Genomic DNA, 60,948 nt, shown 5'->3' on the forward strand with positions numbered 1-60,948 from the left:
GCGGCTGAGGGAACTGGGGTTGTTTAGCCTGGAGAAGAGGAGGCTGAGGGGAGACCTCATCGCGCTCTACAACTACCTGAAAGGAGGTTGTAGCGAGGTGGGTGTTGGTCTCTTCTCCCAAGTAACTAGCGATAGGACAAGAGGAAATGGCCTCAAGTTGCGCCAAGGGAGGTTTAGATTGAACATTAGGAAAAATTTCTTTACTGAAAGAGTGGTCAGGCCTTGGAACAGGCTGCCCAGGGAAGTGGTGGAGTCACCATCCCTGGAGGTATTTAAAAGACGTGTAGATGAGGCCCTTAGGGACATGGTGTAGTGGGCATGGTGGTGTTGGGTTGACGGTTGGACACGATGATCTTAGAGGTCTTTTCCAACCTGTATGATTCTATGATTCTATGATTCTATGATTCTAATGACTTGCTCTTCAGAGTCTGCTCCTAAAACAACAGCTCTGGGTGCAATTATGGGACATCGGCCGGCACTGGCTGTCCTGCTGCCGGGCCGTACGACAGCGGCAACGTCCCCTGTGCTTTGCCGTTGTATCGTACCACTCCTCCTCTCACTGCCTTGGTGCTGGTGGGCTGGGGTCGCCTCACCGTGCTGGCAGGAACAGCCAGTGTCCGAGGGGCAGGATTACGAGGAGCGCACCTCTCGCAGGGAAATAGATCCTGTTCCTCTGTGTTTGCTATGCAAAAAGTTATGCAAATGCTAATGTGCATTGGATGAAGGTGGGGCTAACCAATTTGGCTTATATGATATATGCTGTCGTAATCCATGCTAAAGACTTAGCACATTAAAAGGGACAGGTAGGGACATGATCAGACAGCCCTGTGCATTAATCTTAAATGTAAAAAAAAAAAACAAGTCATCTCCTTTGTTGTTTCTGTATTTCTAAAGGCAAAACTAATATGGGGAAGCAGAAAAATGAAAAAGGCTGATCACTTAGTGCCATGCATTAAATGTTATCGTTCAAGAGTGTTGTACACAGAAGACAGCAAATATTGTAGATATGTCAGGGATGATTCAATGTAACTGAAATAACTCGAGAACATAAGCTCTCCTTCACCACTGACAGAATAGCTATACGTGTTTGATTTAGTTCATGCTGCTGTGCTGTGTCGCTCTGCTTTGTAAGTCCACACTTCTTCTGTTAACTCCTCAATTCAACCTTACAATTGGGAATTCAGATAACACAGCCCTTCACTTCTGATCTTAGCTGAATACCAATGCCATAATTTTATGCTTCCTTGCTTTCTCTACTCCCTGACCTTTCATGTTTCTTGAGGGACATCTCATTTCCTCTAGCTTTCAAACACCTTAACACTTATTTCTTCATATTGGTGATACAATTAAGTACACATCCTTAATTGAGTTACAAGCAAATATGTAGAATAATAACAGGGTGTTTATCTTTGTCAACCCTAGACAGGTAATTAAATAGTCTCCTTCACACTCTTCTAGGCAAACAGAACCCTTTAAACTGATATGCCACCTTTACATAATGTCAATAGACTGTCTTCTCCTCTCCTCTGTTTAGATGGGCTTGTGTATTCAATAGAAAATGCAAATTTGCCTTCCTTGAGACCCATCTGGAAATAAACCTAACACTCCTATTAGTCTAGTTCCTTGGGTTCAGAGTATATTGAAGTAGAATAAAAAGTTACTTTGCTAGAGCTGAGAGAACACAATTCCAGAGGTCACACCATGGATGCAAAGCCTGTTCATAATTTTGGTGAAATACTTCCTGATATGCGCTTGCGTTAAGCATGTATATTGGCTAAGCAGAGCAGCAGATCTTCACCTATGGTAAACTGATGTGGCTCTATTGAAAATCAAAGGAGCTGATTTCCATCAGCTGAGGATGTAGCTGACCTGCCACCCATGTCTTGTCCCTTTGCCCTTCAGAAGAGGAGGAAACCCTCTGGTGTTCAGCATGGTACTTACCTCCAAAGGCTCTGTTGAGGAGCGGCTGAATTTCAAAGCCTTTATGTAAGGCCGTTGAGGAGGAATGGTGACATGCCAAAGGCTCCAAAGTGCAGTCAGTTTGGATTTTGCAATCAACCTGCCACTGGCCAAGCCTTCGCTGTGACCTGGGATACACAGACACGCAGAGCTCTGGCTTCAATTTGTGCTTTGCTCTGCTCTGCTCTGTCTCATTCCCCTACTGCTCCCCCCAGGGCAGAGGGATTGGTACTTCTCCCGCTACCTTTTTGATAGTGTGGTGTTCCCTCTCATCATTTTCCACTACAGGCCCCAGGGATCTTAATGCTCCCGATTTTAAAAGATGTCCACATGCAGCACAGACTACACAGCCCTTTTGGCCATAGGAACAGCCATTTTCGTTTTTACAGCTTATGGTTTCTGATTAAATCCAGTTACAAACATTAGGATGCACTTCAATCAAGTGTTCTGTGGATTATGGATCCCATTGTAAACAAGCCAGCTCATAGCAATAAATGCTAAGAACATTTGCACTGAAATCACTCTATTCTATTTTCTGCAAAATTGCTTTTACACATATATCATTGCTCTGCTATACAGGAGAAAATATGTGGAGCATAAATATTGACATTTATATTGTCCATACTTGTACATGCTAAAGAAATCATTATTTTTTTTAAAGGCTTTCAATAAAGATGGCTGTTAGAAGGTTAAGAGAAGGAACAAACATCTTAGCAGCGCCACACAGTACTTCTGTTTCCTTGGAGATTCCTTTTAATGTAGAAATAAGTAAGAAAAGCTCACTGTTCAGAGCGACGTGCTTTTTTTAGCCCAGTCTTTTAGACAGAAAGGAAGTATGAATATGGCAGTGCCTGACCCCAACGGTGATGTTACGTAGCCTCATGTCGGTAATACTTGGCATTTAAATGCTCCCTTGGAGAATATGCACTTATTTGTAATTGAATTCCACGTAACGAACAATATTTTCCTATTGCTATTGTCATTCATTTATTATACATCAATATTTCCCCTTGATAAAAAGAGTTTTCAAATACTCAGGCAGAAAAACAGTCACAAAGCCACAAACATGAAACTGATCAGTATGGCTTGGATATACCTTAACGTAAAACACTTGGGTGCCCAAGGACATGTTCAGATGCCAAACATCCCTTCTCAGAGATATATAAGTAAATCCCTTGTTTCAGATGTAAGTCTGCATCCCAAAATAAAGCAGAAAAGTTCCAGAAGAAAATAACACAGAGAAGAGCTCGATAGCCCGTGTGCTGGAGCAGCAGGCAGCCAGGCCAAGGGAATATCAAAGGTGGAGCAAAGGAGATCAAAGGAACAGAGAGAAATGTCATCAGGCCGGTATGCATACTTGAACTCCAGAAGGAGCCAGTAGAAGAAAGCAATGGGAACAGTAAGAGGTCAGGATAGCAGTGAGGAAGGGAGGAAGAGAAAAACGGGCAGTGCTGAGGGCATGTGCCAGGGTACGCTGGCTGAGCAAGGGGGAACGCTGAGGGAGAAGAGGAGCGCTCAGAAACGCTGCTACGGCCATAAAAGGAGCAAACGGGGCTGAGCCCGAGAGCCAGGAACTGGCGGGGGGGGGGCTAAAAGCAACACCAGATCCAGTCAGGTTTGCCCCGGCCTCCCATACGCCACGTGGCACTGACTGAAAATGGTACATGATATGGTCTGTCCTTGCAGGCTATCAGCTTAACAGGCGTGGAAGCTTATTTTCTTTATTTATGACATTCTTCCACTCTTGCTTAGGGCAGAGCACGGTGAAATCTTGTTCACTGAAAACTACAACTACCTGAGACCTGGTGGAAACAAATATTTAAGCCACCTTTACTAGTGTGCCCAACACATTTGCAGCACAGGCAAATTCTCCCGAGCTGAGAAAGTTGGTACCTGAACAAGAATCTAAGGGTCCCAGATGCTACAATTTACAATTATACTTCTCCCGTATTTGACCTATGTTTCCGTCCTTTTTTAAGGAAGACATTGTTCAAAGCGTTCAGTTGTTTGGGACAAAAAACAACTGTACAGCATCTATCACTGTTTGATCACAGTGAATCCTGTAAAGAAAATTAAAAGTAGAAATTACCAGTGTGAAGTAACATGTAATATGAACGGAAGCATGTTACTGCAGATCTCATCAGTAGGGAACCATAGAAATGGATTTGCCAGACTACCTTAAAAATGAAGGCTGTATTCTGAAATGTAGAGTTATTTTCAAGAGAAATAATTTTCAGTAGAGGGAGCTGCAGGACCAAGTCAGACTTAAAACACTGAATAGCAGTTACCGCAGTAAGGTAGATAAAAAACTATCTACATTAACATGCAGAATTATTAAACAGTGTCCCAGAGCCTTTATTATCATAAAATGATTTAAGCTTTAGAACTCCACTGCAGCTGAGGGTACGGAGAAAACAAGTGACATGTATATAACTGCATGTAAAGGCATTGTTTGATGTTTTACTGAAAAATAATCTTCTCTTTTCCTGGATTATAGGCACTGATTTGTGACACAAAGACTCAAAACCAAAACAAAGCTGTATTTCTTTCCTTATTGAAAGTTAGTGGCAATATTTCCAATATGGTAACTGTAGACTGCAGGCTGAGAGATTCAATCAATGTGCACATCAGAGAGCAATAGGCAGAGTTATCTGTGCTGTCTCCATCCTGTTGTATTTGTATGCAGAATAATCTGCTTCTACCCAAAGGCAAATCTTGTGCGTGTGCAGTTTTCTCTAGATGTGTCATTTCAAGCGTTATCCTTTAGACTCAACATGCACTGAGCCTTTTTTCTCTCGACGCTGCTCTACCAACGTAGGCCAGTTAGCGACATTTGAAACAGTGTCGTTTACAGATGTTTAACATCGCTCAGTGTTTGTGAGCCTTCTCTGTACTGACACCACTGCGTCGGCAGCGTCAGCCAAGACTGAAAAACAAGACCTTGACAGGTGCCTGAACAGAGGAAAATGAGGTTACAACAAAACATCCGATGTTATTTACAGGTCTCAGAATACATCCAAGAATGTGCCTGAGATTTTTATTTAGAGCTGAGCATCTCCTCCAGCGGACCCGCATGAAGAGGCCTTGAAAATACACCTTTGTCACAACTATTTCTTCATGTCAAATTGCTCCCAAATACTCACAGTCGCAAATACGCTGTAACACTGGGGCAGCAGCAGTAGGGCTGCTCTTCAGTCGCTCACGATGGCTGCCTCACGGCAGCAGGCCCCTCCATGACACATCCATGCCACCTGGCATGTGACACCAACCCAAAGGGCAAGACTCTGCTCCTCCATCTGAACTCTTCTGCACCACATAGACCCCGCTGCCCTGTATAAAAGGTGCGGGAACTTCTCAGTGTCGATATTCTTCCTGCTCATTAGTAGGTTGTAACAGGCTGGTACTCATGCGAGGAGAGAAGGGCAAAAGAGCAAACAGGAGGCTGGAGAGAGCTTTAGGTAGGAGAGCCACCACACCAAGTGCCCCAGTGCATCTCAGGAGTCATGCTGCCTTAGCCATTATTTAAACAAGGAGGGATGGCTAAGTTGCTGGAGGCCACCGCCCATGAGGTCAGGCTTGCTATGTCTTAGAGATCTGGAACTTGTATCATGACCTTTCAACCTACCTGGCACAACATAATCACCTACAAGTGGTTAATTTTTAGATCTTTGGCCAAGAGCTGCCATAAGATCTGGAGTGCTAGTGCACTTGTTTCCAGGCTCTCACCCTCAACTAAGTGAGTGGGCATCGCCTTCAGTGAGCTGGCTGTGCTCAGCCCCTGCAACTCTGTCGCACAGCAGTTCACAGTCAGCAAGTCCATTATAGACATCATTAACATGATCGCTGTCATCTCCTCTATTTTGTATAACCTGTTTTGTCTGCTCCCTGTTGGTTATTGCTCCCAGTGTCACTTTTGCGTTCTGGAAGCAGAGCCATCAATGAGACGCACATCCTAACGTAAGGTCCTTTGCGAGGCATGCTCCACATCAGTGCTCCTGATGACTACAGGCCACTCCTGCTCATCAGTATTGGCTGCACAGCCATGAAGGATACCCACGTTTCTCCTGGTACGTACCAGGGTTTCCCAGCACACATTTCAATGTGTATGAGAGACAACAATTGCACGGTCATCAGCGACACCTCCTCTTCTGCTAAAATGTCTGCAGCCTTAGCTCAAAGATAACGGCAGCCTTGTTTCCTGATGGATGTCTTCTGATTGCACCTTCACATGACCCACAGCCTGTTGGTACTGTCTAAGGCATCGGTCAATGTCAGTAGAAAGGGCATTGCGGGGGTCATCGTGACCTGATGTGTGTTTCCCAGTCTTTATGAAGACAGCAGAGATGCATTCCCACCCGAGTGGCTTTAGGAGAAACATTAAAACCACAGTAACTGTAGTTCCTTTCACCGCTGCCTTGCACTAAGAGTGTAAGGAGACATATTCCACTCCATAGCAAGCTCTGGCTGTTACCACGGAGGGACGTATGCTGTGTCCTGGGGCTGAAGGGAATTCAAATACAGCTATTTGTGCTTTTCATTTCCTTAGCCACCACTGTGCCAAGTGGAGAAAGGAGTTCTGGTATCTCAGCTGCCTTTGTTGGAAGGTAGAAATCAGAAACCCTGGCAGAAATCAATACAAGCAGCAGTAGCCTCCGACTCCCCTTGCACATGTAATGTAAGATGCATTGTGTCAGGTTCCTTCAGTAAGGGACAGGGTGAATCAACAACCCTTTCATCACCTCCTTTTTCCTCTCTTTTAGCTCCAGTGAAAAAACTGAACACAGTCTACTTTGCTAATAAATTCCTGCTGTGCTTTTTCACAGCAGTGTTACAGGACAGATTTATCCCAGACCAGTGAGATTTCCTCCAACAAATGAAGGCAGGGCAGACAGCAATGGCCTTCAGTCCCAAAACCCGAGCAATTTACACAGGTGCAGTGCAACATTTTATTGACTCGAGGGTGAGTTTGGATTGCTGAGTCTGCACAGCCACAGATCTTTTGGTATTCCTGCTCACCTCATCCTTTTCTGCAGTGGTCCGTCCAGAGGAAGCATTACTGCCTGCTGTTCCCACCACAACAGCCTCAGGATGGACCCCTCCGAGCACAGACGCAGCAGGCCTGTGCTTCCTCCCCGCCTCACCCTTCTCCGCTGAGTCTGTAAACCCTTTTATGCAGGAAAAAATACAAATTCTTCTGTTAGCTCAAAGCTTTGCCTGTGCACAGAGGAGAACAAACAACACAATCTGCTGTTCTGGTGAGAGAATATGCCTATGTTTACTGTTTCCTGATCCTGCTCCCAATGTGTTGAGGATTTTCTGAAAGCCTTTACTAGGATATTGCAACCACAGCAATGCCTGGGTGTTCAGGTTTTGCCTGTTTTCCTTAGAAAATTCCAGCGTTATGAGACGAAATGGAAACGGGAGCCTCCAACCACCTGAGAGCTACTTATTTTATTGGGTTGATTCTTCTTGGGCTAGGGGCAGGGCAGCATCTACCAGCAGTGTAGCCTCAGAGTAGTTATTTACCTGGTAGGTATTGCTGAGGGGAGATACCTACTTTGAATGCATCCATCAGAGCTTCAGACAGCATTCTGTGAAAACATGATATCTAGGAACTAACAGTATCTGATTTGATTGAAGACTTTACGCAGATACTCATTCCTTTTTCGGAGCAACCCTGTCAATACCAGCGCTCTTCTAGAGTCCCTTCTTTGGTGGTAAACAGACCCCAGCTTCAAGTGGTTTTTCTTGGTATCGATATGTGCTAGAATATTGTGATTTTTTCCTTCTCTGTCTGAATATTAATACTGTTTAGGCAAAGAACAGAAGACGGAGAGGGAACACAATAGCATAGGGAGGGAATTTCCCCAAAGGCAAGGAGCCGTTCTCTGTGCCCACCGAGGACAGAGCAAGCGCGCTTAAACACAGCAAGGAGATTCAGTCAAGTGAGTAACCAAAGTTTTCTAACTATAAAAACCTTTAAGCAATCTGTTCTGATGGCTAAACTGCTTTGCAGAATATACATCACCGAAAGCTCAGAAGAACAGGTTACACAACCATCTACCAGGAATGGCACAGATATTTCTGTATGCAACCATTTTCTGCAGGAATGTTCCCTGACGTTACAAGGTCTCTGGGGCAGGCCCTTACTGGTGTGAGTTGCTGTCCCACCACCTTAACCTCAGCAGCACTGAAGTACTAACCGAACATTTCTTCTTGCCGCCCAATCTCGCATTTCCTAAAATACAGCTGCTAAGTATTCACATGAAAAATAAATATTTGGCAGATTAAATTGAACAGTCGTTTCAGAATGCTGCACGTTGCTCCAGGAAGCTGCTTTTACAACTCTCCTTCAACACCTCTTCTAGCGATGCTGTTAGTTTGGTAAAGTTTGTGAGCGGAGATACAGAGCATGACCCAACATTTTTTTAGAAATATGTCTTCACAACAGTAATAAAGCTTTTATTTTGTCTACCAGTTGCAAATAGTCAAACTTCTAGCAATCTACTCAAACCTTTAGTGCTGGCTTTACTGTGCAGTTAAAGTACACACGCCTGGGCAATGCTTTCCAGCAAAATAAATTAAAAAAGAAAAATCTGTATTTTCTTTTCCTATTCCTTCTTTTATTTTTCTTCTTTTTAAAATTTGTTTTGCAGTTGTTCTCTTTCATCCTTTCCAGAATTTGGTCTCCATGGATTTTTTAATTCGCATCACTTCTGTTATTCTTTCAGTATTTTTCCTTTATGAATAATTATTTTTTCCCCTATTTTTTCCTGTTCTACACTATTGAAGTCGTCTCTGCATGCAAAAAAAGAGAAAAAAACCTTTTTATATTTACATTTTATATGGCTGGAGGATTCCTATGAAATAAGGCACAAAACTGCACTGTCGATGAAATAGCTACCAACAAGAGCAAGTCACCCTTTCAGACATGTAAGGATCTTAAAGGAGCAAACATCTTTTGAAGACAACCACTTGTTGGCAATTTTGGTAGGTATGTATTAGGAATCATTTCTAAACAGTAGGAAATGGAATAACAAAATTGTTAATCCTCTCATTGCAGAGAACTTGAAAGGCATGACAGATTGCAGAACAAATGCCCCACCCCCTTCTAATTAATGGGACTAGTGACACATTAATTAAGAACATGCATAAGCCTCTGCAAGATGTACATCATGTATGTATCAGTGGGTAAGACAGAAGTCTGGAGAGACTGTCGCTTCATTATGGACAGAATTCATTTACTACAACTTAAACACTAGTTAGAATCTATTAAATGTACTTAAGTATCCTGTTGAAAATTTAAAATAAGAGAAATGTGACTAATGAGAATTAAAATGATGTATTCCTATTACTCATTTGCTTCATAGGGATTAAAGTAGGAGTTCTAGGGAAATACTACTTGAATTGCAGGACAGAGGTGTTCAGAGAAATTTCTGATTCTACATACCATCTTCCCGTTCATGCCGTAAGACATCCCTGCAAATATTGCCTTGTGGCATAACTGCATGTGGTGGGTTGACCTTGGCTGCCAGCCAGGTGCCCACCCAGCTGCTCTCCCTCCTCAGTAGGACAGGGTAAGAAAATACGATGCAAAGCTCATGGGTTGAGATAAGAACAGGGAGATCACTCAGCAATTGCAGTCAGGGGCAAAACAGACTCGACTTGGGGAATATTAATTTATTGCCAATTAATAACAGAGTAAGATAGTCAGAAATAAAAACAAAATTAAAACCACCTTCTCCCCTCCTCCCTCCCTGCCTTCTTCCCAGGCCCAACTTCGCTCCTGACTCTTCTACCTCCTCCCCCCACCTTGAGAGGCACAGGGGGATGGGAAATGGGGGTTGTGGTCAGTTCGTAACACTTCATCTCTCCCGCTCCTTCCTCCTTCATGAACCTCTCACTCTTGGGTCCCCTGTGGGTCACAGTTCCTGCCAGCAAACCTGCTCATGCATGTGCTCCTCTCCACATCTACAGCTCCTGCCAGGAAACTTGCTCCAGCATGGGCTCTCCACAGGCTGCAGCTTCCTTCAGAGCAAATGCACCTGCTCCTGCTCAGGGTCCTCCACAGGCTGCAGGTGGGTATCTGCTCCACCGTTAACCTCCATGGGCTGCAGGGGAACAGCCTGCCTCACCATGGTCTTCACCACAGGCTGCAGGGTAATCTCTGCTCCAGCACCTGAAGCACCTTCTCCTCCTTCACTGACCTTGGCATCTACAGGGATGTTTCTTTGTTTTCCCCTCACTCCTTTCACAGCTGCTGTGCAGCATTTTTTTTCCCCTGTTCTTAAATATTCTATCACAGAAGTCGCCAATCAGCTCAACTTTGGCCAGTGACAGGTCCATCTTGGAGGCGGCTGGAACTGACTCTGTCTGACATGGGGGCAGCTTCTGGTGTCTTCTCACAGAAGCCGCCCATGCAGCCCCCAACAGCTACCAAAACCTTGCCACGTAAACCCAACACACTTCAAAAGCAGAAGTCTCTACAGTGCCGAAAAGCATGTTCTCCTTCTGTGCCCACTGTTCTTCTACAACTAACATGTTTTACTTACATACTGCATCTGTAATGCAATGAAATTCTAAAAAACCCCATCTATTTACTATATACTATTTATAGTATAATACATATTTTATGCTTCTTAGAACAGTAGTTTTCTTTCACTTTTTGCAGTTTAGATTTTTCCATAATAAACAACTCTAAATACTTGCATTATAATTAAGTTTCTTCTCCCCCCTTCAATCTTTAGTTTACCTTGGCAGAGTTGCTTAGTTTTAGTCTTAAGTCCAGCTGCACTAGTCGCTTTCCTTCACGCTCAGTGTTTGTCCACACTCACACTGGCTACAAAGCTGTGGTCAACCCAAATGGAAGCTTATGAATTACTTCTCCACCAGGTTTAATCTGCCCACATTGCTTACACTGAGCACACTACTGCCAGATTTCTGCTGAACAAAGGTAGATATTTTTTCAAATCAAGTTGTGAAAAGAAGAAAACCACTATATTGCTGTATGATGTGATTTTATTTTTTCAATGAAATGCCCTAGCGTCATAAAACAGAACACATTTTCTAATCTTGAAGCCAGCAAGATTGGGAAAAAAAGAAAAAAATCGAACTTGGTTTTCCTATACATAATTTCCATATTGAGACTACATTCAGAGGGAAAAAACCCTAGAATTAAAATGTAAGCAGACATTACTTATGCAGCTCTCTTCTTAAAAATAAACTGGACATGTCATACAACTCACATATGGTGCTTTGCTAGTATAATATGCTACAAATAGAATTATTCAAATGCAATTATGCAGCTTTTCTATTACCTAAAACCTTTTCATTTTATTATGTTGCAACACCTTTATTATTTACTTCACACTTCATTACCATACTACAGAATGATCTTTTCTCCTTTTCTGGTGACTTGTTTCTCAGAAAGGGGGCCTTCACTGTGGCTTTCTTTGGAAACACCAAGCACTCAGTTTCAGATACTAAAAATATTCAAATCATTTCAATATACATTCACAACTAGATTAAGCCTCCATCTTTCAAGTAAGGGTCTCATGACTTGCTAGTAAACTAACGGAAAGAGCTGGTTAGTATTTACTCCTCGTTTATGAGAATGTGATCTGGATAGCTGTAATGCCTCATAAATGCCCTCATCTGTTGGTGAGCTGAGTGTGCACCATCATATCCTGCACAAGAATTACAGTAACTTGAAGTCTGGGTTCTCTCACAATATTCATGGATAGACCAAAATAACTGCAGAACTTTTTAAACAAACGACACTTTCAAAAAATATTTGCATTTGTAGAACTGCATAATCTCATTTTCAAGGAGGTTCTTAGGTCAAAAGTACTATTTCACTTATTAAACATGGCTTTAAAAATACAGTATACATAACACATGTTACAAATGTCTAAAAAAAACATTGGATCAATCAACATTTCAACTCATTGCATTAATAAGGAAAGTAAACAACAGTACTTTTCGAAAACTATTCAAGTATTTCCCTGAAATACTATATAATGAAAACCAGATCCTAAACTTTGTATGACCGTACTTTAAGCAAATATCATTTGCAAGTGCTTTTTGTCATATAGAGCAGTATGAATAATACTTTGTAGCAAAGATATAGCACACCATTTTGATATTACACAAAACTGGAATGTAAATAATTTCAATAGAAACAAATATCAGCCGTTTATAACAATTTTCAAGTGCTTCAGTAATAAACTGACCAATCACCACGGCTTACACAGAGCAAATACATGAGAGACATAAAACTAATACAAGCTGAATGACAGAAATGCCAATAAATATACATGAACAGAGAATCATTAGCTGTTCAGACACAAAAAAATACCTCAGATGCAATGAGTTTTAAAAAGAACTACACACAAGAAAAGATAGAAGAGAGCAGGGGCTAACTTCTGATCTTCAAACAGGAATAAATATGTACAAGAAAAGCAAAATTTAGCCCCAAGCCTACACACAGAACGTGTGTGTCACAATACACAAATCCATACACAACTTAAATAATCACTCCATAGCTATACATGATAGTCTTAACTTTTTTTGCTATAAGAACAAATCAGCACAGTGAATTCGTGATTTATCAGATGCCAGTTTCTTCCCTTGACTTCACAAAACAAATTATTTTGTTTCATACTTAGTTAAATAAACATTATTTTGAAAACTTTCAATCACAAAATCATATTTTTAAACTTAACATTCCAACATATTATTTTGCAAAGACATTTTAACGTATGTAGTAGAATCTCCAAAGAATTGTGTACTGAAGAGGGAAGCTTTTTGTATGTTAATTTTAGATATTTTTAAAAATTTAAAACTTGCTGGTGTTTCAGAAGATATTTATATTTTCCTTTGCCTGTGCCTTCCTGGTATTATAAGTATCCCTGCGAGTTGCTTATAAAACATTTCAGCTGCTGTGTGTGGTATTTGGTATCATCCAAACAGTCATAAACCCCTTTATAATCCCAAAAAGCATCATGCAAGGAAACTTTTATAAATAGAATATACAGGGTAATGTATGATCTGTATACAGATGTGCTTTATTTTTCAAAGTATTTCTGAACTCTTATTGTTATTACTTAAAGCCAGGAATGTTTGAATTGCATTGATAAGTTGCAAGGTATAGGCAGAATTACAAAATGAAAGATTTTACTAAAAAAAAGATGAGAATGACAACACTGTTGTCCAGCATTTAAGCCACATGCAACTACATAACACTCCCAGCAGAAAACATCTTCTCAGACACTGAAAATACCTTGTCTTGATATCTTGGTTTGATGACAATGGAAAATCCGATGTTTTATAACATTTAGATATTATTGCAACACAACTGCTAAATTAGCTCTCTAGGAAAGCACAGAGAATTTATCAGTCATTGTGAATACATATATATACACCAGCCCTCTCTTTTCTAACGTAACTTAGATTACACTGCTCCAAGATATATTTTAATGATTACAATGTTTTTAAAAAAATGACACAATGCAATACGATGTCTAAAATTATACTGAAGCCATTAAAAAAAAAAATCTAAAATTTTAAAATACTTGTCAATTTGACTAAAATGCATATTTACTCAATTTCCTTGAGTTTTTATTTTTTCTTCTCCCGACTGGAGGAACAATGTCTATAGTAATTGTTCAATGCTACTCTGGCTGTAGGCAGCTTCATCTTTACAGTTTTCCTCGATTCCCCTTGCAAATAGTTTCATTAACTGGCAGTGAACCCTGAAAAATATGGAAATCAATTAATAAGAAATAAATGAGTATTACATATTTAATTCTAATAATCCATGAATTTCAAGCAGTTGGACAAAGTTTCTTGCTCCAGACTACAAAGTTTCTTGCTCCAGACGCTCTCATTCTTGATACAATCCTCCCCTGCAAAGAAGGGATGGATTCCTTCTCCCCCTGGATGCTTTCAGGTATCCATCACTCCTGTTACTCCTCTCTTCCACACAAAAAATTCTATGGGGCACTTTGATGAGCTGATCTTATACCATATACAATATTTATAAAAATCACTTCGGATCACTGCTAAGTGAATATGTTTTAATGGAACACACTTGCATGTAAATATTTTGTATTGTGGTTTTGGCTCCCTTTGTTCTAAAAACAACAAACAAGAACAATCAACTAAAAAAAACCCCAAACAAAAAAAGAAAAAAGCCCTTCAATTTCACAAACCTCTATTCCCTTCTAATATGACTATCTGTACAATTGCAAACTCCTTTCTCCATATGCCAAGGCTGGAGATAAGACTGTGCTGTGTGTCAAAAACCACAAAGTATGGGACATACTCAGTATTTCTGTAAGACAAAGATGCTTACTTAAGCTTAAATTTAAACAGGAAAACCTATTGCTCAGAGTAATGAGGTACTCCACTCATTTAAAAAAGAATCCTCCCAACACCACCTTCATTTTCAGCACTTCAAGCACGTAATATCAGTACTTAAGAAGTAAGTAGGACTTCAAAGGTAGGGCCATCCATCTATCTCAGTCAGAGTGATCATTTACAATACACATGGAGTATTCTCTGGAAAGGACTCAAAAAAGTAACAAAAAAAATTAAGTTTATTATCAGAAGACTGAAATTTGCTATGCGGAGGCATCTTTTTTTAGGATGTCTTTATGAGTATCTTTAAAATCAGTTTTCTGTTACATGAAGGGAAAAATCGATGCTTACCTCACTTCAATTGCTGAACTGTCCAGAGTTTCTCCATCACAGTTCCAGGTGCTATTAGCAATATTACAGCAACAGGCTGGATGATCTCTGCAGAACTGGCCAAAACGTTTCTTTCCTATGTCCGTGACATTGCTTTCGTTGTCTTCTGAAAGCTTTGATGTAAATTGAAAACTCTTCACCCGATAAACATCTACAAATGAGAAATCAAACTGCAAAGAAAAAAATAAATCAAAACAGGCAATTAAAATTAGTTAAACACATTCAATGTGTAAAGCAGCTCAGCATGCAGCATTTTGTATTCAAGAAAGTCTGTCCGCTCCAATTTTCTAGAGGCATAGAGTGATTTTTGTTTTTAAAAAACTGCACAAGTCAGAAACAATAAAGCAAAAATAGAACCTTACTTTTCAGTGGCCCTCTTCAAGTAGCTGCAATATTGCCACTTTATAGAAAATCAGGTAACGGGTTCTGAGATTATGAGTAAATGGGGTATAAAAACTATTAAAAAAACCCTAGAAAAACTATTATAACATGGAATCAAAGTAAAAAAGGTTTGGGTTGGATCCTCAGGACTTGTTCAACTACAATCCTTAAGACACATGGGCTTTTCTGAAAGCCGCCTGCTTCTGCATTTGGAACAATTCCCTGAAGGTGAGAATTCCATGGCAGCATGATCAAATCACAGAGCTGGATGTATACAAAAATAAGAATAGAGGGCAATATTGTTACATTCCAACAAAATAAAAATTATTTTAACTAGTTAATTCAGCTACAAAAAGTAGGACAATTAAGAGATTGCTCTTATAACAGAGGTTGCAGATTTATACAACAATATTGTACAAATGCTTTAAAACAGGCTTTGTAAATTAAAGGAACAATCAAATTAGAGGGTGCCCCCACCTGCTCTGAAAGCAACTTAACTGATACAGACTTAAACATTTAGCAAGCTGTAGTAAATACAGACATGTCATTTAGCAAAGGCAATGGAGTATGTCTGTGTGCATCTATGGGCGGGGGGTGGCAAGGAAGCAAAAGTGAATAAAGAAACAGATTACCCATAAACTAGTCTGTATTAATGTACAGTCGCGTTTTTCTTCCTTTTCACATTTAAGTTTCCAAACAGAGTTGCCCACTATTATGGTAGATACTAACCTGGGATGAGGACATATGTACAACCCTGCATTTAATCTACTCTGCAAAACCAACAAATCCTGGAGAGAAACAGTGAGGAAGCACTGGAAGGGGAACGACCACAGTGGCAATCACAAAAAGCATCAGAGTTGAAGGGACTTCCTAGATCTTAAGTTCCCTCGGCTTTTAACCATAAACTGTGAAGTTTTTTCAAACTTGGAAGCAGTGGCTCATGGATACAATGAGGCTCACTAAGCAGTGTGCTAGTCCAAACAGCTTCGTTGCAAAAACTGGTATCCACAGCTGCACAGAGCCACCCATGAATGCTCTCATGTCTCAACTCTAAGGGGAATGTAGTCTCTTGATAAATGTTGAAGCCAATTTAAAAGGTAGCCAGGGAAGGCTTCAAATCATCAAAAATATCAAGGGAACAATGAGAGTGAGTGGGAAGGAGTACAGGGAAGAAGAGGAGACTGAGAATAGCAGGAAGGAGGAATACAGACACACACGCACACACAATGTCCCAGGGAATGGTAATGAGGAAATACAGGAAAGAGAATCTATACTAATTCTTCTACAGAGGAGGAAGAATAGCATCATAATCAAGTGATTTATTATTGCTTTTATAATTAGATATTAGTCCATTGTTCAGATAATTTCCGGAACATGTTAATAGTATCAGGTTGTGACAAATATTAAATGTATATATTCACAGCCATGGCTCTGGTTTCAACAGATATTACAATCCAAAGTAGTGATGAATCTTCCCTTGTAGTTTATCCTGACAGCTACAACATATGTAAGGAATAATTTTGAAGCTGAATGCATAAAGCTCATAACCTGGTCACACATATGTAGTAAAATTCTGCTAAAACCCTGCAGTTTACAATCAAACTGCAGTCCTGGTAACTTTCTTCTAAACCACATTTTTATACAATTTACAAAAAGTGATTTATTATTCTTCACTACATCTTCTACCTCAGCTACGTTATACTGTTGTGAGCAGTTTTTCATGACAAATACATGGGGGCACAGTTGTGATAAAATCACTTTAAATATTGTCCAAACAGCAAATACATGGCAAAATGTTACAAAACAGAATTCAATTAGCAAAAGTGGAATTTTGTTAGAATGCTATGGCCGAAGACTTGACTCCGCTAAAATTTTTTTTTTTTTAACGGTACACATGCTGAGATTATGTCACCCAAAATGTATAAACTTTTTTCTTTTTTAAAAAAACCCTGCTTTGTAGATGTTCTTTTTGTCATATAAGAATATCGATATTTACAACTTAGACTGACTCTGGAGAATTCATTGTCAAAGGGAATACACACCTGATCATCTTGGTTTGTATGTCTGACAAGATACCGTAGAAAATCAAATCTGGAGCATTTACGAACTAGAATGAGGTCAGCTGAACCATCTGCCAAATGAGCTGCTGGTGAAAGACCTTTTGGACTTCGTGGACAGGCACAGCTCATATTTACTGCATTGATGGCTAGAAATTTCCCTTTAATAACCTTCCATTCTTCTTCATCTTCTGAAATGCATCAAAAACGCATAGAGATAGGTTATTATTTGATCTACTCAGAAGAACACTAAAAAGAAGTCACTCTTGGCAACTTAAAAGTTTTTACTGGGCATACTCATGCACTGTCAATACATATCTAAAATAAACTGCATTCAAAAAAATCTATTTTTCATATACTAACAGAGAAAGTTGCTTTCTCCCTTCACAGACTGTGATTATCTACTAAACCTGCTGACCATTTCTGACATATGCATGTCAAATTCAGGATCCATGCTATTTGGGTAAACCCACAAAACCTTAGGCAGGGGCCAGACAGAAGCAAGTTACAACTCTTGTTGTTTAGGAGGATTTTTAACTTTTTAAAAATTTTATTCTTGCTTTCAGCATGTTAATCTTAAATAAACAATGATGCAAAGACAGCGGTTTAGTATTTGGTTTCTAAATCAATATTCCTTTTCTGCCCCGATGCCACAAATTGTATTTAAAAAAAAGACAAAGCGGGAAGAGATGACTCAGGGTTCAGCAAGAACCAGCAGGCAGCTGATCAGGAGTCTGCTTCCACCCCAACCCACCCCAAATGTCTGAAGATGAATACTATTAACAGAGTTGAACTTTCCTGTGCGTAAATCTTCAGAGATTTCTGGAAAACAATACAAAAATCTGTTTTCAACAATGTGAAACCATTCTGTTAGAGATTAGACCTAGACTGAGCTTAAGTGTGTGATGGCATCAATACTACCAAGAGGCAGAGGAATTTTCCGGAACAAAGAAACACTGGCAGGCACTGCACAGAGTTGTCATCTAAACTGTATTTTCTCGAATACGAATAAAAATAGATAAAAAATGCCTTTGCATTTTTAGACTACACATAATCGCCTTCCTCACTACAATTAAAAAAAAGCAATAAAGCAGCCATACACTCCTTTTCTCCTCCCAATGTAAGTGGATTCTTATTTCAAATGAACAACTCCACAGAAGTAATGATTGTGGAATAGTCTATGGTTCTAAGACTGGAGTTCAAGAGTGAGGTGCCATTGTTGATGATGGGGGTAAGATTAAGGAATGAACAAAAAATGATAAAGTTTGTTTATATAAGCCTGTTAAAAAAAGTTTGATCATCAAACAAGAGCAAGGTAGAGGTTCTGAAGCATATTAACTGGTATGGAATTAAAAATCTAACATTATCCAGATCCCCACTGGGGAACCCAGTTCCCTACTGGGTTAACTTATAGTTATTTTCAGAGTGCTTCTTTGATGAGACTATAGATGACATTTACGCTATATATTTCACGTCCTGAAATTCTGATATTCTTTACTGTTTTAGTTTCAGGAACTTCACATTTACTTTAGAGAATCATTACAATTGTCTAGGTAATTTTGGACCTGAAGTCTATGATGCATTCATTTTGAATTGACCTCTCCAAGCTTTATCCATCAGAAAAAGAAGAAAAAATAAGAAAAAAAGGTTTGGAAAGTATTCTGTAGTTGTTCTTTGCTCTTTGAACTTCTCTCACTTCCTTGAATTTTTATTTATTGGAACTTTTTACTATCCACCCTTCAGCAACAGAACGAAGAAAAACAGAATTCCAGGAAAAGCAGAGTAGGATTATAATGTGAAAAGACTTAAAGGAAACTAAAAACTTAATTCTTTTTTCATCTAGACTATCCTCTCTATCTCCTGATAAACAAATCAGTAATAATAAGAAAAAATGCAGCTCTTAAATTCAACATGTTCGGATCATTTGCCAACGTTGTTTTAGTACCAATTATACTTGCTTTACAGCTGATCTTTTTATGTTGCTTTCAAACAGGACATTACAGAAAGAAATAATTCAAATCAGATTAAAAATGTGTATTTTAAGAGAGATGAGAAAGACTTAAATGTCAAACTACAGAATGACTTTGTTCAGGCTGCAGGCAAATGACGAGGCCCTGCTCTGAGATTAAGGTACCTGAACAGAACGTAAGAAACTACTGGAGCTAGAAACATCTATGTCCAGAACTATACAAGTGCCTATTTACAAGAAAACCAGGCATTTTCTGATATACGAACAACAAAATGAAAACAACACCCTTTACTGATAAATCCTTCTGTTGTTTATCTGAGAAGCACTAATAATTTAGTCTACAGTCTGTCCAGATAGGCATTAACTTTTGAAGTATGCTCACTGTAATAAATGTCTCAAATTACTTAAGGTAGAATGCTTATATATATTACTGTAACAGGTTGTTTTCACCTGGTGGAAAAGTACTGTTCAGTATAAATTTCAGCATGTTACTCAAAAAAAGCCTCACTGTTCAACTAAGAACAAAGTCAGGGTATTTATCACATTTTAAATGACCAACTGTTTTCATAACCATTCTGCAGGGTGCATCACTGTAATACCACAAATTATTCGCCCAAAATATCTTTCATACAACAGAGCAATCATAAGCAGGGAGAGCATAAACGGCACTCATTTCAACTATCTATTGTGTATATATACACTGCAAGTTGCTGAAATCAGCATAACGTGCTAGCACTCAAAATTTGCTCAGCACATGCACATAGACTTCTGCATAATACAAAGAAATATGTTCAGTGACAGCCAATGCAAGCATCCTTCTAAACTTACCTGAATTGTACACAAACCAAATGGGCACAACGAAGGAGTCAGCCAATACACCCTGCTGAGTAAAAAGCTTATCTGAGGTGGCGATTTAAAATCCTTTTTATTGCCAATCAAGAGTAGCTGGTTGTTATTGTTTGCTTACCAGTACTGCATGGAGAAGAGACTGGATTGCAAAGAAAGCCAGCCAGTGGAAGTGAAATGGATTTAAGTAACCAATGTCCTACGTAATCAGCTGCTTAATGTCTTGTGCAATGCTGGCTAAAGCAGTCTTTATTGTTCACTAACCTGTAGCTTGCTTTTGCCTTTGCTCCTTTGCTGGATCAAAACTAACAAAATGGCAGATTTCCAAAAAAACCCCAAATCTCAAACACAACAAAACAAAAAAATGCCAAATAAAAAACCCCACAAACAAAAGAAAAAAGGTTGGCAATTTCTAACTACAGTTATTTCTCAAAAAGACAGGTTTTTCTCTTACCAAAAAACCTGCTATCAGATTTAGCTCCTAAGAAAATATTATGTAAAGTAATTTCTTTAGCTGAATCTGGGCATAAATTAAAACAACAAGAAATACTCCAATCTGGCCATCTGTCGACTATATCAAAGATCTGAAAGCAGTAGCTGGGATGAAAGCACTATAGAGAAGCATGTGTAACAGGAATTCAAGTTGACATAGAAATCTATATACAGTCTTTATGCTACCAATGAATTTCTATAGTATGATGATACTGTTTTTGCTAACAGATGGCTAGAACCTGGCCCAGATACTGTGCAAAATAACTGTAATTATAAGATATTCTAGGTCATAAAGACCAATGTTTGTGTCAAGAAAATTATGGTTTTATGCACCGGGCTTTACAAGGAAAAAAAAAAAGAAAAAAAAAAGAGAGAGTAAAAGTAGAAGCAAGCACCCATGGGAAGGCTGCCTGCTGTTTAAGAGGGGTTTATCCAAGACAACGAATTGAGACCAGAGGCGAATTTGGCCAACTGACTCTGCATATCTTACTCCAGCAAGGCCACAAATCTATCAATATCTGTGCTTCCCCTTAGCATGTAGCAGTCAGACATAAAGAGATACAGCTAGGAGGATGACTGCACAGAATCCAGTATATTAACAGTTGTTTTAACAAAAGGAAGGAAAAGTTATGCCCATTAAAAAAACCCATGGAAATGGGCGCAGAGGTTGGAATGGAGGGAAAAAGAGAATAAGGATAGCATAACTAGAGAAATCATTTATCATTTATACTGATATTGGTGGGGTATTGTACAGAAATATTTAAGTCCACTAGATCAGTTATTAGTTGTCCAAGTTCACTGCCCCATACTTACGTAATAAACAGCTTTACACAGGATGACTTTTGTGCTGACAAACACAAATTTTTAATCCCGATCTATTCGAAAAGTTATCTTACTGAACTGCTTCCTTCTATACTACCTTGCAGTTTATCAGTTAAGAGCTTCTCACAAAAAGAACACAGAGTCCTAGCTCACAGAATTTATCTTTCTTAAAAGAAAAGAAACTTGTATATTTCAATGTGTTGGGTAATTAGTATAGTTTTATCTGAATTTTCTAAGGTTTGGGTGGAGGAGACACTTTCCATATTTTTCACATATTTACAAGTATTTTCTTTAAAGAAAAAATGGATTATCTAGTAACTCACGTGTTTTAAAAAGAACCAAAACACACACACACTTGAAGTGATATATTCTGAAAAACAGTATTTTGTATAATACTACATCATCTTACTTCTTATGAAAAATTACCTTCATGTTTTAATCCACATTCCTTGCGCTGTTCTGCCAGCTGTTGCTCACTTTTCTTGCAAATGTAACATCTGAAAACAAAAATACCATTCAGTTCCTGAAAACAAAAGTACTATTCAGTTTAACTTTTTTGGTTTACCCAGTCATTACAGGACCTTCCCTCACCACAAGATGCAGGCACTGATAAGCCTGATGTGACATGAAGCATGATAGCTCTGCAAGCAGTACAGGTACTTAAGTACAGTGCTGAAGATTACTGGATGTCAGAAATAACAGCATTACAGAGCCATAAGATCACATATGTTGGAAGGGATCTCTGATGTGGTCCAAACCTCTGCTCAAAGCAGGTCTTACAGGATCAGGATGTTCAGTGTCTTGTTCAGTCAAGTTTTGACTATCTGCAGGGGTGCAGTCCACAAGACCTCTGGGCAACCTGTTCCAAAATTTGACTGCTATAACAGTGAAAGACATTGACATACTGGAGCCAGACCTTCATCTCACAAGTGCTGAGTACAGGGAAAGAAATTACTTCTCCTGAACTGTTGGCTTCTCCTTTGCATAGAAAGCCCAATATACAGTTGGCCTTCCTTGCTGCAAGGACACACTGCTGACTCAGGTACACCTGTTGTCCACCAAGATCCCAAAGTTCTTTTTGGCAGAGCTGCCTTCCAGCCAGTCAGTACCGTTGCATGGGACTATTCCATCCCAGACAGACAACGTTTGCCTCTCCTGAACTTCAGGAGGTTCCTATCAGTCATTTCTTCAGCCCACCAAGGTCCCTCTGAATAGCAGCTGTGACTTTCAACATATAAACCACTCCTCCCAATCTGGTATCATCCTTAAAACTTCTGAGAATGCACTCTCTGCCATCATCCCAGTCATTAGTAAAGATGTTGCACAGTATTATCCCTAGTATTGATCCCTGAGGCACACCATTAGTCATTGGCTGCCAGTTGGACTTGGTACTCACAACCTTTCTAGGTAGTCTAGCCAGTTTTCCACCCATCCACTTATCTAGTCCTCACCTCATCAATTTGGTTTTAATACTACTACAGGAAACAGTACCAAAGGCCTTGTAAAATCAAGGTATGTAACACCCACTGTTTCCCCCTCATCCACAGGATTGGGGACCTGTAAGGCTGGGGGCAGACTACATTCACGGAAACTGGGACAAAGGAGTAATTTTCCAGCATTTTCCCCATACCACTAAGCAGCAGGTCCACAGTTCCTTTAGCCTTTTGTTATGATTGGAATACTTAAATCCCTTTGTAATAATTAACACCCTTCACATCCCTCACTGATTTCCTCCATCTGAGCTTTGGTTTTCTCAGTTCCATCCCTGCACATTTAGACAATGTCTCTGTGTTTCTTCCAAAGTAACTCATTCCACTTCCATCTTCTCTTTACTTCTCAGATCCTTGCTCATCCATGTTGGCTTTCTATCATGCTTATTCAAGTTTCTGTATATCAGAATGGACTGTTCTTGTGCTTTGAGGAGGTACCAACCAACTCTCTTGGACCTCTTTGTCCTCCAGGGCAGTCTCCCATGGAATCTTGCCAAGATTCCTGAATAAAGCAAAATCTGCTCTCCTAAAGTTCATGGTTGCAATTCTACTTTTTGTCTTGCTTACTTCTCTCAGGATTTTAAACTCTATAATCTCACAGTCACTCCTGCCAAGACTGTCCTCAGCCATCACATCCCCCACCTTCCTTTTCTGTAACATGACCAGCAGAGCATTTCTCCTAATCAGCTTGTCAATCACCTGCATGATCACTGTCATCACCACACTCCAGGATTCTCCTGAATTGCTTGGGCTCAGCCCTATTGCCCTTCCAGCAATTATCAGGATGTATAAAATCCCCTCTGAGGCATCAGGCACTGTTTACTGCCTGACTGAGACCCAGATGACAGCTTTCTCTCTCTGGAGCTTCCCCAGCATCAAGGCACCCGATGGATCAGGATAGTTGTTCCAGCAAGTACTGGAGACTGATCTGTAGCATGTCACAGCACTGTTACTACAGCACAGTCTCAGCAAGTTCCATGCAGTTTCTGGCCAAAGTTTCTGGCTCCTCTGTATCCTGCTCTGCTGTTTACTGCTGTGACAACTACTATATTTCTGATAGCTACATTCATATATGAAGAAGAATAATAAATACTAGTGCATAACTTCAAGCAAGTGAAAGCAAAGAGAAAGGAACACTGGCAGATTAAGGCAGGCCCCCTGATGAGAGAAACAAGTGAAGAATATCACACAGATTTTATACAGCATAGGAGTAGTCTACAAAAAAAGGCTAAATAGGCGGATTCCTGAGAGGACCTATCCTCAGGTCAAGCCATGCCAGCTGCTGTCATGGCACTAAAACAATTGCTAAAATTGCTAGATCCAATTACATTGTGAACATTTGAGAATTTTTGAATAATTATTTCCATTTGTAGAAGCTACGAGGCATCTAGACTTTTCATTTATTAGCAATAACACAGCATAGTACCCTCAACATCTTGCAACTGGGTACTGTGCTGTTATACTTTGCTTCATTTAAAATTGGGGGAGGGGAGGACCAGCTGACAACATTTTATTACATTTTTGACCTGATAAAATGAGGTGTTCTCTTTAAGGAGTCAATAAACTTTTTAAAAAGTTTATCTCGTCCAGAGCAAGTGTTTTGATGTTAAAAACAACATTTCTGTCACTTCTGTTTATGTACAGGCCTTTTCAAATAGTTCATGTCAAATATCCAGAGATAAACGTTAGCCTACCCTGTTCTGCAGCTATCTTTATCACGTGGAGATCCCAATGTGTGTTTTGCTGGTTGAAAAGAAATTGTTCCTTCGTAGTAATGATGAGAAAGAAAAGTCTTGAAGCCTACATAAGAAAGGTATTAAGAAGCATTAAGTCATTATAAATCCACATTGTGAACACCTCTGCATACATCCCTTGATTGTTTCTCTCTTTCCTTCTCTAAGGACTGCAAAACAATAGTTGCTCTCCTTAAGCTCATAGCTCTTTGTGTTATGATGTTTTAGACTGTAAAGGACAAGGAAATACCCCCCCCCCAACTTTTTAACCTTTGCCAATAGTGCCATTACTTTCCTTGACACCTTTAAGAGCCAACTAAAAATTTTAGCTGTACATCACTGCTGAATCTTAAAATTAGCCTACACTACTTAAGCTTTTGTATCTTCTTTCCCTAACACAAAACAAATCAAAGAAAGCAAAAAATACTTTCCAGTAGCATAGGATATGTCCAAATATTAGCTATCTAGGCTAAACCACTCAGCTCTCTCTATAAGCAGTGCTGGAAGAAGGACAAAATTAACAATTCATCCCATCAGCTGGATGGATGTCCAAGACAGAGGAGTGCCTATCCCTCTATAACTGATTGAAAAGAAAGTAAAAGTTATTAGCACAGAAAAGATATTACTTTTTAGGCAGTTATCACTAGGTGACATATAGCAACACATTTCTATTAACAACACAGAATAGCACTAGCAATTTTATTAATAAAAAAGCTTATAAACAAATTTGAATTAGGGTTGCTTCCAACATCATTTATAACAATTCAATATAAAATTTTTCATTCTTTATACAGATCATAAAATACTTAAAACATTAACATTAATCAATTAACTTATTAACTGTGCTATATGGTCAAATTCAACACAACTTTAATGAACACACTGTTAATGTTATCCCCCAAGTTATGGAGCTTTACATAATCCAATGTACTTGGTACCACAAGGAGTTTAAAACCAGGTTCAGTCTGCCTCTTACGTTTAAAAGCTTCAGAGAAGCTTGGTTTAGAGAGCACATCAACGGCTCCAATGTATTTACATGCTGACAAAAGAATGCAATAATTACACAAGTTACCTGAGTAGTCATATCTCATCGGACCCATCCACCGCTTCTTTTCACTATCTTTTAATATATCTCCATAAAAACCGTAACCCAGCAATGATACAGAGTACTTCAAAAACGTGTTGTTATGATGTACAGAAGAGACATCCAGAGGCTGACAGTCACCTATGAAGATTAGAAGTGCAAGGTTCTATTAAGGCTTATTTTGTTTGCAGCTGCAAACATGATAGTAACTTTAATGTTACATAATTTTTTAAAAATAAAAAAATATATTTTGTATTTATGTCGTAACATATTATGTCATATATCCACATATATTTCTTATAAATGCAGAAAGGGAAAAATAATTTTTTAATACTAATTTCATTTAACATTTAAAAAGCATTAAGCACTACGTAAGAAGAAAGGTCGGTATGTTAAAAATATATAATGAAGAATTTACACTCATTTACCATGTAGCAGTAGGAGGGAATGTTATAGAAGAGACCAATGCAGTATCTGTACATCTGCCAGGTACTACTTAATTATATGTCATACTATCAGAAGATAATTCAAGCTGGAAGGGGCCGTAGGAGGTTTCTCATCAAATCTTCCACTCAAAGTAGGTTTGGCTATGAGGTCAGATCAGGTTACTCAGGGCTTATCCAGTCAAGTCCTGAAAATCCCTAGGAACAGAGAGTACACCAGCACTCTGATGTCCTCTAGTGTAAACTTTGGAGTGGTGGTGGGTTGTGGAAGATTTGGGGAAGGGTGTGGTGTTATTTCTTTGCTTGTTTGGTTTTTTTGTTTGGTTTGGGTTTTTTCTTTTTTCTTCTTTTTCACTTTGTCTTTCATCCTTCCACCACGGACTAATTACCCTTTACGTAAGTGAGAAATACTCTTAAAAATCTAAATACATGTGTATATAAGCACATTTAATAATCCAGCTAAAATACTATGATATACTCAGTCCATCTCTCTCTCTAATCCTAGTCCAATGGCCTAAACTCTACATATGCTGAACAGACTTAACAATAGGTTAGTAACAGAGAAGCACATGTGTAAACCTTTGCAATGTCACCTCCTAAAACTGCAAGTGTTAAGCACTCAGTAACAAGTGATAATGAAATAATCATCACTTGGAAATTCCACCCTTTACGCTTACACAACTTTGTTATAACTGAAGGCTATCTTGCACAATTTTTCAAATTCAGTATTAAGAATTGGGTGACTATGATTCTTCAGTATGTGGCAAGATAGGATGGACATCACACAAATCACAATGCACTGAATATGGCAAGTTGTCTCCTTCAGCCCCCGTCCAGTTCAGGGACTCCATTACTAGAGGACTTTGAGAAGTGGCAATGTCAGCATCCCTACTGATGACAACATATCAACATATTGAAGAGTAGTTGTTTTCCTCCCTAGTTTCTCCTCAAATATATGACTTACAGAAGCCAAAAATGGGGAATTATCAGCTAATTCCAGTCAAGCAGAAGCCATACTTCTAAGTTGGCATGGAAGCATTGAATTGCACAGGACAACTGGGCAACTAGTACAAAACACTACTATTCAAGTGTACATATATTTGTCATAGCTTTCTCTGAGAGAAAGGGTGTCCAACAATTTACACTGCTTAGTGTATTTTACTGCTATTTTCAAAAGCATGCCAGAATGCATGAGAACTTAAGCACCAGATATAAAATTTCAAAACATTATGATCCCTTGAAAACAATGAATTACAGTAGAGAAAGCAATTCTGAATTTCAAATCGGAGACTTAAATCCCAGAAAAAAAACTGTAGTTCAACTCAGCCATTATGTTCAAATTATATTTCACAAACATATAGAAAGAACTAAATGGAATTACTATTTTTGGCTATTTTAATTATTTGCATAACAAAACAGTGAACTGTGACCACCCACCTACAATAATATGAAGAGCTGATGTTACTGGATCAGAAATGCCAACAGTTGAATAGCATATGCAATCTGTTGATCCTGAAAAATAAAAAACTAGAGATTAATTCATATCTTTTCAAAACAAATATTATTGGCATGGTCCTCCAAATAAAAGCATTATGTTCCTCTGGCCTGCCCCTTTCTACTTTATGGAACAAAGTAAATATAAGGATACAAATAATACGATTTAAATTTTAACTTCCCCTGCCTCCCCCCCGTAATGAGTAGAATTTATTTCTCTCCATACAAAGTACAAAGATTTTCACTATATAAGCAATAAATACATAGCAGTTAGAATTAGTTAGTTCACATGAAAAATTTCAGGATTACATTACAGCTTTTATACCAATTAAGGATGGAGGGGAAGGCAGGCATATGCTGATTTTCCTTTGCTTAAGATTTTTTACTTACTGAGATCTCATGAAAAGAAGTTGACTGGTCTCCTGTTTTTTGGGAGAGTGTTCTAAATCCCAGACTGTCAACATCCCCTCCTCCTCCAGCTGCATCTTAAACCAGAAACTCCTCCTTAGTTCTAGTATTTGAAAATTAGTAAATACTTGCTTTCAGGAATTAGTTTATAAACAGGGGAGCAAAATGAATAGAGATGTGCCTTTACAGTTTTGAGCAAAATACCTACAAGAAGAGGGGAAGCTTTAGGTTTTACCTATATTCTATCTTTGTTACTAACTACCTTCAGGCCACTCCTCACTCAGTATGTCCACTCAGTATTTTAGGTGTGTTTAGAGACAGGCAATTCTCCCTGATCCCTAGTTGGGGAAAAAAAAAAAAAAAAACAAAACTCTCAAGTAATCGCTATGGAGAAGCCTGCCACAGCGAACAAAAGCAGCTCCAGGAGCCAACTGAAGAAAATATAAATATAACAGAACTGCAGAACAAAAGAAACAGTGTGACTAAAGAGATCTCTCTCTACAAGGTTGAGGTTCAAGACAGTACAAGTGTACCATTACAGTTACATGCTCTTGCACAGAAAACGGGACTCCAATTTCTCTCACTATCGTAACAGATGAGGTACACAGATGATGTCATCATGCCACATTTGGAGTTTTATACCAGAAAATATTAAGTAGAGTTCAGATACTAAAGCTATGATTTACTGCCAATCTTTTAAGTTTCATTTTGCCTCTTACACTCACAAATTTCAGTTAGGCAGAAAAGAAAACTCTCATTACTTTTGAAAAGAAAAACAAACAAACAAACAGCCACTAAAAATCGCCACTAAAAGATCAGACCTGAACTTTTACTGCTGAATGTACAAGCCTAGCATTTCATCCAACCTTTCTCATTTCTTCACGATCTGTTTGCATGATGCTGCTAAAATTACCTCTGTCACATTCATCTTGATGTAAACAGAGCTTCCAAGTAGTCTTACACTACATGTGGAAAAAGAGGGGAATTCATGCAAGCTACATTTTAACACCAGAGGCTTATCTCCCTATACTCTTCTGTAATCAATTAAAAGCTGATCTATCTATTGGGCAATTTTATAGAACTTATTTTCATTTCTATTCATTAACTAGCAAGGAAGGGCTAAAATTAGATCTGAAGTCTGAAATTCTGCGATTCTAAAATGGGAGACTGGGGAAGACACCAACAGTGTTTACCAACTGTCAAATCATCTCTTTCTCAGACATGCCAGTGGAGTACCAACTACAAACAGTAAAATATCATCGCTTTTTTCCTCTCTCGGAGCCGGCAGTATGGAGCAACAAAACTGATATCATTCTTTATGGACATTCCAAGAGAATATAAGTGCTCATAACACCACACCAAGCATGAACCTAACGGTACTAGTTTAAAGGTCACAAAAATGTTCGTGATGAATAAGGATTTGAATATCTTTGAATACTTTATAACCAAACATGAATTCTAGACCATTAGGTGGGTCTTGAATAGATTTGGAATCTACTACTGCTGAAACAGCACTCTGATGCACATGCAAACCCCAACAAAATTGGGCTTATTTCATCAGTATAAATCTGATACGGAAAGCAGGATTAGAATGTAAATATAGCTTGACTAATATCCCTTGATTAATAGTTTAGGATTGCCAGAGCACTCAATTTGGGCAAGAAGCCTTCACAGAGCATGACTCTTGACTAATGTTAGGTGGTGGATGTTGTTTGTTCTGGTTAAACCAACAGAAAAATTACATACGTACTCTGCCACCTTTTCTCTGGGGATTTTTAAGGGCAACAGCCTAAACTAGTGAAGGAAAATAAAAGAGGTTTTTATGGGTTGCACAGAACTACATACAAATGTGAAGACTGTTTGTTAACTGAGCCCTAATTCATTAAAAAAGAAAGATCTTCAGTGTGGAAACTAATCTTTGCATTGGTGTGCTAGAAGAGAAGAAAATCAGCATGTAAGGGAATGATAAAGTTTCAGGTTAAGACACTTAGAAGTAGCTACATGTGTACACGTAACACCACAGACTATGTCAAAGCTTCCATTCATGGCCAAGGAGACCTTGCCAGGAATGCTGACAGCAGCTTGAGCTTGAATCAAGGTACTCACACACATGCCCCATTTGAAGGGCCTTAGGAAACAAGACATCTGCACAAGACAGGCAGATGCAACACAAGATCTATAAGCTCTACTGACCGTACTGACCAGATGCCCCTTGGCTATAACATAAGTTTAGATGCCCATCTCACCTGCAGACACCTAAATTTAAGCATGAAAATTTGAGTATCAATTTCAAACTGAAACTCACCCGAAGGAGAGTAACTCCGTTACCTAAAATGACACCAACTACCAGTGTTCAAGCGATGCAGATTACTCTGCTTGGCTCCCAACTGCTACTCTAGCACAACAGTTGTCTTACATAGGGCTGGTACATTTCAACGATGGTGGCACCATACCACCATATGTAGATAGCCGAATCCCAAACTAAATGTCTGAAATCTCCCAGCTAAAGAAAGCTTTCATCCCAGATATTTTGATATTAAGAACCTACTGAAAATATGAAGTGTGTAGAGAGCACATCAACTAGTCCTTGTTAAAATAGGTATAATTACTTTGAATCTTTACCATCCATTATGTACACTAGAGCCCTGTTTCATTACCCATTTTCTCCAAAGTCTGTTTGTTATTAGGAGGTATCATACAGCCACATAGAAGAACTTGCCTATGTAACAACTATGTTCTTTCCCTCCCCAAATTTAAACACTGTAATTTTAAAAATAAATTTAATGATATAAAAATTATCAAGGAAATCCTTCCTTTTAATTAATCACAAGGAGAAATGATCAAGATATGTATTTAAAATATTAAAGAGTATCTACTCCCCATAAAACATTTTTGCTAAAGCAAGATTAAAGAAACCAAAGTGATGGACTACACTACCTAGAATACAGTACAGCTAAATCACCAGATTTCGCCTTTGCATGCAAATATTGCTGGATATTTGTGAGTAGACAAGTCATGCAGAAAGGTGCTCAGACACCATCTCACAAGCTTTAAATTGATCATAGAACCACCAAAGTGATAAGCAAAACCAGATGATTTACTGGTTGTACAGAAGACTTCATGCCATTGATTCTGTGGACCAAAAGAAAAAAAAAAAAATCAAAGTGCTAGAATTAATCATCTGAAAAATGATTAGACTACTAACTTATAATTAAGTTTTCTTAAACGAAAACACATGCATGCTGTGGGCTGTAAGTATTCATTCAAAACTAAACAAATTCCAAAGAACTGGAAGTACTAAACTAAGCAGATGACAGAAGCAACAGTCAGCTAGATAGACTGTTGTCTATCTATAGAAGAGAGTGAATTTAATAAAGAAATAGAAATACTTCTAGGGCTCATGAGCATTACTCCACATGAGATAACCTTGAGAGGGGCAGGTGCTCCCACAGCACACACAGAATCCTCAGAGAGAAATTAATATGGCAACAGGATTTTGTACTGCAAACAGGTAGAATAACAACTTCAGTGGGGGTCCTGTATGTTTGCAGTATTTTTGTGAAGTCACAATCCACGCAGTCACCTCATAAATGAAATATCAGGTGAGTCAGGCTAATGACAGCGTAACTGCACACTCTTGGTCAAGCAGCATTCAGTATTTTGAAAAATCTAGATGGTGACTTTTCTGGGAAGTGATTTTCAAATGACAAGGATCTAACACATTCAAAAGTAATGGGAGAACCTACTGTTACAGGGAGAGATGAATGGCCTGGGCATACAATCATGTTCCTACTCAAAGTTTTAGAATCATAGAACAGAATCATAGAATAGTTTGGGTTGGAAGGGACCATCTTGTCCAACCCCCCTGCAATAAGCAGGGACATCTTCAATTAGATGAGGTTGCTCAGAGCCCCATCCAACCTGACCTTGAATGTTTCCAGGCATGGGGCATCTACAGCCCCTCTGGGCAACCTGTTCCAGGGATTCACCACACTCATCGCAAAAAATTTCTTCCTTGTATCTAGTCTAAATCTACCCTCCTTTAGTTTAAAACCATTACCCCTTGTCCTATCGCAACAGGCCCTGCTAAAAAGTTTGTCCCCATCTTTCTTATAAGCCCTCTTTCAGTACTGAAAGGCTGCAATAAGGTCTCCCTGAAGCCTTCTCTTCTCCTGAACAACCCCAACTTTCTCAGCCTTTCTTCATAGGAGAGGCGTTCCACCCCCTGATCATTTTTGTGGCCCTCCTCTGGACCCGCTCCAACAGGTCCATGTCTTTCTTGTGCTGAGGAACCCAGAGCTGGATGCAGCACTCCAGGTGGGGTCTCACCAGAGCAGAGTAGAGGGGCAGAACCACCTCCCTCGACCTGCTGGCCACACTTCTTTTGATGCAGCCCAGGATACGGTTGGCCTTCTGGGCTGCGAGCGGACATTGCTGGCTCATGTCCAGCTTTTCATCCACCAGCATCCCCCAAGTCCTTCTCGGCAGGGCTGCTCTCAATCCCTTCATCCCCCAGCCTGTATTGATGTCAGGGGTTGCCCCGAGCCAGGTGCAGGACCTTGCACTTGGCCTGGTTGAACCTCATGAGGTTCACACGGACCCACTTCTTGAGCTTGTCCAGGTCCCTCTGGATGGCATCCCGTCCCTCAGGCGTGTCAACTGCACCACTCAGCTTGGTGTCATTGCAAACCTGCTGAGCATGCACTCGATCCCACTGTCTATGTCATTGATGAAGATATTAAACAGCACTGGTCCTAGTACGGACCCCTGCGGGACACCACTCATCACCAACCTCCATCTGGACAGTGAGCCATTGACCACTACCTTCTGGATGCGTCCATCCAACCAATTCCTCACCCACCAGACAGTCCACCCATCCAATCCATATCTCTCCAGTTTAGAGAGAAGGATGTTGTGGGGGACAATGTCAAAGGCCTTACAGAGGTCCAGATAGATGACGTCTGTAGCTCTTCCCATGTCCACTGATGTAGTCACGCCATCATAGAAGGCCACTAGGTTGGTTAGGCAGGACTTGCCCTTGGTGAAGCCATGCTGGCTGTCTCAAATCACCTCCCTGTCCTCCATGTGCCTTACCATAGCTTCCAGGAGGATCTGTTCCATGATCTTGCCAGGCACAGAGGGGAGACTGACTGGCCTATAGTTCCCCGGGTCTTCCTTTTTTCCCTTTTTAAAAATGGGGGTTATGTTTCCCCTTTTCCAGTCAGCGGGAACTTCACCGGACTGCCATGACTTCTCGGAAATGATGGATAGTGGCTTAGCAACTTCATCCGCAAGTTCCTTCAGGACCTGCGGGTGGATGTCATCCATGGACTTGTGCACCTTCAGGTTCCTTAAATGGTCTTGAACCTGATCATCTTCTACAGTGGGCGGCTCTTCATTTTCCCAGTCCCTGCCTTTGCCTTCTGCGGCGTGGGTGGTGAGGTTTGAGCACTTGCTGGTGAAGACCGAGGCAAAAAAGTCATTGAGTACCTCCACCTTCTCCGTATCCTGGGTAACCAGGTCTCCTGTTTCGTTCCGGAGAGGGCCCACACTTTCCCTAATCTTCCTTTTATCCCCAATGTACCTGTAGAAGCTTTTCTTGTTGCCCTTGACGTCCCTGGCTAGATTTAATTCTATCAGGGCTTTAGCTTTCCTAACCTGATCCCTGGCTGCTCGGACAATTTCTCTGTATTGCTCCCAGGCTACCCGTCCTTGCTTCCACCCTCTGTAGGCTTCCTTTTTGTGTTTGGTTTGTTCAGGAGCTCCTTGTTCATCCATGCAGGCCTCCTATCGGTTTTGCCTGACTCCTCTTTGTTGGGATGCATCGCTCCTGAGCTTGGAGGAGGTGATCCTTGAATATTCACCAGCTTTCTTGGGCCCCTCTTCTCTCCAGGGCTTTGTCCCATGGCACTCTACCAAGACAAAGTCTGCTCTCCTGAAGTCCAGGGCAGTGAGCTTGCTGTGTGCCCTCCTCGGTGCCCTAAGGATCTTGAACTCCACCATTTCATGGTCACCTTCCTCTCTGCATCCAGAAACCAAGAAATCAAGTTTAACATCTGCAGAATGACACACTGGCTTAAAAAGGAACAGTTCAGAAGGACTTTGGTCTGGGTTTTTTTGGTAATCACTTCAGCGGAAGTTCAGTACCACAGTACAACAAAAATAGATTAATATAATAAAGGCAAATTTAAGAGATGAAGTTAACATCACAGGGAAAAATAATCTTGACTCAGTTGTCTTCATGGCAGCCCCACCATATTAAATGCAGTATTTAGCTCCAAGACTATCATTTCCAGAAGTATAACGGATTTAGAAAGGTGAAGGAGGAACACAAAACATTGCACTTCAGATTTCAAACTGGACATATTGAACCTTGAAATGAGATGCTAACTAAACTGCAAAGGTCATTAAATATTACACACGTTGTAACAGAGAAGGCTGTGGACACATCACTTGGAGTAATTTAAAAAAACAGTTAGATAGCTTTTTATGCTATGCTTTAACACATTTTCAAAGAGAAATTTAACATCCGCAATGACAGTAGTATAAGAGTCCAGCCACACTTCATGATTTTACTTGCATCTGGTTTTTAAGTTTGTGAATGAATCCTCCACCATTATTCTATACTACCCTCACATAAGAGGCCTGTGCTGTCTTTAGCATTCTTAACTTCTACAGCTACACATCAACATGCTGATTATAATCACACTGCATGCTTCAATCCTAGACATTACAGAGTTCATACCCTGACCACAATGAAAGTGAGAGGGATCTGGATACACTAGAAGCCTAAATCACTTATAGCAATTAACAATTAGAATCTACACTTTACTCAATCTTCCCTAGTGCTTGGAAGATTTTTCTCCTATCCCCAGGGTAGGCTGGCAGACTTGGTTTTTGGAAGAATGAATGCACTAATATTATGCCACAGCACAGAGTGAAGTAAGATTTTTTTTTCCCTACCTGCTGAGATCACAAGAGTATTTAATCTAATATGTCCCCTTTTACTAAAGAGTCCTCCGACAGTAGTTGACAGCTTTGTCCTCCTGTTCTATGCCAGGTTTAGTAAGAAGAACTAATTACTTTGGCTTACAGTGGAGGGTATAATTTTAATACTAAAACACGTGGATGAAACCTCAGTGCCACATGTCATAAGAGAAATGATTCTCTGTTTTTAAGTCCTATGGATGTATACTACCATTCTGAATGCAGTGAGAGACAATGGCTGAATGTGCTTTCAAGGCTAGATGGCACTAGGAGGAAGTAATAACTAAACAGAAGTTTCCGTAGGTGCGCTGAGTGCAAAACTTTGTCAGGTTGCTACAACCTCTAAGTACTCTTAACAGCAAATCTGTTCACAACAGCAATCAGTCAATTTACACTGGCAGATATGAAGAATGGCTGCAACTAAGAGAAATTCAGAAGTTAAAACTGCCATTTATTCATGTCAATAAAAACACAAGTTATTTCATAAAAATATACCATAAAGCATAAGAATAAATGATATTTTTTAAACCAGAAGACACACTAAGGAAAGAGACTGTCTGGAAACAGACATCTGTTTAAAAAAAAAAAGAGGGCCCAAGCAGGGGCTTGCTCCAGAAAGTCAGAATAATGATTTGCAAGCAGCATCCAACATTAAAAAAAAGAGCCTGCACAATGGGATTCTACCTATGAAATAAAGCTAATTACTCAAAAACAGTCACATAGATGAGAGTGTTTTAGCATTAAATCTCTTTCATTTGTAATTTCAAACCTTTGTACAATTATATTGACAATGTCTGAGCAAAGATTAAGTCTGCTGAATTGAGTGTTAGTTTGAATACAGTCACTGTTTAATCACAACCTCAAACCACAACCTGCCATGTTTCTGTTAACACAGCTTGACGTTAGGAGTTAAATGATAAAAAAGGCAAAAACACCGATTCAGTGTCATCTTACCCCAGGCTCCTGTCCTCACTGAGTAAACTGTCTCCACGTATCAGAAGACAAACAGAGTTTTAGAACTTAATCTCTAAACCATGGGTAGTGTTTGTTTTCAATATCTATTAATGAGTTCTTAGGATTTGAAGAAAAAGGTTGGTTATAAAGAACTAAAAAGAACATCATGGATGAAGTTTTTCTAGATGCACAATTTATATTTCATTATTCCTTTTGGCATTCTATATTTTAGGCCTGTCAGTTTAGTTTTAACGTCTTTTTGAGGTTCTCACTTATTTTGGAACAGACTTCTTGCACTAGTCTGGGAACCAGGGGATCTGCTGGGGTCAATAAAATGGTCAGAGCTCCGTTACATCAAGCAAAGACGAACAGAGAACAGCTTCACCAAGAGCTGGGAAAAAAACCCAACAACTTCCTGCCTTCCTGACCACCCTGCAATGCATGGGTTTGGCTATTTCATACACAATTTAAGGTCCCTGCGATGGCTAGATGTGCCAAGGAAGGGGTAAGATTTGTTCAGTGCTTTGACTCCCTTCTTCAGTAAATAAGCACTTCCCCATATTTTCAGTAATGGATCATATTAAATATTGTACAATATACAAACAGATCAAGATATGAATTATCCTCTGTACTTCCAAAAACTTAATTAATAGAACTTCAAGGCCAGCTTCCTTATACACCATTATAAATAATTTTTGAGGGATCTGAATAATGACTTGGAGAAAATATTGGAATCATTGCACTGATTACAAGGCTGTATCTCATGTTAGTTCAAGGAATAGAGCGTGCAGTATACATTTAAATACCAAATAGCTACAATGAACAAAACACAACAAACAGAACACTAAAGTATGTAAGAAAGTGACTTGATACATGTCAGCAATATTTAAATATCAGTGAAGATCATACTTTTTGGTTGCAATTGGAAAAAATGCATTAAGAAATTGTTGAAAAAGCAAGGTTAATCTTTAAATTTTAACATGCTTATAGTTAATTTCCTAAGGATAAAGAAACGGTTCTTAATACTGAGGTTCTGTTTTTTAAATTTTATCTTCTTATGGTCACTGACATCACCAGTAGATGAAATCTTCTGAAACCAACCATGTAAGCAAAAACCTTTAGTCCAAGAAATTTGCCCAAATAAGGGAAAGGAAGGGTAGAGCACTTCAAATTCTATTCTTATTAAGTTCATTATACAAACTGATTTTAATACAAAGCTTAAACAAATAAAATCAGAATATACTTCAATACAGTAATTCTGTTATACAGAACCCTTAATGTGCTAGCTAACAAGGAGAATGAAAAACGATAAGGGGATATTTGCATTGCAAATTTTAGATATCTAACCCTTATTGTACTGCAAGCAGAAAGGGTCAAGCTTCTTCCAAGCAACAATTCAGACCATTTGAGTTTGGATACATTCTTCACAAAGATATAACGAGTATAAAATTAGTCACCTAAAGCCTGAGGGGACAAATATACTATTTCACTTGGTGTATTTTTTTTTTTTTATAACCTGTGCTAAATTTTCTCATAAAGTTCGTGTTTTAGTTCTAGTCAGAGGCTCATAATGTTTATTTCATATCCCAGTTCTTTAATTCAAATCTCAAGCATCTGACAAGAAAAAGAGAATAGCATAGAAAAGACACTGAACTATCCATTTGTCTTTCCACAGAGCCCTCAAAATTGCAGATGCTATTAAAGACTTGCAACACTGAATCCAGTCCTGGAAAACAGAGTCATCTTGTAAGTCCACTTTTGAAGGCATCTTGGGGACCAACTGGGCAGGGTAAGGTAACACCTGGGACACCAGATTTAACAGCAAGATTGATCCAAAGAGTACCTATGGTCAATAAAAAACTAAGTTTATCACCAAAGACCTGAATTCCAAGAATGAGTTCTCTCAAATGCCTGTCAACGACAGTAGTCAGGATTGCCTGAAAAAGCAGCTGACATTGAGAACTGTGAAGGCATAGCACCTCTAAAAAGGGGCAGAAACTGCAACTTGGTCTGGAACCTGAGGACTGTTCCTCAGCTGTAGTTGACTTACGCTCTCTGTGATGACAACTGGAGGGGGGAAAAAAAAGACAAACGGAAAAGAAAAGAAGAAATTTTAGCATTTGTTTGAAGTTTGCCAGACCAGTGGGAGGTTCTCATTAGAATTCTAACTAAATTTGTGCAGCACTTGGAACTGGAAAAATATTTATCACCTAAGTCTCTGTTCAGTAAATTTCACTCCTTAATGTGTTCAGATGGGCAAAGGTATTACTTCAACATCTTATCTTGTATTAACACACAATACGCTACAAAAAACTAAAAGTAATTAAATTCTGAAGTTGCACATTAAGATTTGATTTCCTTTACAAAGTACCCTTCCCAAATAAAATTGCATGTGATCAATAATTATACTGGGATACAAACAGCTTTAGCTAGATGTCTTTATGGAATGTCATTGCTCATATCTTATACTTAGGCCTAAATTCAGGAAGTTATGAATAAGAAGAAACTTCAGGAATAAATGAATAAAGTAAACTGAAAGTCAACCCTTTCTTACCAGCAGGAATTATGCCAATCCTTATATTGCACTGGACTAATGGTGCTTTGGGATTATTTTGGTCTATGCCAGAGTCCTTCTGCATTCTTCCAATGAGACCATGCATCACTTCACTGAACATGCCGTCCCCACCAACACAAACAACACTGCCAGGAGACACAAATTAGAATGCACACTAACAGTCAATAAACAACACGGCAAGTGTTCTACTTAGGGCATGCACTGGGCACATCAAAAACAGTTGTTCTATTCTCCTCCTCCATTTTTGCAGAATATAGTAGCCCACAGTCAACTTGGCAATTAACAAAAAGCAGAAAAAAAAAATTCAAGCTACACAACTGCAAATGCACCTAGACATGTCTGTAATGTTAGAAAAAAATGTTGGAACGCAACCTAAAAAAAAAAACCTCATTATTGCTGAGTGCAGACAGACAAATATCAGTAGAAATTCACTATACAAGGAAAACATTCAACAGGACTGTACATACAGCTTTCTAAGTAAAAAAAATGGAAATAGGGTACTTTTACTAAAAAGGGAAAGTAAATGAATATTTGTGGCTTCAGGCAGAAGTATATTTTACACTATTAATTTAATAGGGATATACATTATATGAGAGTCAAAAAACAGAAAAGTGCATGCTTGCATGCTCTTCTGAACATGCTGAGAGCCAATCGAACAGAAGTCATGTATATCTACATAACCATTCATAATGAAACACAGAGTTCTAAGTGTTACCACAGATGCAAAACTTTGTTTTGCAAACTTAATTCATTCAGAGCTGGTGCAGCAACTACACAGATCCTCAATATGCTAAAGCTCAGCAGAGAGTCCACAGCCAAGCAAATACTAGGAAGTAAAAGACTATTCTACAGCAGTATACATTTCATGCACAATAATCAAATGCACACCCTGAACTCTAAAAGCATAAACATTCTTTAACCGAAAAACTAATTCAAATACGCTTTAAAGGAACACATGACAAATCCAAAGTTATGCATGTAGTCCCCAGCATTCCTAAACATCCTAAATGTTTAGGAATGTTTACTGTTATCTATACCAATCATTTCCAAGGAATAAACTAATACTTAGTCTTCTGCATAGTCAGCAACAGATCTTGCAGAATAAGCATTTATTTCATAGGACAAGTTAGTTTATTTAAAGTATTGATGATTTAAATTTACTTATTATTGTATTTTCAGCAGAAGGAAAGCTTGAAAAAACCCAGTCATTTTTTCATGAATGGAGAGGACAGTCTTAAAAATATACACTGTCCAAATCTAAGTCAAGACCTAAGAGACTGAGAGAGAAGGGAGAAAAGGATGTTTCTTTTTCATTTTTATAATTAATTTCTCTTCTCATAGCTTAACTATATTATTCCTCAACTTTAGCCTGTCCCATCTTTCTCTGCAGACTCTAAGAAAGAGGTTACGTGGACAAAAATTTCCACGTCAGTTCAAGGTTAATGTTGTGTCAGTAGTGTTCTATTTATAACAAACACTATATCCAGGCTCAAAGATGACAATGATATGAGTATCTATACCTATCAAGGATAAATACTGACAGATAAAGAAGTTCACATACACAATATCAGCATGACCAAATTCATTGCAAACATCAGATGACCAATGGGCGAGTCACACGTGTGAAGGCCCCTAGTGAAGAATTACTGTAAGAGAGAGCATTTTAGAGCGATTCTTACATTTTGGGTTTATTTTTCTAATGGACTAGCATTTGACTTTTTAGACAGATGGTAACAGTAAACTACATATGCTAAAGGACTTCAGGAGAAGGAAGTCCACAAGACAAATGAGTTTTAAAAGAACTATGGTCCCTTCTAATCTCAACCATTCTGTGAACTAATTCAAGAAATAGGAAAAAAACCCAACCTGAAACAGTTTTACAAAGGCTTGTGCAACAGGCATATGGATAAGGAAGCACAGTGATTCATACATGTCAGACTTATTCTAAACATGGTCATTACCTGCACAATACTACAGCATGCTCTAGTTGTTCTGCACAGTGATGTACAAAAACCTGCTATATAACTGAATGAATATTTTAAGTAACTGTCTTCAAAGAGAAGCTGTCCTATCACTGAGCTATTAGATTAGTACACTCACCGTAAGAAATTCTTATAAGGGGAAACAGGAAGAAGAAACAGGAAACACACACAAGAAGTTTAAATAAGCTGTCTCAAGTAAATACACTTGGAAAGCAGTGAAGTTGTTATCATTAAGAATCCTGTATCTAGTTCCAAAGTTACAGGCATGGCTTTGCCAAATAGGGAATCTGGAGATTAAATGAAGAAACTCATCACTGAATGAAGGGAAAGCCACTTGTCAGAACCAATCTAAGAGGACAGGTGAACAATTAGATGTAGGAATCCAAAGAAGATTTTCCTGTATGTGAGAAGAGTCAAACTTGAAGAAACACACGCATTTGTGCGGTTCAAACATTTTTTAAATCTTCCATGAAACCATGTGATCTGTTATCTAAAAATTGGTATTAATACAGTAACTCCTTCCTAACATCACTGTTCACCACAGAAACAGACTTGTACATGATGGATAAAAATCAAACTTTGAAAGACAGGTTGCAGTTCCCAACCCACCCGCCATTAAGGCCCAGCCTGGGAATAATAGAACCATGAGATTCTAAAAAGATGCAGTTCTCTGGCCAATTGTTTAGCTCAGTCATGTTAGACAGAGAAAACCAAAAAACCCCACCAAAGAAGAACAAAAAAAATGTACAATAAGACTGTTTGAATCTGCCAAAACACACTTGAGGTACAGCTACAATCGGTCACTGCGACTTGTTGTAAAAAACTATTTGCTAGGAGTGGACATGGGCTCACTTGCTTCCCTTTTCTGCTCTGTATTGGAATTTCACCAACTGTCAGTATTATCTATTTCAAATCACTTAAATCAAATGAAAAGGAAAAATCTTAACTAACTAGGTTTTTCTAGGATCCCAGTTTCCCTTCCTTGCACTTCTGCAAAATTAAGAAGAATCCCAGTATAGTCAAAACTGCTTATTTAAAGTCAACTCATTTTAAAGCAGGTGAAGTCTAGGAACTCAACCTATGAATGTAGTTTCTTACTACCACAATTTGTCAACATCATGCCCTCCCTTGATTTATACAATGCATATAGATCTGCTCCCCTAGCAAAAGTACTCTGAAAAAATAGGAAGTGTTTTATTTTTGCAACTTACCAGTTGAAATGTACCTGTCAACAAGCACAAGATACTATTGTAAAATACTGTAGTTATGAGCGTTTACCTGCATAGGTTCTGCATACAACTTCATGATTTTCCAGTCACATAACTTGTTTCATGTCATGAACCGGAAACTGGAATGACTAGCTTATTTATTAAAATACTCTGCTTCTACAGCAGATTTAATAATGGAATACAATTTCCACCATTCAGTTAGGTCTTCTTTTAAAACAGTAATTCCACAACAGAGCAAACACAAATAAAGCCAAATGATGTAGCCATTATTTGAACAGTCCTACATAGCAAGAGGAACTATCTGAAACGTTTCTAAACAGTTCATGGTTTTTACACACCGGCTGAATGTTACTGATGCAGTGTTCTGGACTCATGTATATGTCAAGATAATCTATACCACAAAACATTTCAGGGTAGCTTTCAAGCTATCAAAGAATGCTCAGCTTCTGGATGAGCAGAATTAATCTTACATTCATGTTCCGAACACAAATCTCATGCAAACATTGTTATACTACACTTGAATATATTGTGTGCTGAACAGGTTTACTGAAACAGTTTATTTTTCCTCTGATGCTCCTAAATGTGGATCTCCTATGGAAAGGAATATGCCCCAGAACTTTCAGCTGTTGCAATAAACATATCAGCAATGAAGGCTACTATTTTAAATTAGAGACAAGAAAAGACAGATTACAGAATATATCAGCTAGGAAAGAAAAAAAAAAAAAGACAAGTGAAGTTACTTACCCATCATATTTATTAATATTAACTTCAAGTAAATTGTCCTTAGCATGGTTAGCATGTTCAGTTACTACGAAGAAATAAACACATTAAAAATTACTGTTATAAAAATACTATTATAAGATGGTATACAATATACAACTATAAAAAGTTATTATTAATTCATTAATAACCATGATTCTATTACCAATGTGACCATAAAACAGCCTGCCCACAAAATGTGTTTCAAAAGATTTTATGCCAAGGAAAGAACTGAAAGAGACGTGCATTGCAGTATATATGGAAAAATATTTCATTAAAAAATTGTGCAAATGAACAATTGGGTTTAACAGTAAAACTGAAAAAGAGAAGAAAGGCAGTACCTTATAAATGAAGAGCTCAAATAGCTCAGAATTACCAGAAGTTTTAGTTTAGTAAGCAGAAAATTGATATAAGGTTGCCATTTATCTGGTTACCTATGCTTTAATTAGAAAGCACTCCCTCTCTACCACTTAGGAAGTTTCATTTCCTTAGTAAGGAAAGGTAAGTAACAGAAAGAACTTAAGCTACTCAGAGATGTTTTAAAGAGTTCGTATTGTGTTTATTAAGAAATTAAAATATTCGTTACTCACTAACAACATCAGTGGAGATAGAAGCCAGACTGAAGAGTGGAGCAACTTTCTGTTCATAAATCCTCTTCCCTTGTCGTTTTCCTCCATACGGATTAATATACACAAGCAACTGCTTTGGTCTAGACTCTGCAGTAAGGAAAAATATTATAGTATACTGCTTTTGTACACAAAACAAAAATTCAACAAGCTATACAAAAACAAACCTGTAAACATCAAAGTGAACAGAGCATACAAGCCTTTTCTAACTCTCTATTAACTCTTCATAACTCTTTATCAAAGAGCTATAAAAACCTGCTTCATCTATCCTCTTTATTATACTGAGGATACTGACAGTATTGAACAAATTGGTAATAAGACAGCAGGTGAAATTCAGAATCATTTCATCTGACTCCAGGTCTCACATTCTTACGCATATTATTGTTGCAGTACCTTCCCACCAAATGACATGAGTATCACAGGCATAAAAGACAAATCAAGGGCAGCAATAGGAAAGGCACTTACGAGTGAAGCATACACAGAAATACTTTTACATTAATTTACTTAAACAACATTCTTGCTTTGGTAACATAGTTACGCATTTCCTTTCTGTGATAAAGACACAATAAGAATACCTCACAAAACTACATGCAAGCACAGCAAGTGCTTGCCCTATAGCGTAACCCCTTCCCCCCCAGAAAACACCTTTGATATGATTATCTCAGGTTTGTTCAAATAGTTACAAGGATTTACATTGGTGGTGGCAATGAAAACAATTATTACACCTCTGTATTAACAGATACACAAAACAGTCATGTTTGCTGCACCTTGAGAGCCTTCCTTTTTTGTATAGAACAAAGACCTGTTATAACATTCACACTTCCTCAGACAGCATTCTAAATTATTACTTTAAAAGGGAAGAAAAAACAGTTCAGCACACTTGCATAATAAATCCACCCATGCTAAACTGTTTGAATGGTTTAAAGCTGCCACACATCCAAAGCACCATTCACCCTCTCTGAGGACTTGTTACCTTTTCTGAAATAGTTTGTAACCAATAGGATGAACACCTGCACTCAAACGGAGATGACTGCCCAGGCCACCTCTCTCACAGGTGTACTGAATGGGTGCACAAACCCCATTTTTTGAAATATTTTATTGGAAGCCAGATACCTCATGCAACATATACATAACAAAAACATTAGTAAGATGCATGCTTCCAATGCCTGTTCAGAAGAACATTTTTTGTTAAATATCCATTTTTATTCTGTGAGCCTTAAGTATTTGGTTGAGTCACATCATAGGTGTAACTTGTACCCACTCCCTTCTCTGGCTCTGTGTCTCAGATGGACCTCAGACTTACCAGGTAGCTTATCTGCAGGTAGCTTATCTCCAGTCCTGCCTCCAGCTCCATCTCCTGCTGCTTCTGTCTGGCCTCCCTGGATGGACCTGATTACTTTATCTCATCTGGGCTGTAAATGGGACCTGCTGCTACCCCCATCCCTGCTCTGCCCACTTGCTCAGATACAGTGGGACTGCATCGTGGCCAGTGAGGGCACTGCCTGTGCTACGGTCATCCTTGACCTCCCTTCTGTCATGGAGTTGCTCTGCTCCTGCCGCTCCCTGGCACCTGCCAAGGTATCTCTTTCAAGAATAATTCCTGCAAAACTACTTTTAGCCTTCCAAGAAGTAGATGTCCAAGAGTCCCAGAAATTATTAATGGGAACTCTTACTACATAAGGTACATTGTTGATGAGACTGGAAAGGTGAGACAGACACACAAAAAGCCACCCATAAATCTTACAATTGCTACAGTCCTTGTCCTCGGACCTCTAGAGTACCTCACATCTCTCAGCTTACATCTGCCCTTTACCTTCTCCAAAGCTACAGTCATTTAAAGCCCCTGCTACGCTTCTAATGTGTCCCTGTTTTGCGAAAATAATTTACATCTGGGCAAAATGATGACACCTATAGTCCTGACTGATTAGAGTAAAACGCTCAGTACAACTTAGCAAATATGCAAGATACAGAAGTAGTGATAAGGAGACACTTCAACTCTCAGCTCCATCAACTTTTGAGCAAAAGTTGCTCTTAAGAGTTTAAAAAAGCAGATGTATCAAAATAATATTAATTGACGTACTTGTAAAAATAAGCTTGTAAAATGATGCTGCAAATGCTACTAGTTTAGTCAAACTTACTCTGCATTTCAAGTAATTCTTTCAGCGCCTGTATCCACTCATTACACAAGTGCTCATCAACACACCAAAACGTCACATCACTGCACCGCCAGCGGTGATTTCGGGCTTTCTTCACGTAATACACTATTTAGATTGGGGGGGGGAGGAAAAAGGCACAGTGACACAGTTCTGTGAAATGAAAAATGTATTTCAGAGAGATCTACAAAATATCTACCTTTGGAAAAAAGTAGTAATTAACCCTGACTACACATTTCTGCAAATGACAGAAGCATTCAGAGTGTGAACAGAACATTTGTAAAAGTCAAAATGAAAACATAAATGAAAACACTTGCTCTAGGTTGTTACCTTATAGCAGATACCCAAACATAAACCTCTTTTTAAATCAAATACAATCCATTTTCCATAAACTGATCATAGACATACTTATACAAAAGTTCACTGAGTTTATACATTATTTTATCTATATTAAAATCTGCAATGTCTACATAATATAAAATGCCATAAGCTTAAGAGGATAAGCTAAACCTGCACATCAGCTCCCATGTAACCAACAGGGTGAATTTAATTTCATAAAGCTGAAATATGAGAGAAAAGATTTAGAGTTTTCTTGTGCATTAAGAACGAAGCTGGTGAGACAAGAAGCACCCTTACTTTCCATCTACAGTATCACCAATCATTGTTACTGAAGGACTAAACGTGATCAAAGTAGTCCACAACATAAAATTTTGGCATGGGAGCAATCACATTTGCCCCAGCTTTGCAGCACAGAAGTCATCACTCTCCGCAAAACAAACAGAAATTTATTTCTGGCACTTTGTTTTAAGAATTGCAGTCAATAATGCAAACAACCTTTACATGCACACATCCTGATGGTTAGGGATAATTTTAAAAACCCAAACATTTAGGACTCATTTTTCCAGCCTCTGTCTTGATTTTCTAGTCAAGTAGTAGAAAGCAATGGCCTGCTGCACAGTCATTCAGCAGCAGAAACATAAGACATTAGTTAGGACTTCATTAAAAAACTAAACACAGCATGTGTTCTTAAAGGAAGGGTTTTATTTTCCAAAATAAGGATCTTTAAATGTAAACAGGCAGATTTTTGGTGGGATTTTTTTGGTTTGTTTCATGTTTTTTTTTGGTTGGGCTTTTTTGGGGTTTTTTTTGGGGGGGGCAGGGTGTTTTGGTTTTTTTAAACGCATCATTTCTGTTAAAAAAAGTTCTGAAGATTCCTTTTGAGTCTGCCCTAAAGTACCTCCAGCAAAGTAATTAGCACAAGCATCCTGAGACTGTATTGGCCTTACCTGTGAAAGCATGTGGCTTTGCCATTTTTTGCCACTTGCCAATATTACGCTGTTTCTTGTTAAGTTCAGTTTCTTCTACAGCAATGATCTCAGAGGTTGGTACAAAACAGTTTTCTGTATGAACACAAGATCTTACACATTAACATCTTAAAACAGCACCAGAATGATTATTTCTACACATAATATGATACAGACATACATTTAAAGTAGCTGCTCAATAAGCACAACTAAGACCATAAGTAGAAATTTGCTGAATATTTTCAATTTCCTTTTGCCTTTAGTCAAAGCACATAATCCATAACCACCTATGAATTAACCCAAATAATATTTTAAATGTCTATGATTTCTCAGAAAATTAGGTATTCTGAGTATAAAAACATTTTTGCATGAAGCCAAAATCCAGCAACATTGATTTCAGAGTAATGAAATTGCCCCTTCAATGACGCCTAGTCCAGATATTTGACAGTGAATAGCACAAGCCATTTAAAAGAACATGCAACTAAATCTAGAGCAGAGAGACTACAGAGGCTATTTGTTATTCTCAAGTAAGTAGTTGGCTTATGAAAGAAGGGCATTCATATGAATTCTTAAGACTTTAAATCCCACTAAGCTTTTAAACTTCAGGATCTCCTAAGAAGTAAATTCTAGATGTTATGTTTTATGTACTGTAAAATATATTTCCCTTGCATCAACTTCAAAACTATTGTTTTTCAGAATTGAAGGCCTCTTGCTTTTATACTAGGAAAGAATTTCATCCACCCTCGCTCTGTTTTCTCTTATAGTCCCTCAACACCTTCTCAGTCTTCTTAACTCCTGTCAAATTGAGGATTTTATCTCATTTTCATTACTGATTTCAAAATTTCTCTGCTTTTACCTTATCTCAAAAAAAAAAAGTGGAACTGAAAATGCATGCTTTGTATTTATGTACAAGCAAGCACTTTGTGTATATATATACACACTTACAAAACATTTAATTACATAAGATATTATTATGATTATATAATCTCTTACATAATAAAAGTATAATACACTTGTTTCTCTCGCATATCGATAGATATATAGAGAGATACAGAGATATACAGAGACATTAAACACACAAAATACAAACACTAACACTGTTGTTACTGGGTTTTATCCCACATTTCATCTTCCTCCCTATTTTGCAGAAGTACCATGGTGGTGGTGAGGAATGTAAAATAAGCAAAAAATTTTCCTGAGCTCTTCACAGTGGTGACTACAATTCATTTGCCACTAGTTCGATTTAATTTTTTTTTGTCCCTGTCTTATTTATTTGTTTTAGTCAACAGAGTTGTTACCTATTGTCATGTCTATTGATATGTCGTGGACTACACACACAACGTTTTTTTCCTTTAAGGTGTTTTAGTGTTTGACTTGATTTATATTCCTTTAGGGATTTTATCTTCCCAGAGGTTTTTAGCTTGATTCCAAAGAAATGTAGCCTCCAAACTTTACACTGAGGTCTTTTAGGAAACTGGCCATATTCAAATGTTTTAACTACTTACAAAACAAATTTCAGCTTATAATAATTGCATTTACTATATTTAAGGCATGATGGGGAAATATAGCAGTCACAGAATATCTTTCTAAAGATTCAACAGCAGAGATCAACTCACTAAAAACACTTTACTTATATACAGATACCATACACATACACATGTATGACTATATCAAGTATTTAATATTGGATAGTAACAGTTAATTGGTCTTCCTAACATTCAGAGGAAAGATCTGCTACGGGGTCTCAATATGATTATCCACCTATCCATTTATCCACGGAAAAAAAATACAGAACGGCGATGGAACAATAAATTACAGGAAGGAAACATGTTCTTTAATCTTTTTTCGCAGAACTGTTTTTAGTTCTCATTTTTCTACTGGCTATGCCACCTATCCACATGTCAGAATATGAAAGAAAGCTTGTTGCATTTTTATAATGAGTTACTATGTAAGAGCAATCTTTTTGTTGTTGCTCACAGATATGCTACAAAACTGACAAACTAGATTTAGATCAAAATTTAAATGACAATGCTCTCATGAACATTTTGGGAAATAGTTCTACATACTGGGTACTTATTAGCATGTACGCTAGGAGCAGCAACAGAAGTCAGTGTTTTATTAGGCATTTTCTATATAATAGAGAAAGCTGTCCAACTGTACAGATAGCAAATAGATCAAAAAGCACTTCCAAATCTGTATCACTGAAAGCATTTCTTTGGAGTATATATTTTAGCACATATTACACAGCTTATATTAACAACCCCGAAATCACTTCTGCTAAGCTCTCCTAATTCTTCAGATGTGTTCTCCCTCTGACAGTTGCATGACTGGAAGTTCTGCTTTTCCAGCAATTCCTTTCACAGATGTGGCAAAAAGCAGAGAGTTAATGTTTTAGTTATATATGTGCATTTTTTTTTATCTTAAGCCACAAGAGTTACTTACATATCTGAAAAAAAGATTCCTTAAAACAAACACCACCACCCCCCAAAAAAAACCCCAAACCCCCCAACCAAACAAAAAAAAAGGAAACTAAAGCAAAGAACAGAGTGATCCCACCTTCCCTCTGTAAATCTTTGCGTTTGGTAAAAGTCTGACAAGCTTCTGTTCAATGAATACCAGCTATGCAGATTGTGACCCTCAGTACTACTTGGCAACATACAAGCATCAAGCAGCTCCATTGCCGTGACAGCGTACTCCAATCTGAAGGCAGTCAAAACCACACGCTACCTAACAGAGTAATTGCAGAGGGCCAGAAAGATGCAAAGCTGTCTCAAGTACAAACATGTTATTCAGAACATTCCCTACAGCTTATGAAAACAAATCTGAATCCAGCGGCATTTGTGTTTGAATAGAGCTCAAGAATTTCTATCAGTCCAAATATGACTATCACTATTCGACTTAGTGTTATACAGTATATTGTTTAATCTGAAAGCAAATCAACTTAGTCCCACCCTCCCCAGAAGGGAGAAGTTTCCATTGCGAAGAAATGAAACGGACCTTCAATACAAGCAGCACAATCCTGCTCCTATAAACACAATGCCCTCATCTGCCATTTAACCACCAAAATCCGCCTCATAAAAATAAGTAGGTTTATCCCACTCTCTTTTGAGAGGTCAACAAGGTTCACATATGTACTAATTATAGTCCTTTCCCACACCTACTTTTGTAGCGGTTAGCCTATTATCAAATAGCATGAGCCATTTCTTTCACTAATTTAGCATAAAGGTGTTCACTCGTAAAGGCCTTCACCTTTATGAGTTCCTCCCAAAACATGGAAAATCTTATTGCCACATTAACAAAAAAAATTGTACTTACATCAGCACTACTAAATCAACATTAATGAAAAAAGTTGAACTATAGGCTCAGACCATACCAAACAAAGAATTTTACTTGGCTCATACAATATACTCAAGCAAGTAGCACACAACAGTTCCTAGACAAAATTCCAGGCAAAATACTGTGACTTTTTCAATGTACACATCTAGATTCAAGAGACTGAATTTCGAGTTCAGAAATACTAAAGTACATATCAATTTTCTTAAGCTTAATCTCAAAGATCTTCACACATTTATGTTTTCATGTCTCACCTTATTCAATTTCTAGCACACATGACACACTAAAGATAATGAGTTGCCCATCCAGAGCAGCTGGATGAAGGGGCATGGCAAAAAATTAAAAAACCAAACAAAACACACAATGGACAGGCGATAGTCTTCCCAGCACATTAGCTGTGCCAGTCATCACTCATTCTGGGTTACAGTGCTCTTTCAGTCTTAACAGACACTCGAAGCGCAAACTGACAAATCAGCAAAATACTGTGTTGTATGCATACTACTTTTCCCCGTATTAAGCAAGTGGGAAGGGGGAAAAAAAAACAAACTAAGGTAAGCACACTAACAGTGGGCTTTCTTTGTAAAAAATGTAGCCAGCAGTTGTGAAGTGTGTTTTTCTGCGTTAAGACTTTTTAGTGCGTCATTGCTGTCTGCCACTCCCACAGAACACTTCCTGAGTTTACCAGCAAACTCACTCAGAACCCAAGTCAAGATTTGTTCATTCATCACTGCCAGCTACGTATCCTACAGGCCAAATTCCTCTCTCAGAAATGGGCTAGTTTAAAGCAACACAGACATGTGCAAAAGCACAAAAACGTTACTGATCACAGCATTTGGTTTATTCTTAAAATTCAGCTCAGGCCCATGGATGCAGTGGCATTCAGAATTAATTAAAATTATTAGTATACTCTTGTGACTTAAAAATATTAACAACTAAAAAGCTGGGGTGCAGATTTAAAGAAAAAGTATTTTTTGAGTCACTTTGAAAACTAATTTACTGTTACAGATCACATGAACGGTCAGTTATCTTGTCTTAAGTTTAAGCTTTGCCTTCACCTAAAAGGAAGAAAACAAGAACATTTTCCATCAGAAGGTACATTGCATTATATTGATCATGCACTACAGAAAGCTGTGTCTAATAAAGACCAGAATAAGAGAATATGGTGGATAGGGATATAGAGCAGAATTACACAGAATTCACATCTGCGGGAGGGGGGGAAGGGGGAGGGGAAGGGAGGGAAGGGGGTGCGTCATGACTAAATGATTTAATTCAAAACTGTGGAAGAGTCACAGAAACATCTGAAGGCCATGATCTCACAATATACAGCCATGTATAGGGAAATTGGCTTTTTTTTTTTTAAGTAAATCTTCAAGTACTTCATAAACTAATAGACAATAGCCTAGATAATAGAACACACAGTTCCTGATATGGTCAGACACACAGTTGCTACTTCACACCACATTAACTGAATTTGAATCAAATCACAGCAATTTGAACTTGGATCAATTTGCATATTTAAATCATACTATTGAAGGTTTTCCCATTGATTTTTTTTTTTAATCTCCAAATTAAATTTTTTCAACTCAACTATGAATATTTCAATGGTAAAGCAAGAAATAAGATACACTTCCTCACCTTAAGGGAAAAAACCCCACCACGAAAGAGGTGCATGCTGTATTGTTTAATGCAGTGTGCAGCTATATTTGAATTAATGTATCTTCCAGAACACGACACATTCCAAAGAAACAATGCCTTCTACAGCTATTATTCCCCAGACCCTACCAGTTTAATGTAGTCTTTGGAACTGCCTAGAGGAAAACATGGTTCAGATTTCTACACGTGCCCATTGCCAATTGGGAACGACTGATGAAAAATGACCTTGGCTAAGGATGTGCCAACACGCTGCAGGCGGACCGGCCTTGCTCCCAAGCAGGCCCGCCTCTGCTGGCTCGGTACTGTGTTTACCAAACTGAGCATCCTTTAGAATCCACAACATCAGAATGGCATCAGTCTTGTGAACACTAGTACTGAGGCTTCCTCAAGTGGTTGTTTCAGGGAGAAGCTGGAAAAAACACACCAAGGGAGAATTCTAAAGGGAGCAATAGAAGGGTTAAAAGAAAGTGCACACAGTAAGTGAAGGCATACAGTCCAGTGCCTAGTTTGATCACCCCCTTCATACTTGTACTTTACAATTAAAAAAACCAGAAAAATGCCAACAGAATCTCATTCTTTGTTAGTAATCCCTTAGTACTAGGCATGATACAATCTTAGCCAATACTTCTAAAATACTTGTAAGTACCTATGTACAATATATAATCTGCTATGAAATTTGGTACACAAAGTTTGATCCTGTGTTACTTGAGAAAAACCTGGCTGTGCCATCAACACGAGGAAATAGGAGAACAATTGATCTGCCCAGCTTTGCAGATCAACTAAATCTCATGGCGAAGTGTTACAAGGGTGAAAAATAATGTTCTTCAGAATATTTGAAGATGAATGCATGCCTAAGGGAAAAAAGGTACATAGCTAAAAGTAACAGAGAAACGCATGAAAAATATCAGATAAAACTTTTCCCTCTAAGTTCAACCAACCAAAGAACAGGAAATGGGAACCTACTGAAGACAGAACTTGAAAATATGATGCTGTTAAGCAAGGCCTAACAGTAGGAAGGAAAGTAAACAGTATTTAGGATTTAAGGTTTTAAAAACATACCATGACTTGAACAAACATTTTATATTTTTGTTATTGTTGGTATCTTCTCAATTATAGCATTAAAAATAATTGTCCTGAATTAATATTTCTTTATTCACAAAATGCATTTTGACAGAATGGGTTTTAAAAATATATATATATTTTAATATCGTTGTACAAAGATGAGAAAACACAAGAATCACCTCGTATTCTGTAGAACTGTATTTTCCTGGACAATAGGACAAAGTCTCTGTTGCTTCTTATCTGTTCCTGAACTTGGATGCAATAGGGAGAGATAGATATTTCAACACTTCTACAATATACCTAACTATAGCTCTAGTTCCTTACCTGTCAAAGTCTGAAAACCTTGACAAAATATATACCAAACCATTCTTACTTATGTAGCTAAATCCAAGACAGTAACAAATGCTCAGAAAATAAGCAGCCCTCACTGAGTTTTTTCAGTTTAAAGACAACTGTTTCACTGTAATAACTACCTATTAAACAAAAAATATAGCACTTTTATACTGCGTAATTAAGTCTGTATGTAGGCATAATGCACAGTAGTCACAGGCTAAATGGTAGAAAGATACCAATCTTGGTCAAGCAACTCCTCTGAAATTATATGCTTCTAACTAACCATCTTCCATATTGTAAAGTTTATTTATATACTGTCACGTACGCTGCTCATATTTCCAAAATAATTGTAGAGAACACAATGAGCCATCCCAGGTCTTAAAAGAGCTTAAAGACAACAGGGCAGCAATAATATAAAACTGTGATGGTATTAAAGCACAAGTGCAAGAAACACATGAATTAATCAGGGTGTTAAGGAGACGAGGTACATCATCTGTTGTATTGCTCTCTACTTAACTTACAGCTGTGCCTCCAGAACATTTAGGCATTTCTTTTTCTTCTCTTCTGATTCCACATCATATTTTCCAAAATCTTGTAAATAGCTACGTTACAGGACAGCAGACACACTCAGTAACCAGAGTTGCCTCCTAAGGAATCTCCAACTGGGTACTGCTTTAGAAACTGCCTCAAGAAGAGTCTAGTTTACTATGTCCCACTCTCTTTCCACCATTCCCAGCATTCTGGCATCCACTTTGCCACAAGCTTCAGGACAGGTTCATACTTGGTTTGGCCCAGCTGGGGTAAGTCGAGAAAACTTACAACTTAAAAAGCTGTAAAAACTTACAACTGTAAGCAGTTGTAAACTTTAGAATGCTAATAAGAGAGCTAGTGTCCTTTTGTGGCACTCCTGCCACTGTCTAAAGGAAGTCATCATACAGTAGAATGGATCTCCCCTTGAACTTGCTCAAGCCTACAGATCAGTCAACCAGTAACTTTGCAAAGGCATTTTTAGAAGGACTTTACACAATTCAACTAAATTCTCTCCAAAGCAGGGACTTTACCTAGTGGGACCAATTGTCTCAAAAGGCTTTGAAACCTTGTATTTTAAATTTAATCCAACTACCTTTCTCTAGACTCATTTTATTTCATTTTGAAAAGTATACAGCTTATCTTTCACACCAATATATTAAGCTCGGCAGAATTAAAGAACTAATTTGTCTGCAAAGTCTTAAGTTCATTTAGCTGCACATCTAAAGTAAGTTCAGGAATTTTCAAATACTTTTTTCAGCGGAACTGCTAATAAAAGCTAGATTATGTCAAATTGTATTCACACAATAGCAGAGGAAGGATAACAAACTCTGTTTTTACGTTACCAGGAATAAGAAGAGATGTACTTAAAACATGACAAATTCTCAATTATGTAAACTACAACATCAAATTCTTACAATACTTTTTGAGTCCTCCTTCTCCCTTTTCCCTCACCTTTTTTCAAAAACCCTCAGGTCAATAAGATATTATGATAAAATCAAGAAAATATTTAAGAAAGGTACATGGTAAGAAGGGAAGAACTATTTAACTATTTAAGTTTGGGAACTTGCCTGGAACTGGAGACATCTATATTCAAACCTTTCTCAGATAAGCTTCTAGTCAACCTTTCTATTATTAGTTTCTCTCTGTCTCAGTTCCTCCAACCTCTAAAATGAGGATGACAGCAGTTTTCCACTCTACAGCAGCTGCTGTGAAAAGAAGGACATTACACATTTTCAGATGTTCACGTACCATGATAATAGGGCTATATTAATAATTACTATGGGAAATAGTAATTACTATGGGAATAATTACTATGTGAAAACCCCAAGGTGAAAGAATCTGATAAAATACACCCGAAGTGTAGTAAAAAGTTTGATATACCATATGTACAGATATATTCATAAGTTATCCTGAAATTTTGTCAAGTAGTAGTAATCAGTAGTAATCTCTCCCACTTGCAGTTTTGTAAGTCAGCACTATTCTAATTGCACAAAAAGGGAACTATAAACAGCTTTGTTACCCCATTACAAACTCTTAGCCTACATGAAACATTTCCAAAACAGTAAATCGCAAAAGTTAAACTCGCTTTGGAAATTTCCATGGAGCCCTGTAGAAAGCGAAGAGCTTTAAAAAAAAATCATTTGAAAAAAATAATTGTCTGAAACACTGCCTCAACATGAAAGTGTTTTTTAACCACAACTAAGTCACGTAACTAAAAAAGTTGCTTTTAAAGTTCTGCAGTGTATTATGTCCTGCTACGACTAATTTGAACACAACGTTACAAATTACACGCTGCTACCTACTCACACTGCCAAGAAACAGTGGGGTTCAGCTAAACAGATCTGTGCTTTCCTCATCCAGCTGCAGGGACAGGTTTCCTGCCTTTGTTATCCAAGGCGCACTCTCCGAACAGATGCTGAAATTGCCTTCTCCGTAAGGCTCGGAACTCGCTGCACTCGCAGGCAGTGCCCGCGGCTCACCGCCGGTAGTTCTCAGCTTTGTTTCGAAACGCACGAGCCGATTAACCGGCTGACACGTCCGGCACAGCCGGCCGTCTGCCGCTGACAGTCCTGCCACCGCTTCGCCCTCGGCCTCGTGTCTCCCGCGCCCCGGCACGGCCGCAGCGCTCCCGCACCGCCCGGCCCGGGCCCGCGTGATTGAACCGCCCTCCGCCTTTCACCGCCGGACTCCGAACCCCGGAGGCGACTGCTGCTGCGGGCACCGGCTGCCGCCCCTCCCTCCTAGGGCAAAAGGCGCGCGCGTACAGGAAACACCCAGCGCCGACAGAACGCTCTGAACGCGCAACGCGCTCTGAGCCGGGCACCGCACGCCGCCGCCGAGACCCGGCTCCAGCAGCGCCCCGGCGGGCACAGGGCCGGCTGCAGGCCGTCCCCGCCGGCACCCGTGCCCGACGCCGCCTTGCGCGCTGGCCCCCGCCGCCAGGGACGCTGCGAACGCCCTTCCCCCGCCGCTGACGAGAGGCGGCCCCCAGGCGGCCCCAGCCCGCCGCGAGGCCGCGGCAGGTGCGCTAACGGCCGCCCGCCACAGCCCGTCCCGCCCCGCCGCTCCACTCACCGCCGCCGCGGCGCGGCGGGCGGGGGTCGCGCCAGGCCAGCCGCCCCCGCTCCTCGTCTAAGGTGACCTCCCAGGAGCGCTGCCCCAGTCCCAGCGAGGAAACCAGCCGCGGCCGCCGGCCGCCCGGGAGCCGCTCCATGGCCGCCGAGAGCCCGGAGCCCGCCGCAGCCCGCTACCGCATGGCCCAGCGCACCGGGCGGCCGCCGCGGGGCGAGCCCGGCAGCTAACGGCGCCCCCGGCCCGCCGCTAGCCGGCCTGTCCCGCGGGCGGGGCGCGGCGTCAGCGCCTACGCCAGCGCCGCCGGGGCGGGGCCTGCGGCGGCCGCGGCTCCCCGGCACGGCGCCCGGCTCCGGGGGGCGGGGCGAGGCGCGACCGGGACCGGGGCAGGCCGGGGCAGCGGGGCCGAGCGGCGGCGGCTGCCCCCGCCGGCCCCCCGCGGGCAGGCCGCCCGGGGCTGCGGGGCGCAGAGAAGGCGGAGGGCCCGCGCCCCCCGACCCGCTTTGTCTCCTCAGCCCCTGGCGAGAGCCACGTGCTCTGCGAGCCGCGGCGGAGGCTGACCCCGCCTGAGCCCCGGGAACGGCCAGCACTAGCGCCGCGGGCACGGCTCCGCGCAGAGAAAGTGGGGTTTACACCATAACGTGTGCGGATTGCTTCCCTGCTTTTGCGGGAGGATCAGGCAGCCATCACAGTGACGATGAACTCTTCCCTTACCAAGACGGTGAAAATGTAATGCACGTATCTACCTGGGTAGTACCACAAACCTCTCGATCTAACCTTACCGCCTTTTCTATAAAAAACCATTTTGAGTTCGCCTTAAAGATGCTGGCAATAATTCCCTACGATTAAACTTCTAGTTCTTTGCTGTCTTTCCTCCATGGTGACCCTGAACCTTATCACTGTAACCATCAGCGCCCTGCCCAACAGGCCGGGGTGACCGGCAGCTCCTCCGCCTCTGACCTTACTCACAACCTACTGGTTCTCAGTATTTCCTGCAGAGGTGAGAGAAAAGTGTCACTGGTCTGTTCTGCGTGGGTCCAGCCCGGGGCCACTCCTCTGCTTCACAAGAATGACACACACACTCCAGCCGGCTTTGCTCAGAGCCAGCGCAGAGCTAAAAAGCTACTGCACTTGAGCTATGCTCTGAACCTTGTAGTGCACTCACATTTCATTTTCTGAAAAGAAATGAGCTAGGCACTGTCATCCAAGTTATACATTCAATTTAATCTTCCTGTGCTATGAATACTTGTCATCTTCTGTCTCGATTATTGCAACGTCCTTTCCTCTGGCCTTGAAAGACATGATGTTGCCACCTTTATTGTTGAAAATACCTAGTTACGCCACACTTTCACAATTTCAAGGAACACTTTGTTTCTGCCAGTTGTACTACCCTTTACATTTTTTAATCCTTCCCTCCACAAACACCTGCAAAGCTCTTTACATTGAGGCTTAAAGTAAAGTTTGTTTGTTGCAAAAGTCTGTTGTGAACATTAGTCTGCCAAATCCACTGCTGAGCAGTCATTAGTGTCTCACAGGTTCTTTGCATTTTGCCAGCTACATCATCTGTTATCATCCCTCTTACACTTTGACGGTAAGATCCCTGGGCCAGGAACGTCCTTTTTGTTTCGGGCTGTGCCGTATCTAGCACATTTCATTTCCATTATTTGTAACCACTTCTGCAAGCCAGAACAGCTGGGTGGAAACCACAGCCTAATGCTGATACTCACAATGCAGCAGAGGCTCATTCGGTCAGACTGACGGATCACTAATATAAAGCTGTATTCTTAAAAATATTATTTATCATTTCTCCATTAGACAAATTAGATCTAATCTTTTATGGTCTACAGTCACCTGAATCAATATTCTTATGCTGTGATCCATGCTAACTGAAGAAGTAAAAAGTTCATTCTTTTTACCACTCTTGCCTATGACTATTTCGTTTTATTCTTATCAATTTGACAACTGGTTTTGGCTTAGCTAAGGCTAAAGCCTTCAACTGTAAAACACAGAATTGATAAAATATTCTCTGGTCTGTTAGAAGCCTACTAAGGTGTACTAGCACCACTACTCGGAATGGCATTCCCCCATCCACATTTCTTATTTGTTTAGATAAGGAGAAGCCACCTATTTCTTCCTTGCACGCTGTTTTAGCATAACTGTGTTTTGGCCCATGATTTGGGTTCCTCCATGCTACTCAGGAATGTCCCGCAGGAATTCATACCAGTGCTGTGTTTGGTCTGCTCTGGCACTCTCTGGCAGTCCCTTGAACACCAACACGTGCTTCTGTCCCTAGAAAGTAAAGGCCAAATTTAAGCCAACACAGTGTTTTTTTCAATCAGTTTTAGTACTTTATGATTTTCTTCCCTGACCCTAACAGAGAAAGAATTTCTAAAGGGTGGCTGACTTGGTAGGCTAAAGCACACACATGTCAATTATTGTTTTACTGCTTATTACATAAGCCTTTAATTACCACTGAGGGGACAGAACTGCAGATGCAGCAATGCCAGTAAACTGCAGGATTTATAGCCTAAAATCTTGGTGCTAAAGATGGCTGATCACAGGGCTCCGCCCTGAGAAATGGCATGGTTGTAAAAGCACCTCGCTTTGTTCACAGGTCCACAGAGGCCACAGGAGGGGTTGCTATTGTAGTTAACTTGGGAACAACAATACGTTGCATGACAAGTACAATTCACAATGTCAAATGGGAAGAATGCAGGAAGGTAACACAACTTACAAGGTTTATCTCTATGACCCATTTATTATCTATCTAGCAAACAACATAACTTTTAAAGCCAACTTTTTCTCCCCAATGTCTGATTTTATAATAGGTCATTCATCTTGAATGATACCAAGCCAAGTGGTGCAGTTGGTACTCTTGTGGGAAGGGATACCATCTGCAAGGTCAAGGGACCTTGATAGGCTTGAGGAGTGGGCCCAGGCAAACCTCATGAAGTTCAACAAGGCCAAGTGCAGGGTCCTGCACCTGGGTCGGGGCAACCCCCGGTATCAATTCAGGCTGGGGGATGAAGGGATTGAGAGCAGCCCTGCCGAGATGGACTTGGGGGTAGTCTGTAGAAACAGTCCCTTTTTGAAGAGAACGTAAACCAAACCAGAAGCAAGATTCTCTGAAACAGACGAGGAAAATCTGGAAAGTATATTTTTAAGACTTAAAGTAATCAATTAATGAAATAATTTGAAAATAAAACAATCTCAGTATAGAAACCATTACACTAAAAAATATGATTTACTTCCTTCAGTTCTGGATATCCTTATTAACAACACAGGAAGTAAATCAAAATATAGGTAATCAGATTATCAACACAAATAAGCACATATGAGAAGCACATATTTATCGTGACACTCCAGACCAACTATTACCTAAGATATGCTTAGTTGGACTAATTAACCTAGCACATAAAATCAGATGAAGTACCTAAGTACTTAAGTACTTAGACAATTATGGAAGCATCTCTGTAAGCACCACCTATGGTCTTTATCATATAAAATAAAATAAAATAAAAATAAAATAAAATAAAATAAAATAAAACAAAACAAAACAGAAATTATCTGAATAGCAATGTCATTGAAGATACTCAAATCACTTCTTCATTTCCAAGAATCAGTGGACATATCTGTAGCCTCCTAATGTTACTAACTTGAAAAACCATAAACAACATAGAAATCAGAATGTATATGTGAAGAATCTATATTCTTTAAAAAAGTTTTTGACTCTGTATGTCTGCCAGGATTAAAACTCTAGCTGATACACACTGAATCAGATGAAACATAAACCTAATTTATATTAGTATTTTAAATAATTTTCAATTTTTTTTTTTAATCACTAAGGTTAATCACTAAAAAGATAATCATGCCTATGCTCACAGGTAGGTTGAGCTCACTCAGAAGCTAGTGAAATGCTTAATCACCAGTTACCAAAAAGTCCTCCTGTACCCTTCTTGACGTTTGCAAGGTTCTTCAACACTTTAATCAATTTTTGTCATTGGGAACTTATCACCTATCAAATGTACCCTGAAACACAAATACTCACACCAGTCTTCTTGGAAGACATCTAGTTTTGACCTGATATTCACAAACTTATGCTTTTTTCAATACTTCTACAAGACTACAAATAATTGCAGTTAAAGATGGATCCTGAGGTCCATCTTCTTACAAGAGCAAGAGATGTTCTAAGACATAGCCACTATTTACACGATAGCAGAGTTACCGTATGAGGAAGAAGGATGCTCAGAAGGGCAAAGATATTTGGCTAAACTAAAACAAATTTGGCACGTTAAACTCTCTCTTTCTTGGGAATACTGTCATTTTGAAGACAAGTAGCATGAAATCACAGACTTGACTTTCCTGAAAGTCAATGTTGAAAAATTCATGATTTATACTCAAGATTTATAGTTTCATATTTTCATCCAAACTATCCCACCATTTCAGTTTCAGCAGAAAAAAACAATCCTACACAATACCTTTTCAGAATAAAATTAATTCAGAAAAGATAAGAGTATATGAAATAAAAAAAAAATATATAGGTTTTCTCAATCTTACCAGTCTTTGGACACAATCTCATCAGTCTTGTTATTGATTCATTATATAATTGGAAAGTTCATAGATGCATAAATTCATATTTTTATAACATCTACCTTTGCAAAGGCAAATATCCTGGCTGTAGGTTCTTTTAAAGTTGTGTTTGTGGAATTAAGGTAGAAGAGGGAAGGGGTTTTTTGTCTTTAAATGCCAGTGAATTGTCTCTTTGAAACCGGTTTAGTTAATTAATATGATTTAATTAACAATGTTACTTTCTGTGGTTAGTACTATATTTTAAAAGTGCAATATAAACCTAAAGTAAATGCTTAGAAATGCAGGTGAAATTCTCTTTCAAAGACCGAGTTTCTAAATGATCAGATCAAAGATGGATTGAAGCAATTTGTCTGAATAGAGTAATTTTCACTTTGATTT

General features: G+C 39.2%; 1 protein-coding gene and 1 long non-coding RNA gene across 8 annotated transcripts; one reads left to right on the top strand and one right to left on the bottom strand.

Moving 5' to 3' along the window:
• Positions 1–9,619: 9,619 nt before the first annotated feature.
• Positions 9,620–56,250, bottom strand: CERK (ceramide kinase). 7 transcript variants are annotated; one of them, XM_075146063.1, is made up of 14 exons: positions 55,216–55,717; positions 54,477–54,611; positions 46,480–46,593; positions 45,179–45,301; positions 43,005–43,130; positions 42,400–42,463; positions 38,424–38,569; positions 27,464–27,538; positions 25,572–25,724; positions 24,461–24,566; positions 21,703–21,773; positions 17,133–17,338; positions 14,671–14,879; positions 9,620–13,712 (listed from the first exon to the last, which is right to left on the bottom strand). In XM_075146063.1, the coding sequence occupies exons 2-14, from the start codon at positions 54,490–54,492 to the stop codon at positions 13,613–13,615; spliced, it is 1,509 nt and encodes a 502-aa protein (XP_075002164.1). In that variant the 5' UTR covers positions 54,493–54,611; positions 55,216–55,717; the 3' UTR covers positions 9,620–13,612. The 7 variants fall into 7 exon arrangements, with proteins under 7 accessions (XP_075002164.1, XP_075002143.1, XP_075002153.1 ...); XM_075146042.1 differs by having other exon boundaries at positions 54,477–54,614; XM_075146052.1 differs by having other exon boundaries at positions 54,477–54,614; positions 55,212–55,717.
• A 108-nt stretch (positions 56,251–56,358) lies between these two features.
• Positions 56,359–59,544, top strand: LOC142081900 (uncharacterized). The gene is made up of 2 exons (XR_012673507.1): positions 56,359–56,718; positions 58,595–59,544. It is a non-coding gene; the product is annotated as an uncharacterized LOC142081900 (long non-coding RNA).
• The last annotated feature ends 1,404 nt before the right edge of the window (positions 59,545–60,948 follow it).

This window comes from Calonectris borealis, chromosome 1, assembly GCF_964195595.1.
Source record: "Calonectris borealis chromosome 1, bCalBor7.hap1.2, whole genome shotgun sequence".
In the NCBI taxonomy this organism is placed as follows: domain Eukaryota; kingdom Metazoa; phylum Chordata; class Aves; order Procellariiformes; family Procellariidae; genus Calonectris; species Calonectris borealis.

What these genes read in the sequence shown, in the direction of transcription:
- CERK (XM_075146016.1), bottom strand. Translation starts at nt 56,122, where the DNA reads ATGGAGCGGCTCCCGGGCGGCCGGCGGCCGCGGCTGGTTTCCTCGCTG. An exon ending in AGAATTACTTGAAATGCAGA is followed by an intron (nt 43,131 to 45,178) that starts GTAAGTTTGACT and finishes TCCTTACTGCAG; the next exon opens with AGTCTAGACCAAAGCAGTTG. An exon ending in AGCTCTTCATATTATTGTAG is followed by an intron (nt 25,725 to 27,463) that starts GTGGGTGGTCAC and finishes TAATCTTCATAG; the next exon opens with GTGACTGTCAGCCTCTGGAT.